General features: G+C 41.4%; 1 protein-coding gene across 3 annotated transcripts; it reads right to left on the reverse strand.

Annotated features, from left to right (window-relative positions):
• Nucleotides 1-29,474: 29,474 nt before the first annotated feature.
• Nucleotides 29,475-58,874, reverse strand: IRS2 (insulin receptor substrate 2). Of its 3 annotated transcripts, none has more exons than XM_039714356.1 (2): nt 55,142-58,873; nt 29,475-31,892 (listed from the first exon to the last, which is right to left on the reverse strand). In XM_039714356.1, the coding sequence occupies exons 1-2, from the start codon at nt 58,650-58,652 to the stop codon at nt 31,888-31,890; spliced, it is 3,516 nt and encodes a 1,171-aa protein (XP_039570290.1). In that variant the 5' UTR covers nt 58,653-58,873; the 3' UTR covers nt 29,475-31,887. The 3 variants fall into 3 exon arrangements, with proteins under 3 accessions (XP_039570290.1, XP_039570289.1, XP_039570291.1); XM_039714355.1 differs by lacking the exon at nt 29,475-31,892 and adding an exon at nt 49,892-53,890 and having other exon boundaries at nt 55,142-58,874; XM_039714357.1 differs by lacking the exon at nt 29,475-31,892 and adding an exon at nt 51,141-53,162 and having other exon boundaries at nt 55,142-58,874.
• Nucleotides 58,875-60,948: the final 2,074 nt, after the last annotated feature.

Here is a 60,948-nt window from a genome sequence, read left to right on the forward strand (position 1 = left end):
TTGTGGTGATACAGGTCCTGATGTTAATGCCTGGTCATTCAAATGAGCAATTCTGTAAAAAAAATGCTTTCATTGCTGTAGCCGTCCACCAGCACAAGCATCATGCTAACTGGAATACAGCAGCAGAGAGCTGAAAGCACTCTAAAAATAGGTTCTAAACAGCCAACACAAACTGCACTTTCAGCACTGACAAGCACTGAAGCTGTCTGGGGTTAGCTGTAGCCTCTGCTGATGATTTCTCCTACTCCAGCAAGGCTTCTCAAGTAGGTCTTATGAGCCATTTCATGCTAGGTAATTGCAGGGAGATCTTGAGTCTTTAAGGCAATTTGTTGATTCCTGACCTCGGCAAAACTACAAGACTTAAATCTATCTCCACTTTAAAATATTGTCATGCCCTCAAGCAACAAGTGGGGGACTCTGCTCAACTCAAAGCTAGTGTTTTCATGAGGATGGCAGAAAGCAGAATATGAGGTTGTGGTTCATACAGATCATTCTATGAAGCCATAGTGATTTTTCTGTGCATCCTTAAGGGAGAGCAAAGATGCATAAAGGCATAAAATTTCATTAAATACTAATAGATCCTGTCACAAAGGGGACTGTTACTATTAAATAACTAATTCAGTCCACTGAGTTATTTTTATCTCTAAAATTCTGCCTTAGCAGTAATTTTCATACAAAAAAAAAAGAAAAGACCTATTACTTCTGATTTTCAGGATTTTTTAATGTGTATGTTTAAAATCTCATTAATATTCTGAGGGCTTCACATGTGGAGGTCAGCAAGGGACTATGCTAGCACTGCCCTCTTTAATATGTATATTAGCTACTGGTGGTTAGGGAGATTGCTAAGTGTGCAGCATAAGCAATTTGCCAAAGCCACAACTCTGCTTCCCTGCCATTGAACATAGATGAAACAGGATTTTTCTTTACTCTACAAAACAGATTCTCGTTAAGACTGGAAGTCAATTCAGCCACAGGACAGGTATTAGAAAGATGCAAAGCAAATGAGAGTGAAATAAGTAAAATAAGAAAGAAAAAACAGTACTGGCGTTAGTTAGCTATATGTTATTTATTCTCTTCAGTATAGGTTTCATTGCAACATTGACGGAATACAAATTGACGCAAAATTCATGTAAATTTATGTAAATGCATATATAAAAGAGTTGCAGCCCTCAGGGTCCTGGCAAGTTGCCACCATGGCTCTGAGCAGAGCAGAGACTTTGCACCACTGTACTACTCTGAGAGGTGTTATTGTGAATTGGAGTGTGGTTTTCTGAGAAACATTAGTAGTTTTATCAGTTTCTACACCGAGTTTGCCAGAGGCAAAAGCAATACCACTTTGTGAACTTTTGGCTTCCTATTTGAGTTAGTAATAGTACTGAGCCTACAAATAGCTCATGTGTGACCATTACAAGCCCTTTCACTTTCTCAGCAGAGTTTATGGGCACTGTGAGACAGAAACACGCAGCTCATGACCATGATAAACTCCACCGGCATCTCTCTGAGATCTGTAATAGCCATGAACTCAGAAATAGCTGGTTCATGACCATTATAAACTCCTTTGGTTTCTCAGTGGAGCCTTTCTAATAGCCATGAGCACAGAAATAGTTGGTTCACAACCATTAAGATCTTTGTCAACATGCCCATTGGGAATATAATGGTTGTAACCCCAGGAACAGTTAGCTCACAGATTTTGTACTTTTTTTTTTTTTACTTCACCATCCTGAAAGACAAGCTGTGTAGCCAGTATTTTGCCAGAAACAAATAATGCCATCATACAGGCTTACTCAGCTGTTCAGGGATAATGCAACAGAATAAAATATAATCCATTACGGTAAATGGCAGGACTGGATTTAGGTAGGTTTCCAAAGCCTGTGGCTTATAACTGATGAATTCCTATTTATCTGTCATGGTATATAGCTCCATTGGATTGGCATTCATAGAATCCAGTCACATCTGCATTCACAAAGGCAAAGGACACCACACAGGAGATGTCAGAGAAAATGACCAGGAGCAAGGATGGGGTACTGGTCTGAAAGTGTGATGGGCTGTTCAGGGAAGCAGCTCTTCTTATTTTCCTATAAAAAAGCTCAGGATTAATTGGACATCTCTCTGTCCTGTCTAGGTAGGAAGTCTGTCCTTTGCCCAGCTCACCATGAAAAGGACTGAGTGGGGGCAACAAAGCATAAAGGTACTGGTGGCACAGGGGGAAGCATTTAAGCATTCATATGATCTTCTCCCTAATGCTTTGGGGAATTTATTTTGTCTTTTAATAAGGAGTGTTTGTGCAAATCAGCCCCCCAGGGACCTTGTAGTTGTAATCTTGGGACCCAATTCTGCTCCCACTGAAGTCAGTGGCCAAATCTCTATTGACTTCAAATGAAACAGCCCTAAGCTCTTCAGTGTTTTCTCCATATTTCCCAATAAGAAATTTTTCGAATTAAAGCTCTGACATCACATGATGCAACCCCCTGTAAAAATTGTGCTCTTCGTGTGTACAGATGTTCAGAAATAGAGAAGTTATTTTTCAGTGATAACTATTTCTCTGTGGCACAGCAATCACAGGAGCTGAACACTGCAGGATAGAAAGTCTCTGGAGAAAGCATGTACTAACACATCAGGCTTCAGAGAAGAGAACATATTCCAGCAATTAAACATAAGAGAAATCAGCAGTTTAAAATAATTTTACCTTCATTTTCACTGTTTAAAAACCCCCAGCTTTGGAGGATTTGGTAAAAGGACAGATGAGGCTTTCAAGAAAGTTGAACGATAAAATGAAAGATTGAATGCGCAAACAAAAAAAAAAAAAAGGGAGGAAAACAATAAGAGAAAAAGATGCTGAGGAAGAGGAGTGTTGTTATGGTGGTGCTGGGAAAAATAAAAAGAAAAAAAAAAAAATTTAAAGACAAAAAAAAAAAAAAAAAAAAAAAAAAAAGGGAGGAAAACAATAAGAGAAAAAGAAAAAGATGCTGAGGAGTGTTGTTATGGTGGTGCTGGGAAAGGACATTAGTCCCAAGAGAAGAGATGAGACGATCAAGGACCTGATCCTGCAAATCTTTATTTGCTTATGTGAATGATCTTACTGGTCTTAGCTGGACTCTGTGCCTGGGAAACTATTTGTGGAATCAGATCACAGTGTTAGAGAGCAAATGCTACCTCATTTGCTGCCTGCCTAACCTGCAAACATTTAGCTAGAGGGACAGATCAGGGGTTAGAGAAGATGAAAGAGGAGGAGGAGGCATGCTGGAGTAAGTAACAGTGGCACAGCTGGACAGGTTTCACTCTGGTGTTAGCAGAGTGATGCCGTTGATGCCACCTTTTCACCCCTTGATCTAAAAGAAAGAGAAGATCCAGGTATTGAAAGCCACACATATGTGGCACTTGGGGACATGGTTCAGTGGTGGATTTGGCAACGCTGGCATAATGCTTGGAGCTGATGATCTTAGAGATCTTCTTGAGAGTTACTTAAGAATGTACTTTAAAAATTAAATGAAGCTCCTGGATTGATGGTTACCTCTCCCAAGGCTTAGCCTAACACAGTTAAAAAATAAGAAATAAATGTGTCAAAGTAAAAATTTTATGTTAAATGTTCATTTCTTTTATGTCCTTTGTACCCCTTACAGTATCTGCACAATCCCACATTTTAAAAATGTCTTTGATTCCTACTAAAGCTAGTAGGAGTTAAGCACTTAAATGTCTGAGACCCTAAGTCCTAGTTCACTAATATTATAAATGTAACAGTGCTCTAGCTGTCTTCTCCTAATTATGCTTCATCTAGTTTCTGATTGTTTATTTTGTTTCACAGCAGAGCTAGCACATTAATAGGCATTTATATATAAACGTTATCAAAAAAATGTTTTCCGTTAAAAAAAGGTTTTCATTTCCAAGAGCTTTGCACTAAGTAATAAGTTTCACACACATTAGTTAGTGCAAAAAGTTGTGTTTACAGCAGCTGTATTTTCCCTAAGACCAAAAATCTATATTTGTGCTATATACAGGTGCTAAGGCCCTCCTGTCCTTGATGGCATAAAAGGTTATTTTACCATCCCTCAGAGAAAAGGCAAAACAGTAAATGTTTTTTATTTTATTGCATAACCTGCTGCTAATCACAGAGCAGTTTAATTGCTGCAGTGAGAAAGATCATGCTTTTAGCTCTAACATTACACACACTGATGTTTTTCAGAAAAGCTTAAGAAAATGGTTTTTAAAAATCTAAAACAAGAACAAAATTATACAGGAAAATTGCTTAATTTGACTATAAGTTCTACTGTGCAAAAATATGTGAATGGTGAAACAATTGCAATAATTTGCTGACATTCAATCAGAAGAAAGGCAGAACAAAACTATCATCTATTAACAATTTTGGGAAATAAAGGCTATTTGGTGCTAATCCTTTTTGTGTTGTACGTGGGTGGGAAGGTAGAAAAAACCCAATATAACAAAAACAGGAAAGTGACAATAGAGATTTCTTTTAAGGTTCTATGCAGCATAGAATAAATACCTATTTTTTTACCCCTGCATCTAAGTTTTGTTTCAGAGAGAAATATCTCAATAATGACACTGTGCCAGAGCAATCTGTCCTTTCACCACCTGAAGTATAGTTTAATCTGTCTGAAGCTGTAAGAATCAGATCTATTTTTAGTAAACATAAGGCTAAAAAGCTTTCTTTGATTTAATTGAGCTCATTGGACTAATCACTAAAGATAGGAGATCAAGGCACAATTCCTTAAGAAATATCACTGCAATAAATACTGACAATATTGGCAATCTTTTCTAAAATAGAAAAGTATAATATTATTGATTCTGATCTCTCCCTCAATTTGAATGAATATAAGTGTAATTCTGTGGCCTCACTAAAGTTTCTCCGCATTTACCCGAGCATCAGTAAAATCAGGAGAAGACTATTTATCATTCTGAAGAAAATATCTAGCTTTTCACAATGGCAGATTTTTTTAATAACCAAGGTTTTTATGAGCAAACTTCTTTCACAAAATATTAAGGGTCATACCAGGAGGTGAAAAGTGAAACCCTAAGACCCACTAAGTGAGGACAACAGTCCTCACTAAGATTCCAGACCTAGAATCATATAAAAGGATCATATATAAAAATCCCATAATTTCCTCTTATGAATGTGAATAATTAATAGGACTTCTTTTCTCTTTAAGGTTTTGACTATTCAGACTCAAAATTGACTAAATGCATGAAGTCTGAAAAAAAAACATGCACCAAGTTTTGACACCTTTATCCAAAATTCTTGTCATGAAGGATTTTGATACTCTTAAGGTTTTCTCCACCTTGGCAATGGATTCTCCTTTTACTCTTTTAAGTAGCATAAAGACTTTCCAAAGGGCACTTGCTCATGTGCCCTCTAATTTGTCAAAGGGTGCCCACCACATAAAAAGAGAACAATGCAGAATTGCAAAAGGGGCTCTGGGATTAGTAAGGACAATTGGGTACATGGTAAAGGGAGGGTAAGAGATAAGGTAGAGCCATGGCAACAGAGCAGCTTGCTGTTACATTTGATGGAGGTGTATCCTGGCATTCCAAGGGAGAGGTGGCTCTGGGAATCCTGGCTGTGGTCAGTATCAGCACCATGTTCAGCAGCAGCTGGTGGCACAGAGCCAGCCTCCACTTTGCTGCCACCAGAAGAAGGCACACCAGAAGCACCCCTTTATTTTCAGCTCCATGACAGGCAGGACACAAGAGGACAAAACCAGGGAGTTATACAAAAGCAGAGGAGTTGTACCTTGCCAGTTATGTTACAGGAAACGTGAAGCATAAAATTGCAGATTCAGAAAAAAAACAAGTAAAAACATTACATTTTGATGGTCAATATAGTGACATATCATGCACTGAAGACAAGCTAGGAACATCCATATTTGCTGGTAACAGCTTATTCAGATACTTGGAATGTTGTTGTCCCACATGTCTAGAGGGGCCACCAATGTGGTGATGACTGACACCTTCTCAAAGACTGGAGATCATTTGACTAAGCACCAAAGTCTTCTGGGACACAATCTGACTCCTGTCCACGTGTCTCTCTTTGACTCTTAAGAAGAAAAAAATCCAATATTTGCGTGTTTTCTTTTTATTAGTCAGGGAGTTGGTTAACTCAGCCTTGTGGCAGGAGATTTGGTATTTTCAGATTCTACCTAATCAATATCCTTGTTCATATCTATTAAAAGAAGCTTGTGATGAAATGACAGAGAAAACTTGTGAACAGCAAGAGTCTCCATCTTAAATTAAAAGTATCTCATTCTCTCTGTGTGCTGTATAAATCCGGTGTGTATTTTGGAAATACCTAGTATGTGTCACTTCCAGTTGAAGTTTAAAATGTAAATAGGCATAAGAACATTTGGCAGATAACCCAAATTACAGCCTCGCCACTGCAATTTCATTGTAAAGGAGATATATTAGAAAACTAATCTACTAGGAGGTGTGGACCAAACTGACACTTCCCTTTAAGCTCTTACAATGCCTGAATTATAAAATTTATTCTTATTATCTTAAAGTATTTAAATTAAAGTCAGTCAAGTATGTATCTGAACTCTAGAATGAATTATTATCACTGTGTCACTGAACTAAAATCTGTTAATTATGTAGGAAGGATCCATTTGCAGAATTGCTGCATAGATAGAGATGTACCATATGCCTGATCTGAAGGTGTTCACATGTCATTTAAAATCAGATCCATCTCTTGCATTTCAATGCATGAGTGCAGAGTCATGAATCTGAATGAAAAGACTGTAAGGCAAACTCATAACAATATAAATTCCAGTTTCTTTTTCTGAAGGGATCTACAAGTCCACCGGACATTAGCCACCAGAGAAAGACAGGAAATCTTCTACTTGACAGTGGAATGTAAGACATTCAACAAGCTAAATAGATTCAAGGTGAAATTTTGACTTCAGTCAAGTCAGCAGCAAAACTCCCTAAGACGTTTAAAGGCCAAGATTTTCCCTTATCTCATTATAATTGTCTTTAAGCCCAGCTTGTAAGATGATGAACACCCAGAAGATGAACACATTCACAGGGACTGCCAGAATTGTGACTTAGCTTCAGTTCAGGCATATCTGAAATGTACGTTCTTACCCTATAGGAGAGGAAATGTTCTGTACATGTGGGAACGGGTCTTTCATAAACCAGCAGTAAAGCCTGTGTTCCATACCAGAGTATTGTTTAGGGATGCAGAGAGTGGAACAAAGCTTCAAAGGAAGAAAATTCCCTGCACTCACTTCTTCTGACCATCCTACTTCTACTCAGGAGTAATGAACAAAGTCCTTTCTGTTATGTTCACAAAGAAACTTTCCTATGAAGCTATATTTTGAATTTTCCTTTTACTAAGTAGAAAAGGAACCAACAAGACAATTTACAAGCTGGTTACTAGCCTCCCAATTAAAAATTAAATAAAAATAAAAATCACATGACAGCAGCACAGTAAGGAACAAGGAAACAAAGCAGAAAGGAAAACAAGCAATAAAACTTTCCTATTGATTTCACCCAACAGTACGAATTGTTCTTGGAACCTGATTCAGGGTCAATTGTGAGTTATGGGAAAGGGAAAAAGGACAAAGTACTAGTAACAGATAGAAAACTGTTTCAAACATGCTCTTTAGACCTTGGGAGGGAAAAAACCTGATAGAGTGCAAACTGAGAAATCATGCTTTTTGTTTAAAGAGGAAATATGATGGATCAATTTCATTCATTGTTTACATCCCTGAATTAAGACAGAAGGATTCTATTGATATTAGTTTAAAATCACACAGAACCCAATTTCAAATTCCATAATTATTTTACTAGTTTAAAAATGAATTAGTAATATTGTAATTTCCTGCTAACTCTCCTGAAAAATGTATTCAAGAAGATATTAAATAGACTACAATTTTTCTGCATTCCTACTCTCCCATCTACATCTGGTCTTATTTCCTGAATGCTCAGTCTTGTCTCTATTTGCTAAAACTTCTTATCCCTATCTCATCTGGGGATTTATATTGACAAACTCAAAAGCTTTCACCTCAACAAGGCGTCTAACATGGAATATTTATAAAAACAGGAAGATGTCAGCTAGAACAAACCATAAAGCTGTAGTAGAACCTGTTTTGAGCAGTCAACAACAAAATATATCCCCCAGCCACCAACAGCATTCTAGCACTGCCTCTTCTACAAAATTACTTCCAGTTGCACACCTTGCTAAAATCCTGCAGTAAACCAGGTATCACCCAAAGTCACTAGCAGTGTATCCACATGGTTAGTATCACACTTGCCTTACACAAAAATGTTTATTCTACTACATTTCTATTGCATTTCTGCACAAGGCTGGCTAATGTGATCTGGTAGCTCTGTAGCAGAAACAGACTTCTCTCCATCAGTGGCTACAGCCTCAGTGCTTTATGCCCTCTCCTTGTCAAAACAGAAGCATTAGGAAAATGAGCCTCCTGTGAATGCCATTGTTGCACCTACATTTTTTTCCTCCTTGCTTTGAAGTCTTGATAGCACATACTTTATACCTTGTTAGCTTTTAGTGATGACTTGCACATTTTTTGAGGCTTGAAAAATAAGTTTTCACAGCCCCAGAATGCCTACAACAGTTCAAAGTGGCAGACCATACACATCTTTGGAAACAAAGAAATTCTTCCTAAAACATTTAAGACAGATGAAATAGCCACACAGATACTGGTTTTTTTCTGAATTCTACCTACATAACACTGACCCTTAGGCATCAGAGTATGCATCTTTCATCTATTTTAGCCTATATAATACCACTTCTGTTGTTCCATCATTCATAAAAAACACAAACCTTATTATGACTCCTTGGAAGCTCTTGCTTTCTACAAGAAAGGGCTAGACAGACCTGTTCAAACAGAGAGAGATGGAATTCTAAACTACACAGAAGCTTTCCAAAATTATTTTGCTGAGGTTCAGATAAAAAAAAAATTAATCTTGATGCTTGTAATAGACCTGAGTATATTGAATAGTGTAAAATAGAATCACAGAATCAGAGCCTTAGAAAGAGTCTGAGATAACAACATTGGTACCAGCTTAGCAAAGCATGAGCAGCAGTTGTAAACAGTGTGTGCCTAGCTTAGCTTTAGTCATGGTAACAAGAAATAAGAAGCCTGGAAAGCATCAGTAGTGAGAACATTCATATTTTTAAAGCTGAATGAGAGCTTTCAATGGCTGAAGGTCAGAAAGCAGCTCTGATTGTAAACAAAGGAGACTTCTATCCCCTCTGGCACTGAACCTGCATTCCTGATTAGAATCCCATCTGCACAGGCCCTAAAACCTTGAAACTCTGAGGCTGAGCTGAGGTTAAGTTAGGTAGAATGCATCCTAAATATCTTGCACCTGCAGCAATTTCTAAAACAACTATTCTTCTTTTTTGTTTCTTACTCACACAATTATAGATCTGATATGTTCCATATAATTTAATATATGCTAATAACAGCTGACCTGTGCTGCATTGCTCTTTATTTGCTTATTTAATGCATTTGAGATTTTTAAAAAATATTAAATTCTCCTATTATGGGAATACAGTTCATCTATGATCTAGTTCTTTAAAATGTCTTTTTTTCCAGTTACATCTAAAGTTCAACATGAATATTCTTTTGTATCAATGAAAGACTTTGAAATGCTGGTTAACACTACTTATTGAAAGAGATTTTATTTATGGTGGTGTTCTAGATTTCAAATAATTTTATAAATTAGGGAAGGAACACTAACTTTTCAGTTCTTCAAAATCTGTTCACAGAAAAGAAACAAATAATTCAGGATTTAAGGATCATCACATCCATAAGAAAAAAATCACTGGTCTTTGAGTTACACTCAAATCAACTTCATCCCAAGACAGACTTTAAAAATAAGTACAGAAAGGTATGGATAGAAGCACACTTATTACTTGGTTTAAATTCAAATTTCAAGAAACAAAATAGGGAATAATGATTATATGTGTGTGTACTTTAGATCCACTCAAAGACATTTTACTTCTTTGTTTCAAATGCTGCTAAAATGCTCCCATGCACACTCTTCTTAGGATGAAATTATTGTCTTTTGCTCTCAGAAGAAAATATTTTTAAAAGTTGGCTACTGTTAAGCTCTCATTCAAGCTCAAACCTTTACCCTATCAAGACACCTGTGATCTATAATTTAATCAGACTGATAATTGTGACATTGAGGAGTTATTTGCTCCCCCCTTTTAACTTGGGGAGTTAATAAAGTCCATTTCAAGTGAAGTCCTCTCCCCATATACAGAAACTCGCTAGGGACTATGTACTTAAAACAAAAAAGTCAGTGACACCCTGGGGAGACAATGTTTCCTCATATGGGGTATTTAAAGAACTCAGCTCTCAGTGTATATAAACTTTAAAACCAAAAAACTGTATCCTATATAAACACATAAGATGACAATGGTATTTTATATAAGCCTATAAATTATAGCATGAGGTGCTCATTACATATTGTTGATTGAGGTTTTGTCTAACACTAAACAAAGATCTATTGGGAAATAGTAGGTTTCCTTAACCTGGATTTTGCAGAATATTATACCGTATTTCACATTCTCCTATGCCAAGCAACCACAGCCATGGTGATGATGAGCATTTCTTTCATTCCAAACCTAGAAAATGTTCTTTATTTTATATATTTTTAGGTGTGGGTCAGTCAGGTGTAACAAATAAGGCCTACCAGCTCCCACAGCAAAATTGCTTCTTTGTTAAAACTGGATCCCAGGAAAGGCTGAACTATTCCCAGCTGGCACCAGTTCTCAATTTGATCAAAGTTGAAAACACAGCTGTCACCTTGATGTCCTTAGCCTTTTGTTTTCACTGTAAAAATTTATACTTACCTCAGTGGCTAGAAGTTCTGCTTCATCTGCCGCTGAACATTACCTGGTCATGTTCCCTGCAGCCTTTACTGGAAACAAAGCCTAAATCCACATGCATTTGCTTTGTCTATTGGCAAAGCACTGTAAAATAGTTTCTTGCTTCCCTGTTCCTGGACATTAGGTTCCCTTCTTTGCAAATGCACCTGGTTCACAGTTGCAGCCCAGTGCCCTCCCAGCTCTGCTGACTGAAAGGGCTGCACGGCTGCCTTGGGCTCTGTGGCCTGCACTCTGACCACAGTCACCAGAAGGATCAGAGACGAGGTTTCTTTTTTTTTTTTTTTTTTTAAAAACCTACTTCTGAAAGGAGTTTTGATAATTTCACTGATCCAGCTTGCAACACATCTCTACAAATAGTTGTATCAGCACAGCTAAGAAATGAGCAGGAGAAACACTGCAGAGAGTAGGAACAGACAGAGGAATCAGGAAATCAGAACCTCTTAAACTAATTTTGACAATAGGAAAAATATTACTGGAGCATGTCACTGGGATGAAGTTTTTGGAGTATGTTCTGCAGGATGAGCTAAATATCTGTCTTACTACAGGAAAAGAGAAAGTCTGCACACCTTTGTCCTGGTGCACTGGACACGTATGTCTGTCACTCACCTTGTGCCAGCTGTGCTGGCTGTCTGGCAGCACAGAGGGACAACCAAGTTTAGTGAATTCCATTCATCAAAATGATAAGAATATTCAGTGGAAACAGAAATGTGGGGTGGTGGGTTTGGTTTTCTTCCCCAAATGACACAGCTAGCTTAAAGAGGAAGGGAAGGGAATTATGCTTGTGAGTGGGAAAAGAAATGAGATGTGTGGAAGAATCAGGGCACGAGAAGAAAAGTGGAGAAGGACAAGGATGGAATTTGTTCCTTCAAGGGTAGCAGTTATCAATTTGGCTCAGCTGTGTCAGGAAAATTTGCTATTATTCTTAAAAAGATGAAAAAAAAAGAAAAATAAAAAAGAAAAAAAAAACAGCACTAATAAGATAACCATTGCAACCAATAATTGTTATTCTCTTGCAGGTTTCCTGCATATAGAACAGAAGTGGATTATCATTAGTAATCAAAACTCCTCTGTGTGATGTTGTTGTCACAGATGTGTGTGTGTTTTACTGGCACTTCAACAGGTGGGGACAAGGGGCTGCACCCCAAGCTTGCCAGGCTGGACTTCAGAGCAGGAAATGCAATGAAGCTAGAAAAATGTCCATTGTCTGATATAATTTTTAAAACTGTCTGAGAGGGACTTTCAGGGACTCCTCTTCCTTCCAGAACTTCCAACACACAATGTGCACTGCCTTCAACTCCTCCTAAACTTTATTTAACCCAGCAGTACTTGTTGCACATGGCTCCAAAGCAAGAAAAAACAGCAAGATGTCGTTGCCAAAGTCACTGCAGTGTTGCTATTGAAGCAGGTTTTGTCTTTGCAATATCTACATGAGTCAAAATAAGGATAGACCAGTTGCTTTTCAAGAGTAACAGACTTACAAAGGATAAAGGACTGAGAACCCTGAAATCAACAACTACAGTGACAAAATGTTATCATTGATAAGTAACTGAAATCTATCTCTGTTACGTACTTAAAAATACAATACTTTCTGATACTTTGGTTTCCAATTGCATGCTCAATTTTTGTATTCCATTGCATTGGAGTTAATGCTTGATGGAACAAACTAAATTTACTATGTGCAAATCAAGCACACAGTAAATTTAGCCTGGCATTAGGAAATCCAAAAGAGATGACAGAATCCAGGCAGCCTCAGAAACAAACCTGAGTTCTGGTTTCACGAAGAAGCAAGGTAAACAGCAGCATTGCCAGGAAATTGCTTTAACATGACTATGCAAAAAATATTTATCTATTGGCAAAAATGTGCATGAGTCCAGAGTTCCTCGCCTACAGTTTATTTATGATAAATCAGGGAGTCATTCCCCAAAGCACTGCCTCATCCTGGGCTGGATTCTGAGATCATTACCTGATTTTCTCCTGACCTCTTTGAACTTAGAGTGATCAGTTGTTTTCCAAAAAGGGCCAAAAGCTGGAGAGCTTCAATTGTTTTCCTGCAAACAAGTTTGCCTTCTGATTTATTATTATTAGTAGTAGTATCTTGCATCCTTTAAAAATTATCCTTTTTTCTCTGGAAAAAGTAAATAAACCCCAATAATTTCCTCAGTTAGGAAAAATTTCTTCAGTCTCTTTTGTCAGCACACACCTGACTGCTGCTGTGTCTGACACTGATAGCCTTTGCTCTGTTTACTTTAAAGAATAAAATACTGCTGTTAGATTTAGGGGGTTTTTGGTTTTTTTTGTTTGTTTGTTTGTTTTGTTTTTGTTTTTGTTTTTTTGGTTTGTTTTTTTTTATGTGTAAGCACTCTCTTGATCCTGTTTTTTGTTTTTTTTTTTTTTTTTTTTTTTTTTTTTAATGTGTAAGCACTCTCCTGATCCTACATTCCAGAGAAAAGGACCTAGAGTTGCTTTAAATTTCATGCGAGGTGCCTCTGAAGCCAGAATCATAGCAAATTTATGTAACTGAGATTTATAGGGGAAAAGGAAAAATAACAACAAAGCATCACGTGGGCACCGAGTTGTCCTGTCAGCATTAGCATGACCAGTGTACCTCAGCCCAGCCAGTCACTTTCTATTTAACTGTCAGGACACTTGTTTTAGTGCTTCAAGCTGCATTGCACCAGTATAGCTTTTGATTCTAAAGGTCAGCCGCCCACATCAAAGTTCAAATAGGCATTTAATGCAAACAAAAAATCAACTCAAAGGTGGCTTTCATCAGACCTGGTTTGAACTAGCTAGGCAAGATACAGTGCATTAACATGCAGGTTCCAAATTTTAAAGCAAAAAAATTCTTGTGAATGCCATATGAATTGCAAAATGAGTAAGCTACAAAGAGTTGAGTTCTTCCTTATGTTTGTATTTGTTTAAAGTACTAAAGCTTTCAGAGTTACCCAATGAGGGATTTGTATATGGAAGGAAAAGAGACCCTTAATAAGTGAAATAAGGACCCTGGTGTTCTCTCAAGAAACTTGGTGTAGTTGATTGGCGTCATCAGAAACTGGTTTGAAGTTACTGATTATGAGTCCCTAATCCCTGATCCCAATGGCACTCTCCGAGTCATCCCATTGGAGATGCCTAATGAAGCTGAGACAATCATTCAGCAATTAATATCAAAAGAGTGATTGTCCATCCAGAGCCCTGCTGTTTGAGGCTGCCCCATTCCATGTCACCAAAAGAAGCAGAACATGAGCTGCAATGGCTGAGCTGGATGTCAATAGAGGATGTCCCTACACAGCTCACACACACAAAAAAAGGAGGAAAACAAATCATTTCCCCTTCTCTCTCCCTTCTTTTCTCAACTCTGGAAGGTGGCAGAGGAAGTACAACAACACTTTCCAAAACCTGGTCCCACTAGGCAGGAGTATTCCTTTGCCTGGGCCTTATGCTGACAGAAGAACAAAACCATCAATATGTCCAAGAAGACTAGAAACATGGTAACAAATGTGAAATTAAATAGGGGCTTGGTTTCGGTTTGCACAGGACCAAACCACAGCAACACCCGCTCAAGATATAAACATAGTCCTCTTTAACACGAAAGCCACTTATACAGGTTGTTTGAATTGGCTGATCCTCACCAAGGGGAAGATAATGTTTATATAAATCCTACACTTCATCCCAGATAACAACATAGCGACATCTTAATCCAAATTACACGGGGCCTGATCTTTCAAGCTCTTTGTGTGAAGAGTTCCTGATTCATTCTCTGCATCAGAAACAGGTTATTCATCTATCTTCAAGCGCATTTGTCTGATGCAAGTAATTACAGTTCTTTATTAGGCAGGTCCATTCCTTGGACATTTTATCAGATTTCAAGATACCCTAATCTGCATGGTGACGTTGGAAGCACCTCTAGGGATGTACAGCAATCCCTGACATATATCTGACTGTGCCAAGTAAAAAGGAATAGATATTTCAGGTGGGCTTTCCAGTACTTTACACATTACATGGTCATTTACAGCCCCAGAGAGCAGGGATTTGCAAACTCCCCTTCCAAAGAAGAGAACAGTCTGAACAAACCTGAATGTCAAATTCAATCATGCTGAACATGGGGAAGTGGACTCTGACTCAGGACCATATCTAATCTTCAAAACTTTCAGGTTGATTTATGTCCCACAAAGCTGGAGAAACAAACAGACAACTCCACATTTTTTTTCTCTTCATTTTCATGTCATTTTTGAAATTCATTCCTAATGGTCTTAGCTTTTTTCCTTCCTGAATGAAAAAAAAAAAAAGACCAGCTAAAATTTCTGTAAGTTTTCATGTTTTGTGGGAATTTTAAAAACCAATAATTATTCCTGTTGGAGACGTGGCTTTGAGGAGTTTGGTTTTTTGTTCTTCTGAAAAGTCAAGTGATTTTGCTATCAATGGAAATGACATTTCAAATGAAAAGCAACTTCTGGTGTAAAAATATCATTCACTTTTGAATGCAAATGATTCCAAATGTTTATACAGGAGCTCAGTGCATTTCAAGGTACATTCATACTTCTTCACCTCCTTCAATGAGGCTATGCAGAGGCTTAACTTTAAGGGTTTGTTCAAGTGTTTGGCTGCAGAGGAGCCCCTGAGCCCTTGATGCAGAAGTCATTGTTGTGGTGATTTCAGACCTCCAGGCAGGAAGGAAATTACACATGTGGCATCTTGCAAAGGACAGAAAATAACACTGGCTTTTTCAGAAAATGTAAAAGTGTGTTTTTCCTTGGATTCTAAGTGGACAAGTTAGTGGTCATTGGCAAAAGCAAGGAGAGAGAAAAATTATAGAAAAAATGAACAATGGAAGAATATATGTCCTTCTCCTTACAGACTTTACTGAAATGCTTTCAAACAAATGCCTGAATTATTTTGCAAAACAAAGTAGAACTACAAATGAAAGCGATACTGACAATAAAGGAGATGCTTCCCAACACAAATATAGTAAAACAAAAGGTTGGGAGAGCAGAGGTGAAGCCGGAAGGAAGGAAGAAATACATTACCCTATAAAAGAAAACAAATAGAAAGAGGTTTATAAAGGGGTGGGAAAGGCTGTAAAGATGGAAAGCACTTTTATTTCCTGATGTTTCACTGTTACTTAAATATTCTCAGCATTTCACAACCACAATATTGACCAGTGTGTTTGATAAAGGAAATTGTATTTTTATCCTACTATGCCACTATTTTTGCATATCAATAGAAGTGTTCTCCTCCAACCTCAAAAATCTTATGTTGGTCTTATTTAACAAGGACAGAGGACAAAAACAGTCTCCCACTGCTATACAGTCCACCTGTCTACAGAATCCCAAGATCATTAGCCTTCTAACATATCTCCTCCAAACACCTGAGATGCCTGTGCTTCAGCTGAGGTGCACCTCTTACCCATCACTCAGCCTGGTTTTGTTGGGGGCTGTCTGCCACCTACCCTTGTGAATGGAGACTCCTTTTATACTTTCTGAAGCCCTTACACAGCCCATAAGACATATAGTCCCTCCCTAAATCTAGGGTATCTGGATTGATTTTCTTAAAATTGGGATTTCTGAGTGAGAGATTGTGCAATGTTTGGAAGACTTCAATTTTTGTGCTGAACTGCACATATTTTCACTGAGGACTGCTGGTCAGGCTGGACCTTGCTTCATAAGTGGTTACCTCACTCAGACGCATTGTGCAAACAGCTGTAGTCTGTGTGGGGCAAAAGCTGTGCTTGCACACATAAATGACACTGGTAAAGGCAGTGAGTGTCTCAGACACCCCCACACAAGTACCTGAAAAAGCGTCTTTTATTGCAGACTGTTACATTAACCTCATCTGCCTTTTGGATCAGAAGACTGTGGGAGGAACAGCAGCCAGACTGAAGGGCGGTCGTCATTCCTTCTGCTCTCTGGTTGTCTCCTGCTAACTACACACATGCAAGAACACCACAGTGTTCTTCGTGCCTGGAAGGGCTCAAGACCCCACCAGTGACTGCTGAAGGGCACTGTTGTCATGGAGACAATGAAGGCCTCCCCCCAAAAGTGCAAAATGGTGTCAGTCCCTTATATCATCTCAGTTTGGAGTACAAGCAAAGAGAGAAACTGACTCAGACTGGAAAAGACTTGCTGCAGTCAAGCAATAGTATACAAATTTACACCAAAAAACCCCAGTAAAAAATAAATAGATTAATTGCCTATACTCCAGGAGCCTGATGGAATGGATGCTGCTTACCATTGACCAGAGAAAATTCTCAGCCAGAATAAATTTTTATTCATGGTTTAACCACTCAGAGACTTTTAATTTCACAAACACTTTGATCCAACATTGAGGCCAAAAGAAGCAATCCCTTTTTTTTTCTGATTCAACATTGCCCTCTCCCCTTTTCTGCATTCAAACGGTGCATGTTGCTGCAGTGGACCAGAGTGGGGAGCAGACCCACATTTGAGCTATCCAAGCTGCTTTTCCTGACACAGCTTTCTCCTGGGTGGGTTTCCGTGCCTAGCATGCTGCGCAGCTGCATGAAGCACCAGGAATTGCTGAAGTTCAAGGGGGAAGCCCATGGGCAGGGTGTTGGAACAAGATGATCTTTAATGTTCCTTCCAATCCAGACCACTCAATGATTCCAAATACTCACAGGGGCAAAGAGAATGCAGGCCTGCCTATTCCAGTGGCAGTGCTGTCTGCTAGTTTAACTTGGCTGGGAACGACTGTGGCACCAGAGCCATTCCTTCGTGCTGTAGCCTCCAAATTCACTGACCTGTTTTGGAAGTACCTCCTCCACAGCAACGTGCTGTAAAAGTGTTAAGAGGCTGCTACTTATACAGGATATTTATAAAAGTGAAGGCATAAAGCTTACACAAAGAAAGTATACAGAACATGCAGCATACGTATATTACACTGGTTTATAAATGGTTTTAACTATGTTAATGCTGAGTATCCATTAGATAACCACTAGAACTCAAAAGGATGCATTTTACAAACACTGGATAGCAACACATGATCCAAAATGGGAAGGGGACCTAGGTTAGGACACTCACAATCTCTGGCTGAAAGATATAGGGAAAAATAAATGCCAAAATAATTAATATGGTTTTAACAGACAGTTTAAATAAATAATATGTGTTTTTCTCAGCTGAGTTCTGAATAGTTTTTAATAAGGGGAAAAAACCCCAATATTTTTCTGGGACCAAAAAGCAGCAGTGTGCTGGCAAGACTGCCTGTTAGAGTACATGGAAGAAGAGTGAGGAATTAGGCTGTGCTATTTTAAAAGGCTGCTTTCATTGACTGGAACTATTATTGGGCTGCAGCACTTTAACATTAGGAGGGTATTTTACTTTTTTTTTTCAATTCTTACAACATTCATATTTCCTACTTCCAGTCAGACCGAATATTAAGTATTTCCTATGTGATGCTGTTCATTCTTCTGTGCTTCTTTTTTTCCCCAGGATGGATTGATCTATTGACAAGCAACTACCTGTATTGGACTGTGGATTTATACATTGCCATTTGAATCATCTTCAACCCACTGGCCATGCTGCTTTGGGTGCAGCCCAGGACTCAATTGGCTTTCTGGGCTCTGAAAACATGTTTTTAGTTCATTCCCAGCTTTTCATCTATGTGAATCCCCAAGTTCTTCTTTCACAGGGCTGTTTTCTGTGACTTCTCCCAGTCTGTGCTCATGTCTGTGATTGCCCAAACCCAGGTGCAGCACCTTGCATTAAATATTTAACACCTCTGTTTTCCAGACAATGGGACTTTCCCAGCAGACCACACTGGAGTAGACACAAGGAAAGCAGCACTGTGAGACCTGCACTTCCAGCACCTTCTCTTCTTCCTGTCTCCTACTCTTTTATCCATAGAACTCTCTTTTTTCTCTCATCCCATGGCTTACTGAACTCCTCCTTTCCAACCTGGCTTTCTGATTTTCTCCTTTTTCTGGAAACATGGCTTACCTTATCCCCACCAGTCCCTGTATCCCCAAAGCCCTGGTCCTTTTCCAAACTCATCCCCCCCACAACACCCTCCTGGAATATGGATCAGTGCCATGTCTGGGGACAAGCAAGAGCACTCACTTCCCCATCATGTATCTACACCTTGCAGGCAGAGGATTGTGCAGGCTACATCTTACAGATCAAGAGTGTAAGATCAGAGGGGATAAGGGAAGAGGCATAGAAGGTGGGACACATGGCTAGCACACCACATAAAAGCCGACGGGTGTTGCAAAAGATACACGTGCATCAGCACCTAATAATTTTGGTACTACCTAATACCATATGTGTTTAGAATTGCAGCAAGCTGCCTAACAGTGATGTAAATAGGGCATGGAGGGAGAATTGTTACTCTTGCTTGGAATTTTTCCTGTATTCTAACTGGTTGTTAACTTTCCTTGTAATGAGCAAGTAGAGTCGTTACTGTACAACATAAGGCTGACTATTAACTGACAAGCAGACACACTAAATCTGCTTCTTGTCCCCTCAGGCAGTGGTCCCTAATTCTTGGCTCGGAGATGACATGCTGAACACCAGATTCCTCAGTGTTACTTGCTGACATCAGGGAATGTGGAGCACAGCATCAGACATCACGTTTGGTGTGCTACTTCTTCAGCATATTAGCTCAGGCTTGCAGAAATTTGGGTTCTCTGCTTGTGATTAGACATTGGGCAAAAGAAAGAGAAAATAACAAAAGATGGAAAAGGAGTTGGATGATCACAAAAATAATCTTTTCTGATGCCTAAAAGCTCCCTCAAATGAAAACACAGGCCTTCAAATTAAAAAACTGGGCAATTCTTTGCTTCTAGTGCACTCCACAAACTTCTTCCTCAGGTTCATGAGAAGACAGACACCATCTCTGCACTAATTATGGGCACATTGTGCCATACTGTATTTCATGAAGGTAACTGGGAAAGCCACATCTTTGTTTGACACAAAAAGAAGCAAAAAACTCAAACAACAAACCAAAAAAAGTCTGGAAATATAATAAAGTAATTGAAATCAATCAGAGCTGTTCACCTGGCTTGGGATGATTCTTTTCATCAATAAAAAGAATTATCTAAAACAATCTGAAGTTCAGACTGGCCTCACACATCTATTTATGTTTCAATTTTGATCAGAAAATAAAATTATCCATTCAATACTAGTTAGGTTGCAATGCACTGGTGAACCATAGCCACTGACAGACTGGAGATACTTCTCTGCTATATTCAAGTGTAGTAATGATGATGGAAGGTGGCTACCTGTGCTTCTGGTACAAAGGGCAGCATTCATTCAGCAGAAATGAAGGGCTGGGCTGTCCAGGCAAAGAAGACAGACACACAAGTTAGTCTCAGAGATAAAGTAATTCTGGTGAGCCAATCTTGAAGTGAAACGTGCATTTATGGACATTATTGCAAACATGTGTGTGCCTGACACTCTCCAGATTTGGATTACAAATTTTATACAGAGATTAATTAATTCACTGCACAACCCAATTGTGGCTGAGAGATGACCTTAAGGCATGGTTGGACCCACCCCACATTCAGAAACGCTCCCCTAACACTCTGGTATAGGTCTCCTACAAAGAAGAGGAGGAGAAATACCTTTACTGGGCTCCTGCAGCTATCTTTGCTGGGTCATTGGCTCTGTCCTTAAGTGTAATGGGCTACCTCAGGTTCACCTTAGCACACTAAGGATGTGCTCCCCTTCCCACTGAGTAACTTTTCAATACCCTGCAATCTCAATATGTCTCTTACTTGTGCTGTGAACCAAATACCTGCAAGAGCACAGCTTGCCTTGCAAGTTGCCAAGGCTAGCCTGGAAACTCTTCCCTCCTTTTCTCTGCTCCTGTCTCCTTTTCTTGGTACACAAATGTCAGCAGTTGTAACCCACTGTAGGGAGGCATCTGGCAGTGATGGCTGCCACAAAGGAGGAGGCTCTTACTGAAGATGCTCTGCCAGCAGCGTTATGCAGACTTCTCAATTCACATTTCTTGGCACCTACACCCCTGTCTGACTGACTTTTAAATGGGCAAAGAGTCAATCCAACAGATGGGCTAAATGGCAGGCAACCAAGATGCTATGAATGTACAGTGTCTGGGTGTGGGGAGTCAAATTGCCAGTCAGGGATATCCAAGTTAATGCCCATCACACAGCTATGTGACGACAGCACAGAGATATGCCCCGAATAGCCAAGTTTAAAATGTCTTCCCTAACAGCAGCATTCATAGACAGAAAAAATACAATAAATGGGTGTCACAGCTGACCATGCTTGGGAGGAATCCAGGAAGGAATTGTGATAGAGAAGCAGGTCCAGAGAGGAATGACTTTCACAAAGTCACTGTTGCCATTCTCCATCCTGATACCTTCCAGCATCATAGGAGAAGATTTTATACAGCACGAGGAGAGCAGCAGAGAAAGATTTTCTTTTGTCTCAGGAATTCTTTAAAATTAGTACAAAATTCTAAGGCATTACATTTTTTTGCTAAATGGCTCAATAAGCTTTTTATGGTATGTGGTGGCCTCTGCATGTATGGTATGAGCAGACCAACCTAACAAGTCTAGTTACCAAGGAAACAGGTTTTTAAACTTGAAACATAGGTATTCATGATGACAGAGATCTTACACTTTTTTGGAACATGTCTCTCTTTTGAGGAGTGAATGTGGAAGCTGGCTTTCAAAATCCTCTTCACTGTGGTCATAAGGCCAGTGGAAAATGTTGCATTGCTGACCCTAACTCACTGGTCTAGCAGAATTGGAAGCAGAATATGGAACAAAAGATCATTACACATCATCACTTAATGCTTTACCTTAAAAAAAGCAAATGGAGGCGTTAATTAGACAAGGACTTCCTTTCTTCAAGGGAGCCAATCAATCACATTCTTTCCATCCTGAAAGGAGGAGATTTATTTTTTGTTTAACATAAATCTTTTAAGCCCCAGTGCTATGTCTTTATAGGAAGAGGAAATTGATCTCAGCTATTCCCTGACAGAGTGGCACTGAACAGAAAGTGTCTTTCTTTCAGAATGTATTCATTAGCTCCTTCTCTCAATCTGACCTTGAATTCATTTGATTAAATGATTAAAATAATTTCATCCCAAAATGACAGTTTGTAGGACAAACTTAATTAAGCTCCAGGACTGAGGAATGGAAAAGCTTGTGCTACGACTCTTGCTTTTTATGAACTCCTATGCTTAAATAATCACATGAGAACCATTGTAACCCCCTGCAATATGTTGGACATCTGGCCTCCCCTTTCCCCTCTACCTGGCGGGCTCTCAGAGCCCAGGCAGCCACAGGTTACTGCTCCCTACCTGTCTCACTGCCCCAGGCACCATTCCCTTCATGTTCACTCACTAAAAGCAGAGTGAAAGGAGCAGAGTGCACTGTGAGCACAGTCACTCTTTAGTATCTTCTCATTTCACAGCCCATCAAGAATACACAAAGTGACCACAGAAACCTTGAAAAATCATTTAATGCATGTAACAAGAAGGGAAGGGACTCTGCTAATTTCACTGTTGTCTCATCATTTAAAAATAAAATTTAAAAAAAGCTACACACTCTGTAGAATACACATTGTGCAGTGAAAGTTGTGAAATTGCTGCTTTCTCACCACTTTGTTTGATGTGCTTGTCTACACCATCAAAAAACCTGAATATGATTTCTCTGCTAAAATAGCATCACCTCTTTTGGCAGTAGTGTAATGTTAATGCAGATTAATATCTTGAGCATTACTTCTTTGAATTTGTCAGGTTACCTTTTCCTGGCAGTTTGGAACTATGGGGCTTCATTTGCTAGCATTCAGATTGCATCTAGTCCTTTTGCAGGGCCACTGGCTCTGGCAATCCTGGATATGTCACATAAATACACCCTTTCTACAACACTTGAGAGAAAGCTACAGCAGGCTGAGTATGATGCTCCATTCTAACTAAGGAATTGTACTGACTTCAGTAGGGCTGCATAAAAATAACTGCTAGCCAAACTTGGTTCAGAAACTTAAAAAATTAAAAATAAAAAAACAACAAACAAAATTTAAAAACCCTTTAACCACAAATGGTATGTGGTTCATTTTGCAAACAATTACTTAGCTCACTAATATATTAATGATAAAAACAAACCTCCCATACTCCCCAGCAAACAGAAAACAGTACTAGCAAATCAAAATTATCTATGCAGGGTAAATGACACACAAATAAATTTGAACAGGAAAAACACATTCATGAATCTTCTTTTAAGAGGTAAACAAAACGCTGGCTTCTCGCCAAGGAGGCAGGCATGGAAATCAGGCAGGGGATCCCTGAAAGCACAGCAAAGCTGCTGACAAAGGCTCTGCAGTGCTGTCAACGGGGCAGACGCAACGCGAGCGATGGCCGTGCCACACACACAGCGATGAGTGCAGCCAGCCTGGGAACACCTCCCTTTGGGGAAAGCACTAAAATACGGAAACCCAGGGCACCAGGAATATTTATCTGTCTGCTCTGGGGTGCCCTGACCCCCAGGGGAGCACTGACTTTGACCCTCATTAATGGAGAAAGTTTCCTACTAGACTTCTAGACTAGAATCCACAAAAGTGTGAAATAGATTATAGAGAGTAGTGTAGGTGTATCACTTGGTGAGAAATTTAGGTTTTGGGATTTTTAGTATGTTGAGGATGCAAGCAAGATGGAGGGCACAAGGTGTTGTCCTGGGTTTCTTCTTCCTTCTTCTTCTTCCTTCTTTTTGTTGGGTTTGGGTGGCATTTTGTAATTGGGCAGAAAAGTCCACATTGTGAGCTCTTTGGGATCAGTTATTGGGTTAAAAGGGAAAGTAATCTAGGTGTCAGTTCTTAATTTGATAGTTTAGTCTTAAAAGACCTTGAACAAGAGATTGTTAGCCATTTTGTGCCTTCTAATGAAAAGCTGCCAAACTCCCAGTAGTGAGACTGTTTTACTGATAAGAAACAATAAACACCTGAATCCAAACATGAACTACTGTCTAAAGTGCCTTCAATCCAGACCCAGAGAAATCGACAACTGGGACCCCCACACTAAAATACCTGGAGGGTCCCACTCCTGCCCTCTCACTGGGGAGATGTTTTGTGACATTCCAAGAGTTGTTGGCTGGAGCGGGAGCAGCCTGAGCGGATGGGCAGATGATGCATCCATCCATCCCATAGCTCACCCAGGGAACTTGCATTCAGTATTACACTGCTTCCATACCATAAAGGTTTCCTGTTTAATGATGCACACAGCTCTGTACTTAGCTGGAGGGGTTATTTCTTCCCTTGTAAGGCTCCTGAAAAACCTGAAATGCTAAAGGAGATACAAAAAGTCCCACTTTTCTTTTGCTCAAGTCAGACAGCTTCCAAAGCCTCCTTGCAGATTAATGTAGGGAGACAGGTTCAAAAACAGCTTTACAGAGCTCTTGCCTTTGCTACGTCTTAGTCCCACAGATCAATATGATGATTTACAGACACACTAAGAGAGGGGCACAGCCCATGTTTCAGGCTCTGAGGCAGGCAGATGAAGTCTGATGGCTGACAAAAGTTGCAGGGTCATTTGAATTATCATTCAGGGAACACTCAGAGATATCACCTTGTAGTTCTTCTGTGCTTGAGGACAAGTAAAATAGTCACCCACTCATTAGCAAAACGAGTCAACCAACCAACCAACCAACCAACCAACCATCATCTTCCAAATACATTGACATCTGACAAAATATATTTGAACACACACAAAGCATGAGATTTCTTGAGCAATAACAAGTATAATTAGGCCTTTGTCAAGAGTATCAGTTGATATTCTTGTGCTGCTGCTGCATAAGAGGAGAACCAGAGCATTTTTCTGAACAGTGTGGGAGAACTTCACACACAGACTGATGGTGCACCTCAAACTGAGATGGTGTATCACTGCTTTATATATCAAATTGAGGACAATCACAGTGTAGAACAACAGCATTTCTGGAATGTATAATTTATCACAAGACAGGGAGTTCAGTGGCTGGAAAGCATAAAGATAAATCCAAGCATAAATAAGGTTCTTCTGTCCATGGCCCCTGGATGTTTCCCCTAATCTGCATGCCTGTAAATGAAGAGCAAAGATCATGGAAATAACGGTGTACTCCAGGTACATCAAAAACAAAAGAGCAAGTTTCCAAAATGAAAATTATGCTGTCTTGGATTTTTTGTGGTACCTCTTCTCTGGTTTTGAAGGCAACGGACTACAGCTGCCAAATTAGGAATTTCCTTTGGTTTTTATTCCCTTAGAACAGAACAATCCTGGGTCTGTTACCATCTGAGAAATGCAGACATAGTCAGTAAAAAAATTAAATGTTTATACACTGAAAGTCTTTCCTGTGAAATAGTAAAACCATTATTTGATTAAAATAATATAGAATCCAGCACTGGGATATTCAACATGATGCATCACAGGCAAAGAAGGAAAACATTATTCCTCTTCTGTCAAGTTTGTTACTAAGAAAAGACTCTACTCAAAGTACAAACACTTTAATATTTGTTCTTAGATAAATAAGATTAAAATTTAACCTTTACTTTTATGAAACCTTTAGAGAAACATTCATTTATCTGCAGCTGAAATAAATACTGGATTTATTGATTCATTGGCTAAAGGCATAGACTAGTCTTGAAAATTCCACTCTGCTTCCATTGACACATTGAACCAGAATTTAAAAAAAAAAAGTCACTTAAAAGCAGTTTGGCCTTGAGAAAATGGGCAGTCATTGTGAGGTTTGGCCTTCTAGGAAAGAAAATATTCTTCATGTACCCCACTTAAAAACCAAGATATTTACATGGAACAGCTTGATAGACATGATAAACTACTGACTATAATTACATTTCCTGAAGTACTGCTCAAAGGCAATCTTATATCACAAGAGATATAAAGGCAGAACAGCCTTTAGAGGACATAAGGTTTTAAGACAAATGTATCAGAAATACATAAACAACCTTCCAAATTACTCTGAATCAGAGCTGCAGCTGCAGTAAATCACCATGAATGCAATGGTGGCATATTCCTAATCAGTGGCCACTGGAACCAGGGCTCCAGAGTTTATCTTTGTGCAACAGCTTGTGATATTTAAACTACCAACTGGCAGCAGTAAAAGGGCAGCTGGTGGTCACGATGTAGCTGACCAGCGTAAGCTTACTCCCCAGTGTCTGTGTCGTCACAACACCAAGTGTGAGGTAATTCAAGGCAATCACTGCTCCATAGGGAAGGGGTAAACACCTCATTGTTACCTCTGGACCTCTGGACTAGATTAAGTAAAATATGAGATATGGCAACATTGTTGCCTTGCACTCATTATTTCTCCTTTATCTAGGTAGCTTGTTAAAGTCTATAGTCATGTACATGAACCATGACACCTTCACCTATGTTTATCACACAGCTCAAGTGAAGGCATAATACGTCCCTTGTCCCTGCGCTACTTTCTTGTTCTTTTGCAGGATAGTCCTCTCTTCAACATCTGCACCTAAATCAGCTAAATTGCCAGTAAAGGGCCAATGATACAGAAATTATTTTTTCCCCCAGGAGAAACTGCTCTGTCAAATACAGTTGTAATATTTTGTAGCATCAGATAATTAGATTATGCCTTGGAGATCTTACAGGGGGTACCAGAACACCTTTGCACAGTCATTTAGTGTACTTGTTCAAAAAGCTATTATGCCTTGGTGAAAGGAATCTTTTAAAAGATAAGAGCATGTGTTAACTCTACACTTTTAAGGTCAGACTTTTATACAATAATATTCTAGTGGAGACGTAGTTAGTTCATCCCTTACAAGTTTCATCAATTGATCTTATATTTTGAATTACACACACAGTTCAGTTTACTTCCTGTGGGGAGAAATCGAAGTACTATGACAAGGTCTGGACCTTTTGCTTGAGCAACATTTCCATGTTGAAGTTTGACTGAGGTAGAATGGTAGGCCTGGATGTTCAGCTCTGCAACATAGCTTATTCACACCAATGAATGAATTGTTACACCCACGTTTTCAGACAGGATCATAATGTAATGAGAAGGAAAACTACTTTAATGAGCAGTAGCAGAAGTTTTAAAGGTTGAGGCAGAATAATATACTAATGGCTAACTGCTGTCAAATGTGGGAGTTCAATTGAATGGTCCATCTGGAGAAAGCATGTTTCCAACTAAGGGAAATCTGCTCCTTTATCTAGTTCCTCCTCGTATTCATATTAATGGATGTTTCAAGGTGTGTCTAATTCCACCTTTTGCCTCCTCCAGTTGAGACATGTAAACATAGCCTGATGTTTACCTCCTCTTCTTATGTAAGAGCTCGTATTTTAGCTGTAGTGCTCCTCACCTCCTAGAGGCTCCTTCTACATTCACTTTAGCACTTACTGATGCATTTTTATAATTGTATTTATTACTCACTTTTAGCAAAGGGGAAAAGAGAACATGAAAAGAGAAAACACAAGGAGGCCCTGTGAAGAAATATTGAAGATCAAGTGGACTTTTCAAAAACCTTTGGCAGCCGTGCATTCAACATATGACACTATGTTGCCTAATAAAATGAAAAAAATTAGGCCATAGCTCATGTGAAGCAATGTTATGTGCCATATCCACCCCACAGGCCATGGTTTCCCCTTCCCTACACTAAACAATATAAAACATATATTTAGTCTGGTATGTAGATAGGACACATCACAATGATAAACTTAACAAAAAAAGTGAAAAAAAAGCCCAACTGGGATCTATCTTTTCAAAAATTAATGATGACATTTTCTATCCCTATTACTTTTTTGATCTCTGCAAGAGCTGGCTGAAGCTGAAGTTTCTCAAGGTGGAACAGCTATCTGGAAAAGACTGAAGCTGTAGTAATACACTAAAAGTTTTGGTCAGTGATTTGCCTCCTACAGAGCATTAAGGCTTGCACCTCCAGCTAAATCTGCTGCCTTTATGCTATTCAGCAACAGCTCTCCCAAAAGCAAACCCCAGAACACTCAGATTACTTTAGAATGAGTGCAGCAAGGACCTAAACCCTTATGTATTCCCATGGTGTCTGAGAACAGAAAGCAAGCTGGGATGACACCTGGACATGTATCAACCCTTGCTGAACCATGTACCACAAACAGTAATTGCAGGCTCTCAAGGAGACTGGAAGCCATGGACTCCTTATCCTGGAGAAGTACAGTCACTAGAAAACGTCTGAAGAGCACCACCTCCAAGTCAGCGCAAATGTTGCTCTGTTTCAAAGCATCCTACATCACATTAAACTGAGGGAAACAAATATTCAAGGATTTTTTTTATTTTCTGCTTATCAGAAATTGTACCTTCCAGAGAATCTGATACTGGATTTCCAGATGTCTTATCAAAGACATTGGTTTTCCATGGTATTGTAAGGTACCACTGTCATACCCTATTGACAGCAGAAAACTGAGGAAGTTCTTTTGGATGGCTGTATTTCTCCAGAGGAATTTCAAAGACTGAAACAATTGCTTTTTCTTGCTGAGGATGTAGGCACTAGGAAACTCAATGTCCCATTGTCTCTCCCCTAGAAAAGCCTACAGACAAGGTCAGGACAGATGAGAGAGGGAACTGAACGTTCTCTCAGGGGGAGCATTTACATTTATTTCTGCACTTTGCAGCCACAAGTGGCTTATATGGACATTCCAGCAGCCACAGGATGATCCTACTGCTGCAAGAAAGAGAACTGCTCTTTTCCATTCAAGCCACTTTCAGAGGAAGGAACTCGCCACAGTGAGCCAGGTTTTGTGCTTTAAAGGCCAAGGCGTACAAGTATGGTCCTTGTATGAACCATCCCCAAAACATCAGGCAACCATGAAAGTACCAGCCCCTTAGTGGCAGATGTGGCCCGAAGAATATAACATACACACATAATATAGCACACATATCCCAAGGCAGGACTTCACCTCAAATGAGTTTAAACACTAAAGACAGTGAGATCATGTCTCCTCCTTGCATCTGATCAAAGATATGTCACTCAGACGTTCTTGAGATTAAGCAAAGGTGTTCTCACCAAGACTGCTGCAAAACAGACATGGAGCTGTTTATGAAGCTGCTGTTGGTGTCCCCTGCCCCTCACTGCCACATTCCCTGTCAGGAGCCTGACCCACACCCATCACTTTCCTGGGTGCAAGGAACACTGAAAAAGGGCCTACTGTCAGGTGTAGGAGACATTCCTACTGACCAACCAGGCTACAGTGACCCCGTGGTGTCTCAGACTGCAGCCCAGGCTCCCCACATTCAAACCAGCAGCAGGAGATAACTCCAAACAGCATTAGGTTCCCACTCTCCTTGTACCAGCAGAAGTGACTGCATAGCCTCTATAGGGCAAGCCTGTTCTCAATACACAGGCTGCCAGAAGGGCTCACACAATCTTCCACTCACTTTTAAAACTGGAATTAAAAATTAAGATTATTTCTGCTCCTAGTGATTTCCTCAAATACACAAACTTCACTTTTATCAAACCAATTGTTTTATACTTAAACAAGATTTAAAATTATTTCATGATGTTTCAGGAATTAAAAGCAAAGCAAGTATGTGCAATGCAGTAAGATTTATTCACAGAAAGCATGTTTTCATTCAAAAGAGGGAAAAAACTAATTTTATATAAACAACCAGAAAAATCCACTTCACCCCTAGAGAAAATAGGCACACAAATACTTTATTCCTTTCATAAATAATGTATTTTATTGCATATGGCTATTAAGGAGAGCATCCATGAACAATACAGACTAAATACAATACACTACTCTAGTTCCATTTATTCTGGTCTCCAGCAGCATCACATTTATCCTTATATACAGCGTGTACATTGGAAGACACAGCAAGATAAGTTAAGTCTCTTGTCATATCACAATAGCAAGAAATATATTTAACATCTTGATATCCAGAAACAATACGTACCCAAAAAGAAAACACTGCTTAATAACTGTTAAGGTTATATAGCAAAAAATATTTTAAATTTAAGGTAAGTCAGGCAAAATGTACAAAGACCCAATATACATTGTGAAGTTTTAGCAAACATAACATTTATACATTTTGGTTCCATTCTGTAAACTAAATTAAGAATGTAAGTATTGCATATGCCTTTGTGAAATATACAGGATAGAGAATATTTTATTATTTTGTCAAGTTGTTGTGGGGTTTTTTTTAAGTCACTGTATGCAGTTTAGCCATTTGTTTTAGTGGCATGATTTCTTAATTGATACAGAGGGATATTTGAAAATAGAGGCATTCAAAACACTGAATTCAGCAGGTACCACACTCAGTGCTGGTGGGGGGCAGAGAGGGGTCAGACAGAAAATATCAAAAGTATGCAGGATTTTTTAGTTCCAGATTTGAACAAGCAGCATTTTAGAATGTCTTAGAACCATTTATAGCATTAGTATAAGAGAAAAACTATCAGATCAGATATTTAAATTGATTTTAGATCTAATATTGTATTCACCTATGCCTTGCTGTGATTTAAGACCCCAAAAATTACACTGAAAAATAAAGTGTGCCATGGAGTAGGGAAGGAATTAGTTTACATTCATCTTTGTCTTGTAATACAATCCTCAGTTCTAAAAATTCAGCATGTAAGCAGGAAGACTGCATTGCCGTTCATTGTATTTGTAAGACATTGACTCTCGTCTTCCTCAGGGAAAAAAAAATCCCAAAAGAAGATAATGTATTGTCAAAAGTGAAGTACAGGTTCCACCAAGCACAATGATTAAAGAAAAAAATAATGAAAAGAGCCTCACATAACTCATAACTTAGTAATACTTACATGTCTATCAGAGCAGGCACTGGTGGGGTACCCTTTAAATGTACACAAACACTTGAAGCAAAGGAGAAACAAGGTGGCATGACATTCTGCTAGTCTGGTGCAACAGTTGTATGCGACTTTTGTGACAGTTGCTGCCACACCACTCAGATTTTCAGGCCACTGGAAATGCGATGCAGAGTTAGCCTTGAAAAGAACTCAGGATAAGTGACTGCAATGGTTCATCCCTGTAGTAGTGGCTGCAGCTACAATGGTGCTTTCTTGGTAAAAGGCAAGTATCAGGACTCTATAGATGGCAAGATAATACTGTGTTAACATTAGCTCTTGAATCTGCCTGATACCCATTATCATCCCTGCATTCCTAGCATGCTTATGTGGATTTTTGGTTACAAGAAATGCAGCTAAGAACAGTTAGCTGACAAAAGTGAGCTTGTAAAGAGAAGAAAAGGCTTTTGCAATCTGAAGTACCTACATAAACACCTACATAGAGAGGATTAAACAAGTGTGTCAAAGGTACAGATATACCCCTAATACAGGTTGATGTTTTTAACTTATGTTGCTTCAGTTACAAATTTTATACTTTTTAACTACTCTGAATCCTCTGTCCAAGTCTGATTCACAGAGTCTCATCCCATTTTAGACTTTTCAGTGCCCTGTTTAGGCTTTGTCTGAGAAGTACACCCTGCGGCTAGTGATTCAAAACCCAGCAGCAGCAGCAGCTGTACAAGTTGCAAGTTCAGTAAGGCTGGCGACCGTTCTTGAGAAACTCAGCACAGAGATAAAGGAGTTCCTGTCGTACACCAACACTGCAAATCCGGCTTTACTTTGAACTGAGGTAGTACTGTCGTAGGCTTGAAATTATGCCAGTAAATACCAGATCTTGCTGCTTCAGCAGGTGTTACAGAATCCCCCAATATGCCAGAGAAGAAATACAGTTTGTCTTTAAAGAAAAAGAAAATGAAGGCATTGGCCATTAGTTAAAGAGGCCGGCAGAAAAGTTCCTATGATTTAAAGAGCATCTCCAACTTCTGTCAAAACAGCAGCAAAGTGATAACATAGATGCCATGGACAGGTAATGAGTTAGGCAGGTTGCCTTCCCTTCCTCCCAGATTTGTTGTACGGCTTAGCCCACAACAGTTATGCAACTGTTAGGACCAACACTAACAACAATAAAAAGTAAACGTTAAGCAGCTTCAGTTCCCAAAAACAAAAACCAAAAAAACCAAATAAACAAAAAGGTATATGCCGAGCAGCTTCTTTGAATGTTGTACTCTGTTGTTTGAGGTCATGATGAGAAAACTAATTCCTTCACTCTGAAAAGAAAAAATGAAAGAAAGTCAATCAAAACTGCAAACATTTCTTCATATATATGATACAGACAACACAAAAAATACCAGAGAAAGATGATTCATGACAGAATGGGCTTTCATGTTGAAAAAAACCCCAGCTGTTCAATAACTGCTTTCATATTTGTATACACCATAAGGTATTGCAAAGGCAATAAAGGGAGTATTCCCCAATCCAACACCACTCCCTTTTTTCCAGAACCTTTCAGCTAAGGCTCCTCAGGTCAGCAAACTGCAGGACACAGAATGGGTTGGAAAACTTGACACAAAATCCCCCTCACTCATGTTGCGACCATCACAGTTTTTTGCATCAGTGGAAAGGAAAAGGGGTTGGAGAAAATAGGTACAAGCTTAACTCTTTCTTTGTTTGTCAGCTGGATATTACAAAAAGCTTTCAATTTCCAGACATTAAAAACAAGTTATCTTGTCTTTAGGAAAGAAGTCTGCTAAAAACATAAGCAAAGTATAGAAAGAACCTTTTCATTTAGTTATTTGATTTACTAAACAACTGTTATTCCAGAAGCAAAAAAAATTAATAGATATGCAAAAGGAAAGAGGCTTCTCCCAATTACTGACTACAAAGCTGCTTTAAACAGTCAAGGTGAATTATGCAGTAAAACAGAAACTGATTACAATGAGACCTAGTCTATTTTAAAGAATGCAGTTGACTCTTGTAGTGTTTCATCACTGCAAAGAATTAATGGATATCATGTGCCCACCCCACAAAGGAACATTATTATTTATTAACTCACAGCATTAAAATGCTTTGATAACATGGCCATTAAAAATCAAAATTTAATAGTTATAGCAATTTTCTTTGGTGTATATTGTCCCTGAGCTTACAAGTTAAATGAAAGTTTTAGTTAGATGATGTATTACATGAGTTTTTCTAAAAACAAATTATTTGGAACATTTTGGGAACAAACACTGTTACTTAAAAAAGTCTACAGGTTTGACTGTATTGATACAGGAAGTCAGTATTCCTACATATTTTAACTCCTTTGGGACCACACAACCAAAATAAATTAGATACAAAACATGGGTATCAAGGTAAGCCCAGCACTTATCAGTGCTGGTTTCAATCCATAAAAATGGATAAACCAATACAAAGCCTTTTCCCTCAAGTTTACACAAAACAAAGATGTATCTTGGCATACATAGAAGACTTGCTAAATTGCTTTGGATCTCTGACAGCTAAGGTTTACTCATGGCATTAGTGCTGCTGAGGTCAACTGGAGTCACTATATGATCAAATACTTAGGATATTACTTGGGATTTTATTTCATGCCACATCATGAGATGAATTAATAGCTTGCCAAGACCAAAAGGAAAGTGCCTCATCGCCCCCATCCACTGCCATCTATTTGCTGCCACTTTTCAGAAACTAAGTCTAATCTATCCATTCAATCTTCATTAAACGAGTTTTCATTGTTTGTTCTTCATGGGAGTGTCAACAACTGGCTTATGATGCATCTGGGGGAGAGCTCCAAATCTGCCAACACCATCCTGAAGGGCTGCATGAGTGAACACGGGGCAAGCATGGACAGCTCTCAGGCTCTCAGATGGCAGCAGCAATTCCTCATTTGAGGAAGAAACACTTAACAAACCACTTTGTTCCCATTTTGGGTTAGGGAAGTACCACAGATGCATCAGTAGGCAAACAAATGAGTGCTTAAAGGTACCTGCTAACTCTCTGTCATTGTTGTCCTCCTTCAAATGGAAACCAACACACCAACTAAATTTACATGCCCCGAAGTCAAATGGAAACCAACACACCAACTAAATTTACATTCCCCGACAATGAGAGTGAAAGCCAAATAAAATATTAAAAAAAATATTAAAATCCTCATCTTCAGATAAGAGAAACTGGTAGAAAATGCAAAGGATACAAACAAGTATGGATCCAGAAGTAAGCCAGTCTAGAGCAGACATGAGGGAAGAGTATTAGCAACTGAGTATATGGGATGTGGTTCTTACAGTATAGCAGGCACTGTCCAGTCAGAATTAAACTGGAGGAGGTGAAGTGGCTGATGCTTCAGAGTACTTTTATACTTAGTTGGCATGGTTTTGTAGGTGGATGATAGGACTGTGGGCACAAGCCTAAGACCTTATGATGCAATAAACACATCATCCAATTAGTCTATAATGATGAGCTATAACTAAAAAAACACATCCCAAACATAGTCTTCAATAATAAAACTAGTTCCTCTGATTTCAATAAGCTTTGAATCATGTTTTGAATAAGCTTTGAATCAATAAAGGAAAAATAACTAGTTACCACTTGACCAATGTAATAGCAATGTCAGCTTCAGAGGAAGCCTACTTGGAAAAAAAATTGTAAATTCCATGCCAAAGTATATAAAAAAAACCCCTAACCAAACAAAAAAAATCAATATCATGTTTATTTTTACCTCAGTGATTAGTATTTTTTATTTATTTCAAGCCTTAGGTCAACCTTCCACTCACACAGCAAGTCACAGCTGTCTTTATACACAGTACACACTGTCTTTATACAGGAACTCTAAATTCCTACAGCACACAAACATATTCTTTGGTAGCTTCATTCCCCATAGACATGCACTAATTAAAATACAAAGTCCAGCACTCTTGTCAATACCAAGGTTTCCTCTTGGTTTTGAGCTTTATTGAGAAAAGCATCCATGATCACTGCTGAGTTTCCAAAACTACTTAAGTAATTTGATTCCACCAGTGCTTCTCAGAGAATAAAACAGAGAATAAACACACACATAAACTGCTATGAAACTACCAAATACTCACAGACTTGCTAAATACACTGTGAAGAGAACACAATGGTTAGTCAATTAAAGAAGATCTACTCTGCTTATTAATTTTCAAAGTCAGTAAGCAGCAAAACCAAGTTTTTTTAATTTCTAAAAATAATTCTCATCTGCTAACAAACATGCAGGCAGAAACAGTTATTCATGTGGCTTGTGGCAAAACACATTGCTGGTTATTCATCATCAGTAAATTTATTCCACTGGCAGTGTGACTGCCAGAGCACATCAGGCATTGGACACAGAACCCCCAGCTCTGCTGCAGGCTTCTGCCCTGACTCCAGGCAAATCACTCAGTGGCTTTATCCCTTTGTTTCTCCTCCCCATGTTGTCTGCCAAATCGATTAAGGCCGTGATCCTGCTAACTAACTTTTCCTGGAAGAGCAATCCTACTGATACAACCAAACTGGAGGTTAACAACACGCGCATCTGCGGGCATCAGGCCAGGCCATGAGACAGCACAGCCCAAGGAACTGAGTCCCACTCACAGAGAGGTCCCTTTGGTACACCAGACACCTGAGAGGAGATGCATGACCCTGGGCAAAGCTGCTGGCCATCCAAAAAGGGCCAGTGCAGCCTCCATCAGCAGGTTACACTGCCCCCCCAGCGCTCCAGCTTTCTCCAGCAGCAGGCACTGTGTGGCTGGGCTCCCGGCAGGAGACGGGTCACAGGCACCCACACAGCCTTGGCAGCACCATCCCCACCCACAGCAGCTTGCAGGCAAGTGGAGCAGAGAGGGGGGCTGAGGGTGGAAATCAACAGCACAGGCCGGACGGTAATAAAGCCCTGCTGACCAGGCACTGACAGCACCAGAGGTGGTGAGAACTGCACCTCCAAGGGCTTCCTTACTGGGGCATCACAGGAGGCACGCACATCATAAGGTCACAAACTTGGCCAAGCACCCAAATGCAGCTGCAGCCCGACTGCTACCCAGGATACCACTGGGAAGTGCACAGTGGGAACCAAATCCTGAGCTGGCTCCAACTCTCATTAAGCAATGCAATGAATACTGTACTTAACGTCATAGGTAGCCCTGCTAAAGATAACAGTACAACTCGTGCTCAGCTATGGCTCTCCAGAAGTAATTCCAGGGAACCTGTGCTCCACATAGCAGGACTACTCTTACCAAATAAAGCTGAGCACAGACACTTTCAGAGGAACAGGTTTCAATCAGAGCTTAAATATTTGCTTTACCAACTTTGCAGGAAAACATGAAGTAGTATGCTCTAAAAGTTTACAAAGCTCACGAATAATATCCATCCAAAGTAAAATGTTTCCACATTTGATGAGAAAAACAAGTTAAACCATGAAATTAAAAAGCCACATTATTTTTATTTTTTAAACAAGTCATGGTTGATTATAATTGAAAACATGCTGCACCAAGGCTCTTTTGATATGTTATTCCACTAAGAAACAGTACATAATATTGTTCAGATATGTCTCTTGTTTTCTGAATTTAAAAAAGCAAGCATCTGGTCAACATAGATTCTTCATGACAAATAATAATAAGAATAATAGAAAAATCACTGAAGTTTCTTTAGAGTAGTAAAGTAGGGATTCTGCATCCACAGCAACCTATATTAAAATGAGCTTGACAGTATTTTTAACTCTTGTGTCAAATGGTTAGAATATTATCCCCTTGAACTGCATTAATATAACCTTGGGGAAAGATTAAAAGTGGGAAACAAACTTCTAGATTATCTGCAAAAAGATGTTGCATGTCAGTACCTGCAAATACATTTTGGGTTTGTATGCCCAAACATACTGTTAAGAGGTCAAAATGCTCATCTGCTGTCACGGAAGAATCCCCCAGAATTTCTAATGAGCATCAACTTTTAACCAAAGGCACTAAAAACCAGAATTATTTCTATTTGATACCATATATTTACCTGATAAATACTTATTTTACCTATGATCTTGCACTGGAGTTTAAACAGTTGAATCTATTGAAAAAGTACAGATGAGAATGTAGACTATGCTTAGTTGACTTCAGAATTTGATGTAATTTGTGTTTCAAATAATTTTGTCAAGGTTCTTTTAGATTCTGTAGTACTAATAACTAAACATTAAAATGTAATTATGTGGAAAAGGATTAAACTTACAAATGTAATTATAATGAATTTCTAGTGGTCTAGAAATACATTTTCCATATCAATTATAATAAATATAGGCACTTCTAATTTAAAATTAAGAAACTAGACATGCTCATTTTTCCAGGATTAATTTAATACAGCTGCGATTATATCTCTTAATTTCAGAGCTACAGCCAATGTGTACTTTTAAACAAACCTGTATAGCTGGAATTTAATCCCATGCTTAGGGATAAAATAAAATAGACAGAAACCCCTCAACATAGTACTATCTCAAATATGTTCAATTATCCTCTTCCTTGCAAGTTGCATATACAACCATTGAAAAGCATTACATGAAATAAAACAAAATCAAGCAGCTTTCTCTGAGTAAACAAAATGCTAGAAAATAAACATGTTTGCTCCTTCTGCCCTTCCACTGGGAGGCTTGTAAGAAGGACAGAAACACACACGCAGCAGCAGCAGATGTGGAAGATACACAGAAAATTTGCCACTGGAGAGACTTGTATGTGGCAGCCAGTCAAAGAGCCACCCCACAGTACACACAGCACTTAACCATCGTGGAACAAAGGTCATGCTCCTGGTTGATGACCATTACCATACATGTGAAATTTCCTCCCACATTACAACCATCACACTATTCCTGTATCAGCACAGATTCAACACCCAACACCACAAACACGGCCTCAGTGGGGTTGAATTTACAGCTCTGTTCCCTACACCTAGGGGAAAGCACAGCTTTTCCCAGCTGCAGCCTGCCAGCAGTGTGGGAACTCCAGCAATGCCACTTTGCACACAAAGTGAGGCTGGAAGTTTCTTAAGAGACAGAATTTTTGCAAAACAACATGCTCACCTTCCAAGTGATGAAGAGCAAGGCTGGAAGGGATCAGTGACTAACACACTGAACTACCTACCAACCCTGTCTCTGGAGACACAACAGCAACTGAATCACCATGCCTGACCCAAAAGCATCTACTAGGCAATGCTCAGCTAAATTCTACCAAACTCTGTGGGTACCTCTGCATTTCTGACCTACTCATCCTATGAGGAGCCAGTCATTCCAACTCCTTAGAGTCAAGAGAAAGAAACAGTGATTTTTAAGCAACAATTTTTCTGCCCTATTTTATATTGGACTCTGACAAATAAAGAGTTCTGAAAGATCTCACACTCTGTAAGGTATACAACTTGGTACACATTTTAGTAATAAAGATATCCTTTTACACACCTTTACAGAACAATTTTTCTGCCCTATTTTATATTGGACTCTGACAAATTAAGAGTTCTGAAAGATCTCTCACTCTGTAGGTATACAACTTGGTATACATTTTAGTAATAAAGATGATATCCTTTTACACACCTTTACAATTGCTGGGAAGTTTGCTCAGCTGGGATGTCAAAGGCATATTTGTGCCTCTTCTAATTTGTATCAGTAGTCATTAACAAGGTCAGCAAGTTTTGACAAGGAAGAAGAGCTCTTGTGAAGCAGAGCTTGATATTCTCACACAACTGCCAACTGAAATGCCATCAAACTTAGTTGTCTTATTTCCAGCAGGTAACAGTGAGGTGGAAAAAACCCCAGAACATTACAATCAGACTTCTGGTTCAGATCCACAAGTGAGAGCTTGACTGCCACTCCAGGTAACACTGGACAAACACCAAAGTTCAAGAACTGCTCCTGAGCCACTAGGCTGAAAACACGTGCCTGAAAACACAATATTAGAGTGTTCTCAAAGAGCTTAAAAGTATGCTTTTTCCCTCTCCCACTTGGGATAAAAAGTAATCTTTTCCACTGGTTAAACTGAAGAAAAATTCACATTAAAAACTTAAATATTCATAGGAACCAGGATAAGGACTCAAGTAAGTTGTGGGAAGTCAAGTTCAGTCTCCCTTTCCATTACAGTGGATACATAATTATTCCATAAAAACGGCTGCAGTAAGAAAGAACAAGAGCACTCTACCAAACAATATACGGTTAAGACATGCCATAAGGTGGCGAGGGGGAAAAGGTGACTGAGATCTTTTTTCAGCCAGAAAGGTACTGGACACTGGTCAGTCCCAGGTAAGTGCTCTCGCCTAATAAATATTGTGGAGAGGGGAACAGAAACACTACATCCAGGCACTCTTTTGAACACTAATCCCTGCCTCCATCACTGCCAAATGGGCTTAGGCACCTAGTATCAAAATAGGATTCAGATTTACAAGAGCATCCTAGAGGAAGACATTTATCTTCCAGAGAGTAGCATGTTTTAAAACACAAGGCTCTCCTCAACTTTCACAGTCAACCACCCTCCTGTTTTGTAAACTGACCTTCTGCTGGCTTACCAAGGAGACAAACAGCCCTGGCAGGACATACATTCACGTAGGCATTTCACCACCCACCTAAATGCACTGAATGGTCACACACTAAATGTTAGCTGGCTACTGCAGCTTTTGGACTCTCAGATTTAGAGATATGTCCAGAGAAATGCATCTTCTTGCAGAAGAGATACACAGGGGAAGAAGTGAAAGAAAAAGAAAGCAGGGAAAGCATAAGAGGAACAACCTGGCACGCACAGGAAGGCAACCTTTTCCCTACAACTTTCTCTTCTGCCACATCCCTACTTAAAACTCTTGAGCAACCTGAAGTAGGATAAACATTTTAAAGGATTGTTTTCCAGTTTTATCAATACTTCTCTAGAGATCTTTTACGGCCTCACCCTTGTCAATGTGAATCTGTCAGTAACAGAGAAGTGAGGAAAAGATGAAGCTAGGCAAGAAGTTTCATCATGTTCCATGATGAAAATATATCACCACTCCCTGAAACCATTTAGTGAAATGAGCAATAAAACACAAAAGCGCTGCATTGAAGCAGTTTACACTCTCCCCTAATCCAGTTTCCTCTCTCTTACAGTGGGTCAAAAGCAGCTGCATACAAAATCTAAGATATGGATTTTGCAAATGGAGATACTACCCAAAGTTCTCTTTACTTTCCAATGATTTACCTATAAGGACAAGCCAGCTTGTCAAAGACCATGAGCCAAGCTCTTCTTAACTTCCTTGGTAGTGCAGACTAGCAGCCCTTGGCACAGTGCATACTTTCTGAAAGCCAGAATCACAAATTTAGCAGGGTGCCCCAACCCTGTTAATTTCAACACCTTCACATTTTTCAGCCTTAATACTTACCACTCTACAGAAGCCCACTAAGTCTTCTTGGAAACAGCCACTCTAACACAGTCCCCCAGCAGACATCTCCCACTATTCCTTCAACAGTCTCAGTAATCAAAACAAAATGATGTCTCAAAGAATGAAACTTGGATTTGTTATTTAGAAATTGTCTTCTAGTCTCCTTTGCATAAAACACTTTGCTAAGAAATTACAGAAAAAAAAATTATGTTGCATTTTTAAAACAAATATTATGGGCAGCTGTAACTTCTTACTCTGACTTTAATCCAGAAATAAATAAGTGTTTCTTTCTGTAGTTGATATGGATTTTATTGCATAAAGAAGTTGGTATTATATTAAGACATGAAAGGCAAAGATGCATTTTTTTTCACACAGACATGATAAATATCATCTACATATCACTCCCAGAAGCTAACTAATACTCTGTTGGAAAGCAGAAGCAAAAAGCTTAGTGAGCTGTTTAGAAAAGTAATTTAGGTGGCTAAATCTTCTGAGAACACCAGTTTTGAAACTGGATGCTGGTCAGAAAATAATTTGTGAAAGCAGAAAGCATATAATTATGTCCTCTTTCTTACCCACATTTTTTTTTCTTTTTCAAGCAACAAACACAGATTATACTGAATGAATGCAATTGTTGCCAGCTCCACTGGATGCACCTTGAATCCTCCCCATCTAATAAGTTTACTGCAAAGAAAGTGAAGCCAGCCCAGAATGATTTGCTCTACAAGACCAAGCAGATACTAAAGCTCTGCATTTTTAAGAAAGGTAAGGTGAATGCAAAGCACCAAGTTCAGCCACCCTCAGGAACAGGAATATGTGAGACATGCAATCAATCTCAGTTTAGAAAACAGCACTTATTTTACTACCTCCCTCAAGAAGAAACAAGTAAGAAAAAAAACCAAAAAAACCCCAAAACCTGTTAAAGTATGAAAAATACTATGCTCTCAGAGCACAGTGTGTTTCACAACACTATTCTCAAAGCTTCAAAGGGATCTCTTTAAAAAGATCCAAAAAATTAGTGTCAATTACCTGCAACATTACTAGCTCCAGTGCAAGATACACTTTCTTCTGTAATTATACGAGCTCTCAATAAGTATTTACAGAAACAGAGGTGTACTCTACTGTTTCACCAGTTTTTTTTCTCCTCTCCCAAGTGCTCTTACACAGGTGTCTTTTATTTGCTTTATGCTCCCCACATTTGCTGCCAGCAAATATATTTATAATCAAGCAATTACACTCAATTTTCTAAGAAAGGCTCACCAGTACCAATACAGCATTTTTTAAAAAATACATTTTACTTACAACAATATGTCTGACCACACAACCATACAACTGACACTCACATCTTTTTGAAATTTTATTATGCTGCCAGGACTGTTTCTATAAAACAGATTAAATCCCATCTTTGTCACTTAAGATGGAATACTTTAGAGATTGGCTCTAGTCCCAAGATGCTTAGCAGAGAATTCCCCTAAATTTCAGGGAGGCTTTCCAGCACATCAAGACCTGCATGCATTTTCTCCTACTGCCAACATCCCAGCACTTTAAAGCTGCTCAGGACATCTCTAATAGGTGTGATGAACACCTCAGGACATCATACCAAGGAACTATGACTTCCTGTAGGATACAATGCAGTAGCTGAGACTTTAAGCTAAGATGCTGTTCTAGAAGAACAGAAAGATCACAGGCACTGCCATGAAGAAATGCTTAGGAGAACACCAGTACTTCCCCCAAGGCATTTGCACCTTAAAAGGGCAAATTTGCTTGAAAGCACCAAAGCCCTGATACTGTTGCCTAAGTCACATATTGGGATTGACCAGGAAATATATTGAAAAGTGTTCAGTCAACAGTGCAGAAGCTGCACAGCTAGAGAGAACACAAATCCCTTTTAATTTCACATTTACTGAACAAGTACAATATATCATCAACTAACTAAAGTACAGTCCAGGTCAAGCAAGAATACATAACTATGTCAGCTGATCCACATACAAATATATTTCAAGTCTTTCTGCTGAAAATAAGACACTGCACAGCAAGATTGATCTCAGAAGCTGCAAATCTCTGGAAGTTTGATGTTCCATTTATGCCAAGCATATAGGCTCCCTCTATGATCAAGGGAGGTGGTTTTGTGCCCATCTCCAATCTCAAGAGGCTTTGACCAGCCTCTTCCATACTGAAAAGGCACCTGTATCCTTTTAATGACTACTTATGGAAGACAGATCCTTCTCTGAAGAGGAGTCTTCTGGTAGGCTCCTAAGGTGCAAATGTAGGCATTACACAGTTATTGCTACAGTTCTGCACAGAGTGCAACAGCATTGGCTAGATTAAAAACAACCACCATACACCTGGAAAACTAACCCAGGAACACAGACCCTTAAAACATACTGTAGACAGCTGAGTTGCAATCTGCAACACAGAAGACAAGAAGCAGCTTCACTTATGATACATACATGAAGGTCCCTTAAGATTCTCATGTCCTGTGGTTAACCTATAGCCTCTCCCTTTTTAATTAGAGTCGTGTCCATCAGACCAAAACAGGATCCCAGCACAGCTGAATTTCACAAAACCTATTAAGAAAAACACAAATAAATTGCCTCCTCTGGAATATCCTCCCTCAGCTTGCAAATAATCCCATCCCGCCTGGGCTACACAATCCTACCAAAACATATCTACAGCAAACACAAGCTGCTTGTTTACAACAAGGAAAAAAATCAAGCAGCCAAGCAACCTGAGGCACTAACAAAAGATACAGCAATTTTGAATGTCTTTCACTTTGATGCCTCAGCCTCTCCAACAACCATCATCAAAAAAAAAAAAAATCAGATTCAATCTACATTTGAGACAAGAGACCACAGATACACTTTTCTATAGAGCAGAAATAAGTCTTGGACAAAATCACATAACCATGTCCACAAAATATATAGGAAATAAACCCAGCATGAACAGGCTTCTCTATACTAAAGCTTGTCAAATTACAGTACAAAATACTCTGTGGACTGTATTAGAAGTCCTTATTTCCAGTAGCTATCTTTAGCTAAAATATCTTGAAAAATTAATTGAAGCAATTAATTATTACTATTCCAGAAAGATATTACGTGGTTACAAATGGCCAAAAAATTACCTAAGACAAAGAGGAGAAATGGTTCTGAGCTTCCCTATTAATATCTCATCACTGCTACAAAAAGTCTTGGAAATCTCTGTCAAATTAAAAGTTACATTCCAGAAACAGGGAAGTTAAAGAATACCGTCACCATATACATCAAAAAACCACACCTATTAGGAAAAAACCTCCATGACTCAATGAAGAAACAGAATTTCAAACTTAAAAGACAGATGGTGAAGCCGTTCATTCCAACCATTACAGTCATAGCCACTGTATACTATATCCTGTCCCACTTATTTTCAATGTTTTTCCTAAACTAAATCAGAATTTACACAAATTCCTCTTGCCTCTGAATTAATTTTAAATTACCACATATGAGACAACAGGCTTTTATGTATCAAGCACAATCAAGGTTATTTCTTACCTGGAGTAAGAAAATAATGTATATCTAATGTAAATAATGAGTTAATGTATTTTGAGACATACTAAAATATTCGACTACAGAATCAAAACTAAGATCTTACTCAGGTACACAAACACACACAACAAAGCTATACTAATGAATAAGATAAAGCCACTTCACAGCCCAATAAAATAATGGGTTTACATGGTAAAAAATTAAATTAAGATTGCAAAAAAAATGTAACATGTAGAGTCAATAAAAGACTTCTTTGTCCACAGCTTCGGCAGAACTTAATAAAACTTTGTTTTCAGAGTAGAATGAAGCATCGGCTACTCAGGTAACCCATAGAAAACAAATGCAGAACTTAATAAAACTTTGTTTTCAGAGTAGAATGAAGCATCAGCTACTCATAGAAAACAAATTGGTAACCCATAGAAAACAAACTGGAAAATCCCTCAAGACAGGCAAAAAATGAGTGCCTGATAAAGGGGTTACGACACCCGACTAAAGACAGGATACACAGACTTCATTCCAGTAGGGGTGGAGAGTAAAAGTTGTCCCCTCTGCATCACTTCTCAAAATAACTCACTATTTCCTATGAACATGTTCTGAAGTTCCAGCACCTTTTCTTTTTTATTGTTATAAACCCTTTATTCTGTTTCTCCTGTGCCTTATTAAAGATACAGCGTGAGCTGCACTAAATCAGTACTATTTCTCAGCAAAGTAGAGCAAAATATTTTAGCAAAGTAAGTGGAATACCAGCCCAAATCTACTTGACACAAAATATCATGGAAATAACTACCTTTTCTTTTTTATTGTTATAAACCCTTTATTCTGTTTCTCCTGTGCCTTATTAAAGATACAGCGTGAGCTGCACTAAATCAGTACTATTTCTCAGCAAAGTAGAGCAAAATATTTTAGCAAAGTAAGTGGAATACCAGCCCAAAGCTACTTGACACAAAATATCATGGAAATCACCCAGTATGTGTTTTTAAAACAGTAAGGCTAAAATGTTGTCACCCTGTAAAAGTGATAGCAGGCCATCTATGAGAACACAGAAAATTGAAAACATCTACCAAGGAGTGAGAGGAATAGAAAATACTGCAGCATTTTCTCTTAATGTGACAAGGTAGCATCCACATGGCCAGTATGGCAAGTTAAAGCTTGCGTAAGGCTAAAATGTTGTCACCCTGTAAAAGCGACAGCAGGCCATCTATGAGAACACAGAAAATTGAAAACATCTACCAAGGAGTGAGAGGAATAGAAAATACTGCAGCATTTTCTCTTAATGTGACAAGGAAGCATCCACTGTCCAGTATGGCAAGTTAAAGCTTGACATGTTCATGACTGATGAAGCACACTCAAGACTTAAGGAGTAATTTCAGGCTCAGAAGACTCTCTAAAGGACCCTCACAACGAGTCCATCAAACAGCAGCCTGGCATCCAAACACCCCACACAGCCCCATCCACAGCACAGTCCTGCTCTCTCTGCATTCAGGCACACCAGTTCCACGGTGCTCACTCAAGCTCCAAAATCTAAGCTATCGTTTTGACTTCCTCACAGAGTCAAGTGCACATGTACGAAAATAAATGTCCATCAATTTACTTCCTGAGGGCTGAATCTGACTTCCACTAAAAATCAATAATATTTCACTACTATCAAGTTCTGATTTTTTTTTAGTAACAGATACACAATCTCATGTTACCCCATCTTACAAACCTTTCAGTTTACTGTCCCTTGAATATTCACACTAACAGTGAGGAAGGAGTAGTATGAGGTTTACTGTCCCTTGAATATTCACACTAACATGTTCCTTCCTGAAAAGGGAAGGAGTAGTATGAGGGAAGAGAAGACCTAAACTAGAAATCACTTGAAATACATAAGTGCATTTGTAGCTGGAAATCATCCTACTGGCTAACATTCAACATCCAATTATCATCTATTTATTTATTTATTTAGAGCCCACACAATCTACCATTTATATGAAAATACCCCATTCAAGGTTAAAGTTAAAAGCTCTTTTTTACTGAATTTTCATTTGACATTTGAAGATTAAAACAGAACTGTATAATAAGTCACCTTTCTGTAGCTATCCAAAACAAAGCAATATTATCCTAGCACTCATTAGTGAATGTTAAGAGTCTCTCTGGTATTTGTGAGACAAACTGCTAGACTATTGGGATTGTAAAACAGTAAGTACTAACAGTTTTAAGTTTATGGCAAATCCTTTCAAGTATTCTGTTCATCAGGGTCATATATAGACATGTATATATATATACATATTTATTTCTAATGCTCGTCCATATAACTAATCTTCTATAACCATGAGCACTAATTCTGTAACTTCAACATTCAGAAAATAATGTCACTTTGTATTGTTATACAAGATTGACTCCAAATCCAAACATAAATGTTTGAAATGTTATGCTAGATTAAAACTGATTAGTTGTACATAATTTTAAACTAAGTGACTTTCCATAGTTCACAAACAACTTCCACTGTAATCACCATGGAGAAATAATTTATCATTTATGAAAAATCTTTATCATTTATGCACAGGACTGTTACGATGAAAGTGTAATTTTTCTTTTTGTTATATTAAAGAAGCAATATTATTATAGTTCTATTTCACTGATTTTGGCAGAACTAATTGCTCAGGAATGAAAGCTGTTGTAGAAGATCCAGCCTCCTATAAACTTTACAATATGTTTATGATGTAAAAATGAATGATATTACAACACAACTAAGTGCAACTGACTTTCAGGAGAACTCTACCTCCACCTTCCAGTTCCAAATTTCATTATTCCATCACAAGAAGTCTTTTTTAGGTATAAGTGAAAATTTTGGTTAGACACATCACCTGATTTTGATTAGTCTTTTCAAGTAAACTAAAAACAACTCACTGGAGTTTTTTGAAAAAATCACTACCAGAGGAACTAGCAGAAAGGCTACATAAGAAATTCACTCCATAACTTCACAGTAATTCAAGCATGGGAGAGACCATGGTATTTGAAGCCATCAATTTAGTGGTGTAGAAGTTTTGCATTAACTAGAAAACTGGTGAGGATTGCATCCATTTGTCAATTCTACTCTTATTATTTAAATAATGCTAAAATGTAACATTATCAGTAAGTTTCTATAGCCTAAATTATCTCTGTCAGCAAAGGCAGACTAAACAAAAAACATTACTGTTGTCTTGTTCTTGAGCAACTATTCAACATCACTGACTTCTACATAAGAGTTACGCCTAACCCGGCCCCAAAAGACTGTGTTGTCCAATCAATATCATGACTTCTGGTGAGAAAAAGCCTAGATTCAAAGCAAAACCAAACCAAACAAAGAAAAAAAATCACAAACAAGCAAACAAAACAAAAACCCCAAACACTAACAAAACAATCCAACCCAAAACAGAAAAAAGTCTTCATAATGCTGATTCCCTACCTTAACTTGACAATGCCACTCAATTTAATGAGGTAGACATGACTATCATAAACACTTTTTTAAATAATATACTGCCTTAGTGGACACAATGTAAGAGCCTAATCAAAGCCAGCCTAGATCTTATTTCATTGACATGATTTTCCCACTGTTACTGCAAAGATTTATTGATTTGTCTTTGACTGAAGAGAATCAAAGTCCTCTGCCTCGAGTTGCACTTACAGTGGTGTTCTTAGTCTACTTTAAAGTACCGGTGAAAGAAAATTTGGAAATTGAAACTCAATAGAACCACGAGTTTTATGTCACAGCACATATCAAACAAATTTTTCTATAGCACCACTTGGAGAAAGCTTGGAAAATTCTGCCAAGTGCTCTACTGTTTCTAAGAAACTTCTGCTGTTCATGATTATCAGCAAGTTTGCTATTTTGGCATCACACTAGAGCCCCAGTGCCTCCATTTCTGACCCCTTCAAACAAAAACAAGCTGCTCAACAATGTCTAATCCGTGCGTCATGTAATCCTGCTTAATACCCTACAAACTCTGGTAATATTTGGGTAGTTTTTAAATTTAGCAAAGAACATCCTGGCCTAGTTCAAAGATACCCTTGCCTTGGGTAGCATCCCCTAGAAACATCGCCCACACTAGTTTCAAAGAAGAAAAGCAAAGGCACACACAGGCGTTAGGAGAAATGAACAAAAAACAAGAGACTGTGGTCTAATGTCATAATGAAAACACATAAAATTACCAATCAAATTATTGAAATAGGAATGCATTATGCAAACACACCACTGAAACAGAGACAGTCTGACTTTCTACGGGCGCTCATGGCCCCATGTTCCAGCTGAGCACTGGCAGCGAGGGCAGACCGCGCCGCAGAGGACAGCGCGATCCCGCCAGCCTTCTCCCACCAACACTGAGCCATTAACACACGCCACATCGCTCTGCCACAGAAACAGAAAATCCCTTCTTTGACACACTTTTTTGAAGCATCATCTTACAAGTGGCTCATGCTACAAACGCTACCAAAGAGATCTAAACTAAGTCCCATTATAATGAGAATTATTCTTCTGCATACTGTCCTGCCTGCCCTACCTAAGATCTCTCAGACCCTCACTGAAGGACAAATATGTTCCTACTTTGTTTAGGCTGTCAGGCAGACAGTCTCCAATCATTAGCCTCTTGTCAACAGCGATGCTGGGGTAGATTACTACTGTGTAGTGCTTGTAATGGCAGGTGCATGGCCCTGGGGCTGCCATCTGCCAGGAAGGAAGTGTTCTCCTCTAGGATGCTGAAGAGATTGACAAATAATGTAAACAAAACACTGAATCATTCCTAATCTATGCAATAAAGCTATTACATTACTCTTCTGCAGTGTAGCTGTCACCATCAGAGGTGGGGGCTTAGGTTTGTGTCTTGAATTGTTTTTTCCTAATTATTTTTGTGACTGATTTACTGAGATAAAAAACACACTGTGAAATGACTTTTATTTAACTGAGATGAGCAACTCTGGATTTGAAAATAAAGAAAAAAAAACACCCAAGCATGAAATATGTTTATTTTGGAAAGTATCTCCCCACTGTTCACTTGTAGCAAGCCTCTTTCCAGAGAGTATTTGCCTGCACTGTGAGCAAGGACTTGTTTTATTAAAATTACTATTTTGGATACAGCTATACACCAACTGGGGTCACCATCACTGATAAAAACAATTAAGACTGTTTTAAAGTATTTTTAAAGCAAAAATAGTAACAGAACTCCAAATATTATCCTTGGTCTTTAAAATTAATTTCTAAAGGGATTTCTCATAATCAGAATGAAAATCTTTCCTGAACATCGCCAGTTTAGTATCCAATTTGTCACCTGAGCTACCAAGCGATAGTATAACTCCATGGAAATAAGCAGGCACTCACCTATTCTTCAGGAAAGTTACTCATTACTGTTTAACTGGCTATACAGAGATTACAACCTACTGCAGTCTTTGAGCCAGCCTCAAACGTTACTAGATGTGTTAGCACTTTTAACACACCAAGAAATACTTTCAAGTGACCCTCTGTAAAGATGTAAGCAACTTTTGCATGGATTTTCTATGGTTTGCATCAGGCTTGCAATACCCAAGTTTTAAAAGGTTGTGTTAACTACAGACACAACCCTACAACTAAGGGATTCACTACTCCACATGCGTTGGCATGGAAACTGCAAATACAATCTAAACCAGTAATCCTGGCTTCCTCCAAAGCTGACAGAGATGAAGGGGAAAATGCATGCTACTTTATAACTTGCATTTAAAAGACAACCTTTGCTGGTTCTGTTCACTGCTGCTGGTCCTCCAGAGCCCTGGCACACTGACTAATCCAAGAAGCACACATGCTAGATAGCTAAAGGCAGTTGACACAAACACAAGTGCAAAAAAAAACCCAAATAACAACAAAACAAACAAACAAACAAGTTTTCCTTTCAAGACTCTGCTGCAGGACAGGCAGCATTTTCAACAAGCAGCAACAACGGGACTATTGAGCTGAACTTGGCTTTTCAAAGCTGCCACTCTTGACCCCCTACATACACACACACAAAACTTTAAAAATAACTACATGCCAGACAACAGACACAAAGAAAACATATCTGAACTTTGGAGGTCACTAACACCATCTTCTGAGAACTCAAGGGATAATACTGATTTCCATGAATACACAGATCACTTCAAAGCAAACACTGTAAGAAACTACAAAAAAAAGAGTTGCGAAACTTTCAGAATTACACATCCTAATTTAACAAATCAGTCAACTGATTTGTTATACTGATATACACTTTACATTGATATTACACATCGTGTATCAACTTAATGTTAAAACTTCCACAAAATTTGCTGTATCATGACTAACACAATGAACACAGACACACAAAAAAAAATATGGACAACCAGTATAAAAAGTATACTATATTTCAACGAATTCAGAAGAAAAAAGCCACAGATACAACCATTTTTTAGATGTTTATTACTTTAAAAATAAACATATTAATGGTACTTTTAGAGAAAAACTTATAGACAGAAAATACCTGGATGTAATTATGCTGCCTTTTAGCTGCTGAATAGGGAGGGAAGTTTGATTCCATACAGTAACTGCCTAAATTTTTCAGTGGATACTTGCTGAGTTTCAGCTTATAAACCACTTCAGCATTCTAGTGTAATTAACACTATTTAAAAATAAGAGTAAATCAAGTGTAAAGAAACCCATGTTTGTCTCTCTTTTAAATTAAAAAAAAAACAAAACAAAACCAACAAAAATAAACCAACCCCACCTTATAAAACATGCCCTAATATTCCTTCTGCTCAACCACTCAAACACTTTATTCTTCTTACTTACAAACGAACGTTAGTCTCTGTAGCTATCTTGAAAGAAATCAAGTAATCAGAAGCAATCATCAACCTAAGAATTTCCTCTGCCTTGAGCAATGACTGTACTGGTTCATTTTAGAACAAACCCACCATTCAATTTGGTCTACAGCAATTTATCTTAAATGACTGAAAGTAACCATGACATTCTTCCTATGAGCAGTACAGCTAAACATAATTTAAAATATAAAACAAAAAAAAAGTCTGATAGATGTTTTGATATTCTATCTGCTTGTAACAAGCTGGCACCCATATAATCAACATAAATTAAAATATGAAAAGCTTCATTTAATCCCAGATAATTTCAGTTTACATTTTGTGTTTCATGAGTGGCACTGCTAGGTTCAGATCCAACCCTTTTGGTTGGGTCACCTGCAAAGTGACATCTGAAAAATTGTAAGTGAATTTTGAGATGTTTAAAAGAAAACATCAAATTTTTAATTCTAAGTGTGAGTTAAAAACTCAAGCTATGTAAGTTATTAAAAGTAGCTCAGTTCTTTCTGCTGTTAGTTTGATGTCTCTTAGCAGTAAGAGAAACTACTACAATGGATTTATTCAAAAAAGACTTTAAAAGACGTATAGATTTCTAACACAGCATATAGTTCTTTTAATACTTTCAACAAGTAAATTTTAAAATGAGCATTAATTTTGTTAAAGGGACGAAAATTCTCATGTCACTCTGAGAACCAAAACTTTTTGGCAGTTGGCATATGAAGAGGTCAAAAAAACCAACTTAATAATACAATTTATTGTGTAAAGTAATCCCAGAGAAAGCGGAAACAAAGTTTATGTCTTCCACAATCTAAAATGCCATTAGAAAGACAGAGAAAGAGATTTCTTAAGATAAGCTTTTTTATTTAGATGCAACCATAAAACCCTCACAAAACTAAAAGCTAATTTACAAGGCAGGTGCAAGGGGACGATCATTATTATCAGAAATCACCTCACTAAGATTTTAAGCAGATGTATTACAGATGATGACTTCTTCAAACAAATCAAGGCAAAAGAAACTGACACAGGAGGGAAACAGCCCTCAAGGTTTTTTGCATGATTACATATAGTATCTGTTCAATTTCAGAAAACTAGGCCAGCAACTAGAAACATTTACAAGTTGAAACTACAGAGCACTCTGTGAATGGAAAAGAAAACAAAACTAAAGATAACCCACTCTGGTGATTTAGTTTAAGGAAAACTCCCTATTTTACACCCACTAAATTTAATGGCAATCTTAATTAAGAATTCCAGGATTACATACAAAGGGTAAAATCTTAATCCCAATGACACAGAAACAAAACTCCTATCTGACTTCAACTTTGACTTCAGAACTAAGATCCATAATAAAAAAAATCACATCACTGTTGGTTGTAATCTTTCATAAATATACTGGAATAAATAATTTATACTTTAAGAAAAAAATTAGTGTAAACATCTCCATAAATAATTAAATCCATTCACAGTCCATCCATGTTTCTAAGCAAAAAATAGTTTAAGAAAAATCACAGTTTAAGAACAAAGGATAGTTATTAGCAAGTAACAGGTTTGAACCCACCAATAACAGTATTATTTTATTTACATATCAGATGAAGGCAATTGTTTCTCCAACTCGTAAATATTTGCATATTTTTAGAACACAGTAGAACCAAATGAAGCAATAATTTCAAGCAACATTTTAACTGTTCTGTTTTGACAGCAGCTGCAGATGCACTCCTTGTTCTTGCCACGACAGGATAATATGGACAGAGATTTCCAAAAGCAAAGCAATCCCTACAGCAGAGGCAAGTTACTGATAGCAGAGAAATGCACTACACATGGAAGCCAGCCACCTTTAAATTATACAAATCATTTTCCTTAAAGCATTTATCCACAAGAAAATATAACTACTGCTACAGACCTTAAGGAAGAAGTCAAACTGATTTTTAACATGTATTTTGCACAAAGCAAAATCCTTAAAGAATAACTCAGTGCATGGCTTTTTACATGTATTTTGCACAAATAAAAATATTAATTTTCTGAGAAGGTAATGACAAGGAGCTTGTTTGTATACTCTGTATCTCAAGAGTCTCCTGTTCTAAGTATTAAACAGAAATGGAATCTCCATCATTTCAAAATGACTGCAAGCCACTCTTGAAGTAAAACTTCTCACTTTTCTAACGCAGTTAAAAACAAAGTTTGAAAAAAGTGCAAACTAAACAAACAATGCTGATTATATAAGCTCTCTTGTGCAAATCAGTAATTTTTACAGAATTACATTTTCTCAAATCTACCCAAATTACTACTGTTGAAGTAATCTTTTCTATGCGCAAAATACAGTTCTCTTTAAACAGAATGTTTCTCAGTAAAACGTAAAATTCTTAGTATTCACTAACCTCAATGTTTGAAACTCAAATACATTAGCAAAATTCTGGGTGACCTTTTTAAGCACTGGCAGAAGACCTTGCATAAACAAACTTCAGTGTGAAATCCCAATGAAAACCAAAAGGGAAACTAGGCAATTTGCAAAAGTTTATTATTTGATTAAACTTACACCAATGAAGTCCTTTATTATGTATTTCTCCTTCCCCACGCTGTTACTTTCCCAGATTGCTGCCACAAGTGCAATTAACCTGATGCCCCATTTTTGGTACCCACCCCACTGTCGGCTGAGGATGCTGGTGGTGTGAGGTTCTTCCTTACTACCTTGACCTGACTCTGGTTGCATCCATCCATCCCTGCATCCCGTACCTCTGAGTGCACCCTACAGGCTGGCACCCTTCTCAGGGAAGCGAGGTGCTGGAGAAGACAGCCCACCTCCTACAGATAGGGTCAATCCCAACGAGCCTCCCCGCACCACTCCTCCATGTGATCTGCGTTTAGAAGCTTACGGGAAAGAGGAAAAACAAACACACATGCAGATTAAATATTAAAATGAAGACAAGCCTATAACCGTCCTTGGACAAACACACGCAGCAGCAGCAGCACTGAGCCCTCTCCGCCGTAAGCCGCGCACCACATGAGCACGGCTGCGTTCTCGGCATTATCCTTTTGTTTACAGGATGGGAAGGACAGCGGTCGTTTCCCTCTCCTTATCTGACCGCCCGCCGCTCCCATTCCCGCGTGCCGCCTGCTGCGGCCGCGCTCCCGCGCCGGGTTTTCCCGGCAACCGGGCCCGCCCCCACCCCCCTCAGGGTCAGCAGTTTGGGGAATGCTGTGGAAACAGCTCTTTCCCAACACCGGGCTTCATCTGCAATCGGGGCTGTAGGTGGCTCAAGACAAGCTCCTCGTTTCTGCGGAAAATCCGTTTGCAAAGCAAGGGGCGTGATCGTCTGCTGGCGCCCGGGACCGCCATCCCAGGCCGGGCAAGGAGAGCGGGGGCTGCAGCATCCGCACCGGGCTCGGGCCAGCCGCGAGGATCCTGAAAGCGACCCCCGCAAAACTAAACGCAAGAGACAAATAAGGCTCGGCCCTCAACCCTTCCAGTCATTCAGAATAAGCCTTCATCTTTTCAAACTCTGACACTGCATTCAACAATCCTCTCGTCTTAATTAGGTTCAAAGCTTGCTCTGCAAACGGTGGGATCTCTCATCTTTTCCATCTTCCTGTACTTCCTATCAAAAGAGAAAATATTTTCTTCTTCAAAATCAACTAGCTACTAAGTAAACACAAGGAAAAAAACCCTGCAAGTGGCTCTTACAAGCTTTTGCTGCTCACTTGTTATCGATGCCTCTATCAGCACTGTGAACAGAGAAATACCTACTCTCCTCCAAGCAGCTACTACATGGCTTGTCATTTCACCCAGCTATACCCATAAACACATGTTACAGCTATCTATGCATAAGGGTTTGACTACCATGTCTTGCATAAATCCAAGAGCCAAGAGCATCCTTACAAGTGTCTCCTTACTAACTTTTCCTCCTTGACAGACTGGCTGCTCTGCACCCTCCTCAACCAGCCCCCAGTTCTGTACAATCCCTCACTCACTGAGAGAAGGTGGAGTACTATTTTGGGGAAGAAGGAAGTGTATTTCTTTCTTTCCTTTTTTTTTTCTCAGCATAACCAGCACCTAATGAAAGGAATAGCTGCATATTGAAAATCGAAATTCTGTCTAACCCTAAGTTTCAGATTTCTTCAGTTTGACACCCAACATTTGCAATCCATGAGCCATCAACTGGGCACATTGTTACAACACAGGCTGGGCCCTTAAGTGAAATATGTGATATACAGCATACAACAGCTCAAGCATATAGTGACTTCTGGAAAGAATTACCATTTTTAAAATTCACATTCCATGCTCACTATGATTTACTGTTAAACTTTTGCAAGAGATAAGGTATTTCAAAACCACGTTATTATATTTATCCTTCTCAATTTGATATTACAGACCTTCTCAGCTAGAGAGCCAAGGATTGTTTCTGTAATCTGATGTCCTCAGTCAAACAATGCTGGTTTTAACTCAATCATTTTACATTTTTTTAATAGTATTTAGAAGTTGCATTAACAAACTATTTAGGTCACATTTTCTAAACACTTTCCAAAATCTTACTTAAGAAAACTCTGCATGCAGCCCAAACATAGCAACTGTGTAAACAGCAGCTTCTCGTGGGGTACCCAGAAGCATAAACACATAACAGCACAGTAGTACTGAAACATGAATAAATATTCCAAAATTAAACCTTTTTCCTCATACAAAGAGCCACCAAGTTCCTCCCAGACTGCTTATTGCAGGACATGTAAAAAGGGATAAAAGTGATTTTTAAGAAAGCAAAGAGGGATAGTGCTCTACACAACAACACACAACCTTGTGATGGTAAACACAGCAGAAACACACACAGCAGGCACTGTCAGATGTAGCTACTCACCTTTCACAGCACTGGCTTCTTTCAGGTTGTGAGACAGAAAGTCTATGCTGGCATAGGTGCTCATATCTACTCCATTGATGCCCCCATTCAGGAGGTGCCTAGCTTTCAACCTGGATTTGTCACAGTTTGCCAAGGACCCATCCACCACATCAATGGCGATGTAGTTGAGGCCATTCTGGAAGCCAGCCGAGGTTTCCCGGCACATGGGACTGCTACCCTGCTCCTCCTCCAAGCCTTCGCTTTTCCTGAGGGACACATTCTCCACCGAGGCCGAGTTGTGTCGTTTGGGGTTGTGTGCGAAGGAGGGGGACACTGGGGTCACAGTGGTGGTGGAGGAGAAAGTTTCCGAGCTGTGCCTCCTCCGCCCCTGGGGATCTGCCCGGATTACTTTGGCCCCCCGATTAGGGTCTGGGGGAGGGCTGGAGAGAATGAAAGCCTCCACCCCAGAGAGGGTGAGCCTCTTCACACCAGATGTGGGGCTGGTGACTCGGGCACTTTCTGGTTTCTGAACAATGGGTTGAGGTGGGGTAGTGGCCATGCCAAAGGTCATCTCAGTGTAATCACCGCCATCCGATGGGCTGGATGAACAAGCCATCCCCACAGCCGCCTTCAGGTAGCGCCCATTGGGCTGGCTGGTGCTGGAGGAGGAACCCGGAGAGAGAGCTTCCAAGGAGCCCACTGAGACTGTGCCCGACTGGGAGGGTGACTGCGACCCGAAGTCAATGTTCATATAGTCAGAGAGAGGGGAGCGCCTCTGCCCCGTGCCTGAGCCCAGGGAGGAGGCTGGGCTGTCAGCAGGCAGCGAGGGCGGAGAATAGACGGCAGCATCCCCGAAGTCAATGTTGATGTATTCACCGGGGCTCTTGGGCTCAGGCGGCAGAGGGTGCTCATTCATGCTGGGCAGCACCGTCCGCAAGGTGTCCAAAGAGAGGCGGCTGGGCCGGGCCACCCGCTGGCACCGCTGGCTAAGGAAGCTCTCGGTCCGGCTGTGCCGCAGGGGCGAAGGCACCGTGTGGCTGGAGGGGGCGAAGGTGCCCGCAGGCAGCTGGCTCGCTCCACACACCGCCTCCTCCGGGATCATCCTGCCCGGGGAGTTCATGAAGACATACTGGTCGCTGTCCTTTGCCAAGCCCTGGCTCTTGTAGGAGCGGGGTAAGGAGCTGTAAGAATAGCAGCTGGGCTTTGGGGGCTCACTGGACCCATGCCCTGAAGGGGCAAAAAAGAAGTCCGGGGGGGTGAGGGAGGGAGCCTGGGGCCCATTCTGGGGGTCCCGAGGGGACATATTGATATAGTCGCCGTTACTCAGCCTTCCGTCTGAGCTCTCCACGGACAGCTTGGAGCCGCACCACATCCGCATGTACCCGCTATCGTCAGGGGAGCTCTCCCCAGGCGAACTGGTCTTGTAGCTGCTCCCGTTCCCTGGGGACCCGCTACCCACCCCTGCCCGGGGCTGCAGAATCTGCTTGGGGGCAGACACGCTGGTGGGGCTCATGGGCATGTAATCATCGCTGCCTCGGCTTCCCTGCCCTAAGGCTGCGGCCACACCGGGGGTCATGGGCATGTAGCCGTCATCATCTCCCCCTCCTCCCCCCACTGCCGGCGGGCCCAGATTGGTGCTGCTGCTGCCGGAGCTGCGGTGAGAACCGATCTCGATGTCCCCGTAGTCCTCCGGATAGGGGGTGTAGGTCACTTTGGGGGAAGCCCCGGCTTGGCAGGAGGAGAAGAGGCGACCGGCGCTGCCGGCGAAGGTGGCGCGCATCAGCGTGTACTCGTCGAGGGAGGCGGAGGAAACCTGCGGCGCGGCGGCTCGCTGCCGGCACGGCGTGGTCAGGGAGTAGGTCCGCTTCCGATGGCACCTGTCGCCGGCAGCGTCGGGGCAGGGCCGGTAGCAGAGGCGGCCACTCGGGGGCCGCTCCATCGCCATGTAGCCGTAGAGGTCGGTGCCGCCCCCCGGGTCCCGTACTGGGGGGGTCTCGGCCACCGACTCGGGGGTGTTGCTGCGGTTGCTGGCAGTGGAGGAGGAGGAGAAGGGCCGGAGGTCACCGCCTGGGCTGGAGCCGTACTCGTCGAAGGACATAAAGCCGGCATCGCTGGGGGAGCCGGACACGGAGGCGCTGCCGCTGGACGGGCGCTGCGGGTGATGCGGGTGGGCAGGCTCGGAGCCGAGGCCGCTACTGGAGGAGAGGCTGATGGGGCTGGTGGCGGAGGGGGGCGAATGGGAGGCGGGCATGGACATGGAACGGCTGCTCTGCAGCCCGCCGCCGCCACCGCCGGCCAGCACCGGGAGCAGCTTCCCTGCCTGCCGGCCCCCGCCGCCGCTGAGCGTGTGCGAGCGGCTCAGGGGGGTCCGCACAGGGCCCGGGCTCATAGGGCTGCCGGCCGCAGAGCCCACCCGGCAGCCGTCGCCCTCGCTGGCCGTTCTCACCCGGCACGGCGTGCACTTGGTGCTGGCTCCGGCGGCGAGGCTGTCGGTGCGGGAACGGCGGAGGAGGCCGGTCTGGCTGGGAGGCAGGTTGACCAGGTGGTGGTGCCGGCGACCGGGCACGGTGATGGGATGAGTGGCGGAGGCGCCGCTGCCGCCGGGCCCGCCGGCCCCCCCGGAGGAAGAGGAGGAGGAGGACTGGCTCTTGCTGCGGGGCCGGAACTCGGACAGCTCCTTCAGCGCCTTCATGGCCTCCAGGATGGTCTCGTGGATGTTCTGGGCCACCACCGAGTCGTCCGCTTGCATCCAGAGCTCGCCGGGGCCGGTGGCGGCCGAGCGCCCCACCTCGATGAAGAAGAAGCTGTCGGAGTGGCCGCAGCGGCGGATGTTCATCAGCTGCAGCGTGACCGAGGGCAGCTCGCAATTGAGGCGCACGAACCCAATGGTGCGGGCCGAGAGGCAGAGTCGGTGGACGCCGGTGAGGTTCTTACTCTGACCCAAGCCCTTGGGCTTCAGCGTCACCTGCCAGACCTCTCGGTAGGCAGCGGTGGCCGGCGCGATCAGCCCGTAGTTAAGGTCTTCGCCGGCCGCAGCCAGGGAGGCGGCGGCCGCGCCGCAGGAGGCGGAGAAGGGGGAGGCGAGGTGGCGGTAGGGGGACCCCTGGCAGGCCGCCTTGCCCTCGTTGAGCAGGTCGGTGAGAGCCCGGTACCAGCCCTCCTGCTCCTGCTCGTTCTCGGCCGCGACAGCGAAGTACTCGTCCTTGGTGTAGAGGGCGATGAGGTACTTGTGCTTGGCGTCCGCCCGCTTGTTGATGTTGAGGCAGGAGTCCAGGGCAATCACCCGCTTGGGCGCCCCGGACTTGTTCCTCCATTTCTTCTCGCTCTCGTAGTACTCCAGCCGGGCGCCCCCCGCCTCCTCCCCGCCGCCGCCCGGGCCCCGCAGCACGAAGAAGCGCTTGTGGCCGTGCTTCTGCTTGCGCAGGTACCCGCACTTCCTGACGCCCTGGTTGTTGTTGTTGTTGTTGTTCAGGTTGGGGCCGGGCGGGGAGCTCAGGGGGGGCAGCAGCCCCAGCACAGCAGGGCTCGCCATCCCCAGCCCCGCGGCGGGAGCGCCGCCCGGCTCCTCTCGCCGCTTTCGCCGACGCTGCGCGGATCCGGAGCCCGAGCGCCGCGGCGAAAAAACAAAAAAGAAAGAAAAAAGGACGGACGGAGGGAAGCAGGTAAAATAAAGTTATTCCTTCGTAGAAGAGCTCAGTGCTCCGAGCCGCAGCGGGATCCTCCGCTGTCACCTCTAGGCAGCGGGTGCTGCTGGCGGCCGCCCGGCGTCCTCCCCGGCTCGAGTACCGGCGACGCCGCTAAGGCTCCCCGAGCGCCGCCGCTGCTGCTGCCGCTGCTGCTGCCGGCGCCGGCGGGAGTTTCGCCGTAAGTAACACATCGCGCACCGAGTGCCCCAACTAAAGAGCAAAACAACACGTGACCGCCGCCTCACCGAGGCGCTCACACACCGAGACGGGGCGGGGCGCCGCCGCCGCCGGCACCGCCCCGCATTGGCCGCCGGGCAGCGCGAAGGACGGCTGCGGCCCTCAATGGGGCGGCGGGGCGGGCTCTCGGCAGCGAGGCGGCGTCACGCCGTTGGACGGCGGCGGCCTCGCCCCCCCGCCCCCTTCCCGCCCCTCCGCCTTCCCGCCCCCAGCCTCCGGCCCCCCTGGGGCGCAGCGCAGCCCGTCGCTGTCGCCGCTGCCCTCAGCGCGGAACGCGCGGGGGGCGCGGGCACGGCGGGGAGATGCGGCACATCCGGCGAGCCCCGGTGCCGGCCCTCGCCATCTCGGGGGACGCGGCGGGGCGCCGGCGGAGCTCGCCGGAGCCATATCAGGTGCTGCGGACCCGCCGGGCGGAGCTTCCGACCGAGCGAAGCGCCGGGCGCCCCCCGCACGCCCCCGCACACACGCGCGCGTGCGTCAGCCCTGCCCGCACACGCGCGCGGCCCCGCGCTCCTCCGCGCGGTGTGTCACAGCGCCCACGCCGCGCGCGGCCGCCCCCGCGCGCGGGGAAATGCCACCCAGGGAGGGCCGGGGCTGCCGCTCTTAGTCCCTGTTAATTAAACAGCACTAAGTCATCCGGGCGCTTCGCTTTAGTGGAGAATAGGGGCAGCGTCCGCATTTCCTCTGGAAACGATCCCGGCCCCGTTGGGGGATCGCGGCGCGGTGATTACGGAACAAGCGGCCCCAGGGCCCCCCGCCTCCCCGGGGCACCCCGCTCCCCCCGCCCCGCCGCTCCCGCTCCCTCCCCGGGCCGCGGGGGCTCCGCGGGGCGGGGAACGACGGGGGCGGGGGTGCGAGGTGCCGCGCTTGTTTACAGGGGACCCGCACGCTCGTCAGCAGGCGGGCCGCGCCCGGGATCAATGAGCGCCTTTCTCTCCCCTCACCGGAGGGAGGTGAACGGCGAGGGGGGCGGAGGGGCCCCGGCCGGGGTGGGCGGCAGGAGGGGCGGGGGTCTGTGCAGCCCGCATTTTCCTGTGTGAGGCGGGAGCGGGGGAAGGAAGGGGGAGCGCAGGGGCCCCGGCGGGGGCTGCGGGGCGGGGATGCCGGGCTCTCGCCCCCGATGAGGGCGGTCGCGGCGCGTCACCAAGCGCGCAGTGGTGCGGGAGGGCAGCGATAGTAAAAGTCGAGGGATGAAGGGAGGAAGCTGTACTGACACCGTCCAGCCTGTTCCTAACCGCAGCCGCATCTCCACCGCCCCGGGAGCGGCTGGGGAAGCCTCCCTTTGCACATGCCCGGGAAGAAAAGTGAGGCTGGGGTCACGCAAACATCCATCCGTGTTTCCCCGTCCCTCCCTGGAGTGCCTTCGGACACGCTTTCATTTGTCGGCCTGCGCCGAAGCTGAAACAGCCAGGTTTGCGAGTAAAGACGAGAGGGGGAAAAAACCCACAAAAACAACACCACAAATAAACAAGCAAGGGGAAAAAAAACCCCACGAAAGTGATGCGGCGCTTCCAGCTGCCGCCGTGCGGGGCCGTGGCCGAGCTCTCCCCGTGTTCCCGACGGGAAGCGGCGGGGCCGCCCGCAGCCCGCATATACCGCTGGTGCAGCTCAGCTCCCTCCTGCACGAAATTCTCCGCGGTTTGGGTCGTAACAACTCGTTTGGAAATTAACAGCTGTAACAGGGGGGAGAGGAGTGTGATTGGGAAAAGACTTCACTGTAAATACCGGTATGCTGCAATGAAGCATCTTATGAAGGAAGACCTTTCCCATCTTTTTATGGGAAAATAAAAACATTAACCAGTACTTACCGGGGTTTATTAAATTTAGGGGTGGGGGGGGGTCAACGTAGTTAGAGAAGTAATTTCAGACCAGAGGCACTAACCTCTTTGCAGAAGCAACAAGAGT

The sequence above is a fragment of the Passer montanus genome, unplaced genomic scaffold (assembly GCF_014805655.1).
Source record: "Passer montanus isolate IOZ18808 unplaced genomic scaffold, ASM1480565v1 scaffold3, whole genome shotgun sequence".
Lineage (NCBI taxonomy): Eukaryota > Metazoa > Chordata > Aves > Passeriformes > Passeridae > Passer > Passer montanus.

Excerpts from the sequence above, each read along its gene's own strand:
- IRS2 (XM_039714357.1), bottom strand. The coding sequence starts at position 58,652 with ATGGCGAGCCCTGCTGTGCTGGGGCTGCTGCCCCCCCTGAGCTCCCCG. Across the intron at positions 53,163-55,141 it reads AGAAGCCAGTGCTGTGAAAG|CTTCTAAACGCAGATCACAT; the intron begins GTGAGTAGCTAC and ends CTTTCCCGTAAG.